Source organism: Heloderma suspectum, chromosome 2 (assembly GCF_057233095.1).
Source record: "Heloderma suspectum isolate Gila_16-S chromosome 2, 16-S_ref, whole genome shotgun sequence".
NCBI classification, from domain to species: Eukaryota; Metazoa; Chordata; class Lepidosauria; order Squamata; family Helodermatidae; genus Heloderma; species Heloderma suspectum.
In genome coordinates, this window is record NC_139459.1 from 345,084,182 (window position 1) to 345,145,979 (window position 61,798).

Below are 61,798 nucleotides of genomic sequence, written 5' to 3' on the forward strand. Positions count from 1 at the left end.
TGGGCGCTGCACTGAGCATTTGGCTGCTGCATTCTACCCTAGCTGCAGCTTCTGAACCAGGCGCAAGGGCAGCCCCACAGAGCCTGCATTACAGTAGTCTAATCATGATGTACATGCACAGGAAGGAAGATTACCTAGTGCCCCCACCAAACCTTCTCCATGCATTCAAGAATCACCTCAGGGGACCAGATTGCGCAGAAGAGCCTATGCGTGCTCAGCTGTACACACATCAATTCCCCCTTCAGACCTTCTACCCAACATGTGGAGGTAGTGTGTGCGCGTGTGTGTGCGCGCGTGTGGAGTCAGTAGCGGATGACACGGATGGCAACACTGGGGGCACGACAGCACAGATGTTCATGACAGTCTGACTAGGAGTCATTTAATGTGCAGCTGTTCACATCTCTCAGCATTTAAAAAGCTACCTCAGCAATCCTCACAAGTTATCCTTGTTGTCCCCCTATGGGCTGTTATTATTGTCCCCATATGGGGATACTGAGGCTGAAAGACTAATGGCTTACCGAAGGCCAACTAATGAGTTCAAATCAGAGGTGAGTGTGAACCGAGGATTTTCCAGCACCCTCTCTGCCACCACATTCCATCACTAAAGCTGCTCACTTTTCTTCAGTAGCCACACAATGACAGAAAACAATAGTCTTGTGGCACCTTAAAGACTAACACATTTATTCTGGCATAACCTTGTGTGGACTATAGCTCACACCATCAGATGCATGCAGTATTATAAAGAGTTCCAGGTTTTTTATACAGTACATGTGGGGAAGAATTGTAAACAGTGAGGTCAGAACAGTGAAGTTACAATTCTCCCCACCGCCGCAAACCACCACCACACGTACTGTATATGAACCTGAAACTCTCCATAATGCATCTGATGAAGTGGGCTACAGTCCATGAAAGCTTATGCCAGAATAAATGTGTTAGTTTTTAAGGTGCCACAAGGCTCTTTTGTTGTTTTTGCTGCAACAGACTAATACAGCTACCCCTCTGGAAATTGTTATAACGAAAGAAAGGACTCAGATACCTGGAACTATCTGAACAGGGCAAAGCTCCCCCCTATCCTTTACCTGCCCTTGCTTTCCCTTCACTAGTTTTGTAAACAAGGCTCGCCCATCTCTGGCTGGAACCTCACTCAGCCTTGAACTCCATTCTCAGCCAATCAGGCTTCCTGAGAGGCCTCCCAAGCAATTAAGAAAAGCAATAGATCAGCTTTTTCTTACTAGGTTTATTAAGGGAGAGAGAAAGAGATGGGACCCCATGGGTGTTCTGGAGGAGGTTCCACGCATTAAGGGAAGCAAGGACAAAGGAGCAAAGTCATTTAAGGCAGCAGGGCAGGAGACTTTCAGGTGACACTGTGCTCCTATGCACATTTATCTGTGAGGAGGCTCTGTTGAACTCAGTGAGGCTTACTCCTTTACAGGCATGCATAGGATTGTGCTGTGAGGGTGGTAAGGAATGAAGCAGTATACAACACACCTTTGCAATCATGAGGACTAGAATTTTTATTTTTTTTTTAAACAACAACCTGGAACATTAGCAAGAACAGATGAGACGGCTCAATGTGTCTCATAGCTACAGGTTGCCCACACTTGCTCCAACAGAGTAAGTAGAGGGGTTCAGATGAATCCCCTCAAGCATTCGAAGAAGGGGCTTTATGTGTATATAAACATATGAGCATAGAGCTCCTCCACATATTGGGGGATCCTGATTAGATCAGGATCCCCCAATATGGATCCCACCCATGCATAGAGGAGCTCTATGCACACACATCAGCACATGCCTTGGGCTCTTTCTCAAATGTGCCAAACATTCAAACTGTAGGGACAACATGGTCAGCAGGGACAGGACCAGCCTCTGCAATCCCACACCCCCCTCGTATGCTCTTTGAACACTGAGATTTGTCTGAATCCCCCCTAGAGCAACCTTCTCCCAGATGTGTTGGACTACAACTCCCAGCATCCACAGCCAGCATGGTGATGATGGGACTTTTAGTCCAACACAACTGGAGGGCCCCAGGTTGATGAAGGCTGCTTTTGAGGGGGGGGGTGTTATACTAGCAGTGGAGTGGCTCCAACTGACTCCAATTCAGCAAGCCCACTCCATACAACCTCTAGAGCCCTATTCAGATGTTCTGGTTCTGTGTAAACACATGAGGAGAGGGAGTGTGCTGCCCCCACTCCACCCATAATTGTTTTCATCACCCTGAACTCCTAGAGGCCGAGTCTCTGAAGAGGAGAGCCCTCTGTACCTGTGGAGACTCTCCACACAATTCTGAACACTGATTTTTCCTTGCATGTACACAGAATCAGAACACCTGAATGGGGCTGCTTTCTGTCCCCTTATTGAACTCAATTAGAACTGCTGGGTTCTTGGAAATTAGTAGTGTTGAAAGTGAGGCAATACTCTGTGTGGAAACACATTGGCCCACCCCATCTTACCACATTTCTACTTCACATTTCTCCACCTTTCCTTCTTTAAAGAATCCTGGGAATCATCTTTATTGTGAAACCCACTTATTATTTGCTTGAGTGGAAAGATGGCATCAGGAGAAAAAGAAAATAAATCTGAGGCATCGTTTTCTGGTGCAACTCAAGACTCCAGTATCCCTTTTTAATTCCTTGTGATTGTAAGAAAGGAATCCCACAGTCCTGCCATGCTGGGACCTGCCTATATTGGAGCAATGATGTGTAGCTTACTCAGGATTTTATGCATTATAAAATCCTGAGTAAGCTACACATCAGCATTAATGACTGCATGCCTGTCCCAAAATGAACCTATTCACAGACTATGTTCAGCATCTGAGGTCCTCCGCCGAGTGCCTCCACTAAGGGAAACCCGGAAAGTGGCAACAAGGGAAAGGGCCTTCTCAGTGGTGGCCCCCCATCTGCAGAACAAGATCCCCAATGAGGGTTGCCTGGCGCTAACACTGTTATTTTTTGGCATCAGGTTAAGACTTACCTGTTTTCCCAGGCATTTGGCAGCACATGGTGAGTTTGAATTGGTCCTGGATATGTCTTTAGTTAGGACTGACTGTTCAAAGTTGCTTTAGTTATATGTTGTTTGCGTATATTTGTGTGCTTTTATGTAAATGGCTTTTAAACTTTTTATATTGTATTTAATGCTTTAACTTCTGTAAAATGCCCAGAGAGCTTTGGCAATGGGGCAGTACAGAAATGTTAACAACAACTCATGAAATCCCGCTCTTTCAGCAGCAACACTGAGAATAAGAGGGAACAAATTCCACTGCCAACAACACAAACTGTAACACTTTCCAGAAGGGCAGTGGTGTTAATGTGTGGCAGTAAAAACAATGAAGAGTCTTGCAGCATCTTAAAGACAAATTTACTATGGCATAAGTTCTCATGGACTACAGCCTGCTTCTTCAGATGCATGAAGGGTTATCCCGAGTTACAGGCTCATATACAGATGGGGTCAACACTGAGGTCAGAGCAAAATGAAATGCAGGAACAGCAGACTGAGAATTCCCTTGGGTTGGATCCAAGATCTGCATTCCTCATGAGGAAGGGAGTTTTTGCAAGAGGAAAGGCTGTACTCACAGAAGATCCCTCTGCCTGTTTTAGGGGACCCCCTCCCTTGACACATACCACAGCTCACCCCATTCAGCAGGAACCTCTCTCTCTCTCTCTCTCTCTCTCTCTCTCTCTTATGCGTGCACTTTCAAGGAGCTGGGGAGGGGGACTGCTGTAGGAAGGAGGGAGTGGGGACGTCCATTTCTGCCAGTGCAGTTGTTGTTGTTCAGTCGTTCAGTCGTGTCCGACTCTTCGTGACCCCATGGACCATAGCACGCCAGGCCTTCCTGTCCTGCGCTCTCTCCCGGAGCGTGCTCAAGTTCATATTCATTGCATCCGTGATGCTATCTAGCCATCTCATCCTCTGCCATCCCCTTCTCCTTTGGCCTTCAGTCTTTCCCAGCATCAGGGTCTTTTCCAGGGAGTTTTCTCTTCGCATTAGGTGGCCAAAATATTGGAGCTTCAGCTTCATTATCTGTCCTTCCAAGGAGCACTCAGGGTTGATTTCTCATGTTTGACCACCTCCAGCTTACCTTGATTCATTGATCTGACATTCCAGGTTCCTAAACAATATTGTTCTTTACAGCATCGGATTTTCTTTTCACCACCAGACACATCCACAGCTGAGTGTCCTTTCGGCTTTGGCCCAGCCGCTTCACTCTTTCTGGCGCTACTTGGAAATACCCTCTGCTCTTCCCCAGTAGCATATTGGACACCTTCCGACCTGAGGGGCTCATCTTCCGGCGTCATCTCTTTTAGCCTTGTGATACGTTCCATGGGGTTTTCTTGGCAAGAATACTGGAGTGGGTTGCCATTTCCTTCTCCAGTGGACCACATTTTGTCAGAACTCTCTGCCATGACCTGTCCGTCTTGGGTGGCCCTGCACGGCATAGCTTATGGCTTCACTGAGTTACGCAAGCCCCTTCGCCACAACAAGGCAGTGATCCATGAAGGGGGCCAGTGCAGTTAATCCCGTCTAAATCTGGATCCAGCTGTCCTGGTTCAACACAGGCAAGGGCTTTGGGCAAGGGACACAGATAGTCCCAGGAGCAGCAGCAGAAGAGCAACCTGTTTAGGCCAACGCCACACGCAGGAGTTCTGAGGAGGTTTTGCAGGTACAGGTGAGGTCAAAGCCATCCACAGGTCAGCTCACAAGTGTCAGTTTTATCAAGTGTCAAGGCCAATCAGAGGGGTAACTAAGGGCCTAGGAGCCTGTCAGATCTGGTATCTTGGCACACAAAGCCAAGGTTAAGGTGCCGTTGTCTGCAGCAGACCACTGGCCTCAGCAGGGCTGAATTTATAGCTGGGTGTTAATCAGCACAGCTGGCTAATTAGGTCAGCGTGTTGCTTTTAAGGGAGGCCCCATGGTGGGACTTCTTTCTGTTCTTTTGCTGCTCGAGTCTGATTCTACACTGTGCAGAGGGATGGATTGGCTCAGGCTCTGCTTCTGGCATTTGTGGAATTTCAGGAACTGCTCAAGAGGGGCTGGGCTGCTCCTGTAATGTTTCTAAGGGAGGACTGTCAGCCAAGGCCTCCTGTTCCTTGCTTAGCTCTGGCTGGGGCCCATTGTGCTGGCTCTTCCCCCCCTCTTCTTCCTCAGACAAATCCTCCTCCAGGTAGGGCATAACACTAATCCCTTATTAACACTGGCGATTCACAAAGCATCCCCGGCAACACCTCTGGCACACATTAGTCCAGGAGCAACATGTCAATGATTCCCCCCCCCCCACCACCCAATCAGCATGGAAGGAGCCATTGCCATGTGCAACGATGGAAAAACACCACCACAACCACCAGCAGGCAAATCTGTATCATGCCAGCCATGCCTGCTGAAATTTCCTCTTCTACACAACCATTAAAGTGCAGAAGCCCTGTCCTCTTTTCCGTCTGTCCGCCCTAACCCAAATCACTATGGTGAGACGCGTTGCATTTCTATTTAAAAAAATTATAGTAATTATTTCTCAATTTGCAACTCTGCATATAAATTAGCATATGCACATGGTATCCAAATCTGCATCTTTTGTCTCCTTTCTGGCAATGCATTTCCTTTTTTTTGGCCACGTATAAGTAGCCACCCTAACTGCAGCCTATAACAAAGCGACTGGACCCCTTTTGAGACATTATCTGTGCTTCAATCAACATGTGTGGGAGGAAAAGGCATTGTGGTGGCGCTCTCCTTCCCCAACCACGACACATACACCAGAGCATGTCAAGAGAGACCCTGCATGTACAGCTGTACAGTGTCACTCCTCCCCACACATCTATAGAGGCCCAGATAACATCTGGAAAGGGCTTACTTATACTCCATCATTGGAGCTTGCCTGCATTAGACACATATCTCGGAAGCCAAAGACCAACCTCAAAAATGAACCATTGTAAGCAGCTGTTAACAAATTCATTTCTTCAGCCGCTCTTCACCCAGGAGTTTAAACAACAATAATAGCTTGCTTTCCCCCCTCCCCTCCCGCAGTATAGTTCATAATATGCTGATAAGGTGTGACTGGTGTTGTGGTTGCAGACAAGCGCTGTTCAGCCAAATGTGTTGTCCATCACCTAGCCTGTACCAACAAACTTCAGCGCTGCTTTGCTTGACTGTCTGCAGCTCTGAACTGCTTCCTTGCGGCTTTTGCTTACTAATGGAGGATGAAGAAGGCTACACCGCTCTGAGCGTCCAGTCTGGGAGGGGTGCACCCTCAGGAGCTGCCTGTCCAGCTGGGAAACAAGGTACCCCTTTCAGGCCTTTCCATCATTTCCCGTCTGTGTATGACTGGGCAGAAATGTTTCAGAAGAGGGGCAGTTATAAGTTTTCCTATTGCTTCAGATCCACATTGATAGAGTAAAGTGCTGTTTGTATCTTGCAAACAAGATTTTGGTTTGGAGGATCAGAGGGAAATATGGAAGGGTTCATAGTACTTTGCTTTAAAAACAAATGCAGCACAATCCATCCGCTCCACACACAAAAGAAAAGCAAAACAAAGTGAAAGCAAAAGGTTGGGACAATTTAAACATAAAAAAACTGACAAAGGTTAATGTTGACTTTTAAAATTACCTGTGCAGATGGAGTGTCTGAACAATCTAATAAGGGGGTGGGGGGGTGGGATTGTCTGGAAGTTTTTTTAAAAACCCAAAATCAATATCTGCATCTTCCTTGTAAAGATCACAAAGAACTATACAGTTCAAAAACATAAATAACTGAAATAGCATTCTATATACAAAAAGAGCTGCAATACATTTCTGGAAAAATCTGCATTTTACTGTGATCCAAGAGCAGTAATGCTCCAATATTCAATTAATTTGCTTGCAAGGAAAATCTGAGTAATTTCTGATAATCATGGGATGCATTTATATACCCAGTAATGCTCAGAGAGAGGGGTTGTTGTACTTCCCCAGCAGTAGCAAAGATAAATGATTCCTATCTCAGAAAGGATTTTACTGGGGGAAATGTTAAAAGCAATACTAAGTAAGCACATATAATAGGGAGTAGGTCTCATGAATCTCTGTTGGACTTCTTTTTGAGTAAACACGCTAAGCATGTTTATGAATCATACCCATAAATCATGTTGATATGATGCGAACTACAGGTAGGATGATCAGAGAAGTCCTTAACAGAGAGGTGCAGGGTCAAACTTTTCCTGGGTTTTCCCTGGTTATGGTAGATTTACTTTAGTAATAAGCACGATAATTGAATTATACCACAAAAAACCTCTCATTATTACACTAAAAGGTAATAACAAGCTTCTAAGGAATAGGATTTCTTTTTCAAGAAAAATATGGCTGAGGACATCATTCGCTCTAACATTTGAAGGCAAGAAAACCTGAGCACTGTAGCTACAGTGGAACAGCAGCACATAAATTGTATTACATAAGTTCTTAAGGACACAACCCTATGCATGTTCAGACAGAAAAATGTCCTACAATGCCCAGCATGCTGGCTGAAGGATGCTGGAAGTTGTAGGAGTTTTTTCTGCCTAAACATGCATAGGATTGTGCCCTAAATGTATTAGAAATAATCTCTATGACAATTTTACATAATGGATTAAAAGTAAGGTAAAAGAAGTTTAAGATAGTTGATATGGATAAGGATAGTAGCATTGACAACATGTATGAAGAATTAAGAACAATGCAAATCAAACTAGATTTGCGTGTTAGCTTGGAAAATATGCTGGTCTTACATGTGATGATTCAAGCTGGATTTTCATTGCCAGTGATAGAGTAAAATAATTAACTTATTGTCACCTAACCAAGCTTTTTTGTTGATTAATGAATGAAATGAAAAAACGCTGGTATTTGTCAAGCAAAATTTTTGAATGCAGTAATGAAACAGGGAACTATCAGTACATCAATATTTTTAAAGGCAAAAAGAAATTTACGGTTTCTCATTTTAGTCTAGATCATTGCTGAGCCTGTAAAATAACTTGTTCAGAAAAATCAAATGAAATGTTATAGACCTCTTGGGACAATACCATTTCAGAATGCAGGCATGGCATCTCATGCTCAAATCCTCCTCTGTGTAAAATACTCAATTCACGTGGAAAACTAGCATTTCAGGACGAATGATCATAGCCTAACCTTCCTGATGCTTTCCCTGAGCAGGAAGGTGTGTGTGTACAATGCATGCATGTGTGTTTTAATATGAGAGAGCATTTAAACACATAAATTCCCTACTTCCGTTCTGAAGGGCTATACCACATGGTTTTTCTAAACATGTAGAAAATATATCCTCTTACATAGATATTTCTAAAAGGAAATTGATTCAGAGTGTTAGAAATAACAGTGTATGAACTTAGGTCAGAACTATTTCTCTTTCGTCTCCATCTTCTCAGTTTCCCTCTAGATCCAGCGACAACATCACAATTCACCTTGTCGGCCAGGCATGCAGCCTTGGCTCTCTCTTGGAGTCTTCCCTTTTCTTTGCTTTTCACATTCTCCCTGTACAATGTGCAGGTATATTCCCATTCCTCTCAGTCTCCTTGGCTAAGACTCTGATGCATGCTCTGTTTACTTATCGTCCACCTTGACTTATCAGTGGAACTTTCTGGTCTCTGCGCCTTCCCAGTCACAGCTCAAGTTCTTTCTCCAAAACTCCACTGCCAAATTCATTCAGTGTTCTGATGGTGTGACCGACACCCCTCATCAAATCCCTTCCCTGGCTTCCCATCCTGTTCTGCATCCAGCACAAGCTGAGTGATCAATGATGTTTTATTCCTGCCCTTTCTTGCAGGGACCAAAGCTGTGCCTTGCAAATTCTCCCATTGCTCTTTCAGGTGATTCTAGCACTGCAGCTTTCATGCCTACACCCACTGATTTCAATGAGCCCAGGCACCCCCACCCTGCATAGGAACAGGCTTCAAACCAATACAAAGAAGTGATAAACCAGCTTTTCCTAACCCACCATCCACCAGATGTGTTGGACAACTCCCCTCATCCCCAGCCAACATGGCCATGCTAGCTGAGAATGGTGGGAGCTGAAGTTCAGTACAGCTGGAGGACACCAGGTTCGGGACAGCTGTGATAAACTCATGTAGCACTGCACTATGCGCACTGATAAACATGAGTTTATCGCAGCCTTCTCCAACCTGGTGCCCCCCCCCCCCCGATAGGAATTTAGATATTGTTTCTTCTGCAGCATTTTGCACTCCTCTCCCTGCCCCGTCTGAATGCCTCCCCTTTAGGTGGAGTGCATGATGTATTTGGCCAAGCCACAGTCTGAAGCTGTAAACATCCTCCTCTCCCTCACTCACCCACATCCGCTTTCTACATTACCATGGTGCCATGCAGGACATCTCTGGTGGTGATAAGTACAAAGCTAGTCTATCCATCTCTGTCAATACCTCTTAACCACTGTGGCCTATACACCCGTTTCAGCTGCCCAGCAGAGGTATGTGACCCATTTGTTCCAAACTTGCAAATGTAATGGGCAAAATGTTTGCCATACAAGTTCTTTCCACCTGAGATTTACTTCTCTGATAAGGAGAATTCTTGATATTTAATTTTTTTTGGTTTATACACACACACACACACTAACAAAATGCAAAGATCATCACAATTATTGTGTCAAAGTGTCAATAGACACATTCTTCTGAAACCTATCAAGATCATAAGAAGGGACATACTGGATCAGAACAAAGGCCTATAGTCCAACATCTTGTTTACACAGTGGCCAGTCAGATGCCTCAACGAGAAGCCCACACCCAGGACTTACGTGTACTTGCACCCTCCTGCCTGTGTTCCCAAGCAATAGGTATTGGTATAATGGTATAATGGTAACAACTGGTATTATGCCTCTGATACTGGAAGAAATATGCAGCCATTATGTCTAGCAGCCCCTAATCCCCTTTTAAAGCTATCTGAGTTGATGACCATTACCACATCTTGTGGTAGGGAATTCCATAGTTAACTGTGCTGTGTGAGGAAGTCCTTCCTTTTATTTGTCCTGAATCTCCCACCAATCAGCTTCATGGGATGAACCAATATTATGAGAGAGGGGAAAAATTATCTCCTTACTTACTTTCTCCACACCATCATGTCTTCCCTTACTTGTGTTTTTTTTCCCTTAAGTTGGCCTTGTAGGCCCCTTCCAACCCTTTTGTTGTTGTTCAGTCGTTCAGTCGTGTCCGACTCTTCGTGATCCCATGGACCATAGCACGCCAGGCCTTCCTGTCCTGCGCTCTCTCCCGGAGTGTGCTCAAGTTCATATTCATTGCATCGGTGATGCTATCTAGCCATCTCATCCTCTGCCGTCCCCTTCTCCTTTTGCCTTCAGTCTTATGATAAGTTAAACAGCCCCAAACACCGTAACTTGTCTTCACAGGGGAGTTGCTCCAACCCCTTGATCATTTTGGTTGCCCCTTTCTGCTCTTTCCCCAGCTCTGCAATATCCTTTTGGGGGATGTGGGGCCCAGAACTGTACGCTGTTACTGCAGCACTTCACAAATAAAGTCAGGAATGTGCTACGGCTCAGTGGTGGAGCACATGCTTTGTATGCAGCAGGCCCCCAGGTTCAATCCCCCATATCTCTAGGTAGGCCCGTGAAAGGGCCTTGTCTAAAACCACGAATAGCTGCTGTCAGTCAGTGTAAAGATGAATCCACGGTCTGACCTGGTGGAAGGCGAGTTCTTATGTTGCTAAAGTCCATTGGTCAGTTGCTTCCCTTTCTTCCAAGTCTATGAACCTTCGCACAGAATGCATCCCACTGTGTCATATCGCAAGTCTGCAAACTCAAACCCAGCTTTGGATAATCTGATGAATAATGTGTTAAATTAAGGCACAGAACATGTAGATTTGCAAAGAAATGGTGGTGTTGCCCATTTGTCTCAAAACTAAGATGCACCTGACCAAGAAGGCGACCGGGGGTGTCGGGTGGGGAATCTGAATGCAAAATGTGTTTTTGCAGTGAAACCACCATAGAGAGCTTCGGCTATTGGGCGGTATAGGAATGAAATAAATAAATAAATAAATAAATATTCGCCCTGTTCAAGTCATTCAAACCATATGTCACCTCTACACATGAAGAGGGGGAGTGGGGTGGACATGCTGGCCCCACCCTCCTCTGACGGTTCTTGTTGCCCTCTGATGTGGGGAGCAAGTGTGTGCAACAGAGGTCCTCCTCTATCCATGGAGGCTCTTCTCAAGAATTAGAACCCATTCTAATTAGAATTGGCATGTCTGTTGCAGGTGACATTGTGCAGAAAAGAATGTTGGCTTCACAAAGCATCCTTTAACTGCAATGTTCCTCAAACTGCAATGAGTCGTGGGCAGCAGACTCTGGGCGCCATCGCACGAGGCTTTTACCATGCACTCGTGGTGGGTCACTCATGGGAGTTTGCGGGTACATTTCATGACGTCATCAATTGCCAGGGCACATCCAGTGGTATTTCCCGGTTATTCCATGTTTAAACAATCCAGAGATAATGAGCTAATAAAATATTCTGGATTTTCCTTACTGTGTACAGTCATTGTTGCGCTATTAAAACAGCCACTAGATGGCATCATTTCATTGAGGTCTATGGAACACTGTCTGAAAACCTAAAACTTCCCCTCTCAGTGGTAATCACGTGGTCGCTGTCTGGGAGCCCATGGTAAACAAGGAGGCTCCAGAATGGGAGGACTTCGGGGGGGTTCTGTAATGTAGAGATGCCCTCCAAGTGCTCCTTACTCACATCACTCGGTTTCATAAATTATCTGTCACTCTTCACAGAATCTCCCCTACATCTCCGTTGGTACCAGATCACCCTATGGGCAGCATGCACTGCGATCGTCATCCTGGTGGCAGCTGTCATAGCCTTAGGTGAGTATCAGAGTAGTTTATATTTTAGTTAGATGCCTGCTTGTGGTGAGTCTGGCAGCGGAAGAAATGGCGGGGAGTCAGGCGTGAACTTACACAGCATCCTGTATGCTGTTTGACCTGTATAGCCTAACATAGACGGCAGATTTCAAGTACCCAAAGGAGGCCCCTTATGTAACAGGAGCTTCTAGACAGCCAAGATAGTTTACAGCTTCACATATCAACAACCTTGCAGCTGCCTGGCCGTTACCTCATCCTCCAAGTTAACGAAAAGCTGAGAAACGTTCCCTCTCATGCTGGAATGTTGAGGCCCTTTCTCCTAGGAAGATGGGGGGGGGGGGCTTACTTCCCAGCCTGGATGCTTTGGGCTCCTTCTGCAAGGTGGGAGGAGCTATATAAGCTGGTGCCAAGAGCAAACCAATTCGGTCTCGCTCCAAGAGAAAACGTGCATAGCCAGCTTGGAGAAATCTGTTGGGCCATGGGGTGAATGCAGTGTGGGGTCCACATTGCACAGCCTGCTGTGATGAAGGCCAGCTTCTGTCAGCTGAAGGGATGTGTGAGCCACCTTTGCTTTTCTTTCTGCAGCCATTTATCACCTGTGTGTTATCAATGAACCATTAATCTGATGCATCTGTGACTCTGTTCCACTTTGGCACCCCAGAAATCTGGTTTGACTGGAACCTGACAGGATCAGGATTCCAAAAGCCACACACGGCTTCATGTGTAATATGCTTCCCTCTAGCCCTGGGTTCCCCAACATGGCGCCTATGGGCGCCACTGTGCCTGAAGACTCCTCCCTGGGTGCCCCACAGGCTCCTTGGCTCCCCCTGATTTTTTATTTTCTTTAATTATAAAAACCTCTTTTAAAAACTGGGAGGCTGGGCTGTTGCAAAATGAAACATCAGCCTCCAGTGACAACTTTAATTCTAAGAAAGCCTCTGAGCCCCAGAAGCATTTTTAGAAAATAAAAACGGCAGGGGGCTGTAACCCAGCCACCCAGAAAAAAAAAGAAAAACATACGCTGGGGGGTGCTGGGAGCATCCTGGGAGGCTAGAGAGTGTGGCGGAGAGCATGTTGGAGGGTGCTTCTCCTGCACTGCGTGTGTTACCTGGTTGTGTGTTCACACCTATGATATCAAGCTTGTTTTGTGTGTTTATCTTGGTGGGTGGGTGTGTTTTGCCTGTGAAGTTGTATGTGGTGTGTGTGTGTGTGTTGCCTGTGTATGTATATGTGTGTGTTTCTCTGAACAGCATTGCTGGTTTTGCCTTCTGTGAAATGGGCATTTTGTTGTGCTTTGTGAGGGCAAATATGAGATTTGGCCCTTGAGGCTCAGGCCCCACCTCTGCCTTGGACCCGGCTCCTTTACCAAGTGATTTGTCTCTGAGCTTCGCCCATTTGCATTATAGATAGGGATTCCACCTCATGATCCAAGAAATTGCTTGATGATGCTGATAAAGCTTGGAAATGCAGTGATTAATAATCAGGAGCCTGCTTGGCTTCGCTTCTGGCTTGGTTTGAGGGCTGCCACGCTGGGCCAAATCATAGAATCACAGAGTAGTGGGATTGGAGGGGGCCTATAAGACCATCGAGTCCAACCCCCTGCTCAATGCAGGAATCCAAGTCAGAGCATCAGATGTCCATCTGTCCCAATGTCCTGTAGGGCGGTGCTCAAGGATCTGATTGTTTAAACATATGCATGAACAATTTTCAATGAAGCAGCCATTTATATACTGGACCCAATATTAACCAATCTAGAAATGGCCTTCCATACTAGAAAGTAAATAACTTTGCTACGAAAACAATATTAACCAATCTAGAAAGTACATAACCTTGCTACGATGAAAAATAACAGGGTTTAAGGCATTCCTCTTATTCCTCTTGATTAAAGTGGCTGGGGCTTGGGGAAGTTTTACAGCTGGAGACTCAGAAAGGAAAAGCTGAGACTGATGTCAACAGATGTTCCAGCACATGCACTGTGAAATGCAGTGTTTCCTCAGGCAATTTCCAGTCTCTTCTAAGGCGCAGGCTCTGCAACCAAAGCCAGGGCAGATCTTCAGGTAAAATTAATAAATTTCAGCTTTTTGTGTGTGTCCATTTATAAAAAGTTACAGCAAGGTAAATGTAGCAGTTGCAAATAAGCGCTTCTCTTCACTCCTTTATTGCACACCTGTGCTGTTCTGAGGGAACTTCTGACCTGCTGTGGACAGACTTGTTTCAGTCATTGTGTGTGCCTTCACGACTATAACAACAAGCATCAACAGTATATTCCAGCAGTAACTTCAGCAGGAAACTATTTCCGTTTGTGCTGTTCACACTCCCAAATCATTCTCAAAGACATGCTTTTTTATTGCTCATGTGCCATGCCAAGCCTCTAGAGGCCTCCATTTTCTCTTTCTCTGCGTGTGTTAGCTCAGAAAAAAATAAGTAGGTGAGCAATCTGCCTAATAAATTTCCTTTGCTTTCAATTGGAGCCTGTCTTCAGAAAGACTGCATAAACTGGGATTCTTTACCTTTTACTCCAGCAGGAAAGTAACATCATGTCTACGCTGCCAATTTAATGGGGACTAGGAACATGCAATGCTGCCTTACACTGAATCAGACCATTAGTCCATCTTTGTTGTTCAGTCGTTCAGTCGTGTCCGACTCTTCGTGACCCCGTGGACCATAGCACGCCAGGCCTTCCTGTCCTGCGCTCTGTCCCGGAGCATGGTCAGGTTCATATTCATTGCATCGGTGATGCTATCTAGCCATCTCATCCTCTGCCGTCCCCTTCTCCTTTGGCCTTCAGTCTTTCCCAGCATCAGGGTCTTTTCCAGAGAGTTTTCTCTTCGCATTAGGTGGCCAAAATATTGGAGCTTCAGCTTCAGGATCTGTCCTTCCAATGAGCACTCAGGGTTGATTTCCTTTAGGATGGACTGATTTGACCTCCTTGCAGTCCAGGGGACTCGTAAGAGTCTTCTCCAGCACCACAGTTCGAAAGCATCAATTCTTCGGTGCTCAGCCTTCCTTATAGTCCAGCTCTCACAGCCATATGTATACGTTACTACTGGGAAAACCATAGCTTTGATTATGCGGACCTTTGTCGGCAAGGTGATGTCTCTGCTTCTTACTATGCTGTCTAGGTTGGCCATAGCTTTCCTCCCAAGGAGCAAGCGTCGTTTAATTTCATGGCTACAGTCACCGTCTGCGGTGATCTTGGAGCCCAAGAAAGTAAAATCTGTCACTGCTTCCATTTCTTCCCCTTCTATATGCCAGGAAGTGATGGGGCCAGATGCCATGATCTTAGTTTTTTTAAAGTTGAGTTTCAAACCAGCTTTTGCACTCTCCTCTTTCACCCTCATCTTTACTGACAGGCAGTGGCTAGTTGGTAATGAAGATAGGACAAAACAAAGTCCTTTACGGCTGTTTGATACCTCTGCTGCCAAGTCTTGTTCAGGAGGCAGCAAATGGCAAAAGTGTATTTTGGCTGATTGAAGGCTACTTTCTCTTTTTCTGTGGTTCTGTGCTTAGGTGAGGACTCATTCAGATACCCACTCTCCAATCCCCGCTCTCCATGAGGAGTATTTCTTGCAATCACCAAGTAGTAGGAGAATAAAGCAAACCTAGGTTGTGTGAAAGCATCCGATGCTTTTGTGCGAGCTGCAAAAGTGCTTGCTTGCTAAAACTGTCTTCCCTCGTTAGAAATGGGCCTTAGTCAGAAACATTAATGGCATTCCTGCCTCTCCCTTCCCAGCGAATTCCACGTGCAAACTCTGCCCTGCACACTGGCACCTCCACAGGGACAAGTGCTACTGGCCCTCAACGGATGTTAAATCTTGGAGCGAGAGCCGGGACGACTGCTCAGCAAGGAGTTCTCAGCTGGTGGTGATCCAAGACCTGGAGGAGATGGTAAAGGAAACCACCTTACATTTCTTACAGTGTGTATGTATGCATGTTTATTCAGAAGGCCCACTGAGTTCAGTTGGCTTATTTCCGCAGGCTCCTTCACACCGGGCTTTTATCCTGCAATTGAGATTGCTCCTTCACGGAAGTTTGCGGGCTCCTTACATAACGCCATGACCCTGCTGCACTAAGTGCCCTTTGTTCCGTTTTTAAATAGATTGCAGATAATGAGCCATCAAATTACCCTGTTGTGTTCCGCTTCAGTTTCCTCATGAAAAGAGTGAAAGCGGCAAGAAGAGGAGACTGGATGGCCATCTGTCAGGGATGCTCTGACTTGGATTCCTGCATTGAGCAGGGGGTTGGACTCAATGGTCTTGTAGGCCCCTTCCAACCCTACTATTCTATGATTCTAGGATTCTAGGAGCGAGATCAATGAAAGATATGGAAGACTCAGATAAGGGGGGGGGGGAAGCACATATAAAGGGAGTCAGTTGTGATCCTGCATTTAAAACGGAAGCAGGAGGCCCCGTTTTAAATGCAGGATTTTAGGCTGGTGTGGAGATGCCCCAAGTGCACACTGGATCACAGCTTTAAAATAGCAGTGGTAAATGTTGAACTAGGAGGCATGTTAGGTAGAAAGCCCTGCCCTGTGCCCCATATCAATCAAATGCCTGGGCTAGTTAGTTAGTGCATAGACAGGGACTCTGGGGATCATGGTCAGTGAGTCTGAAGGAGAAAAAAGATCAGTGGGGCAACGCCTCCGTGTGAAATCCACCCCAGGCATGCAAAATGATTGCTTTTCATGCTAAGCAGTGCATCCAAGGCATACGTTGGCCATACAGAACACAAGTGAGCTTCTTGGTTTATTTAGTGATTTTGTTATATTATCTATGTTCTTCTCCTGCCTTAATTTTTTAAGACTTTATTTCGAATTTTTTAAAAAAATTAATGGGAAAGAAGTGGATGAAACCAAGTGGATATGCTCTGAAAAGTCTGGGCGGAGAGTGGAATGATTCTGCCCAGATTCTAGAGTAAACTGTGCATTTGGAGTGGATTCCACAATCCATTCTAGGAACATGTAAAGAAGAGGACGTGCATGATTGGGCCTCTTTGTGCATGCTGGAAGGTGACCAATCTGGCAAGTGGTCAGTGTGTTTACCAATTCCTTGTCATGCCCATGGCTTGTCAGGACACAAGGCAGCAACCTCATGTGACTTACGAACATCCCTTGCCTGCACTAAACCACACGTAGCATCTTCCTCCAATCCACTGACAAAGTGGCAGGTTGGTGCCAGTTGTTATGGAAGTCACTGGGGGATGGAACCATGACCAGGGTCTGAATTCAACCAAGGAGAACAGGAACTCTTCTTGGAGCAGTGGTGATGCCTTGTTATACCAAGGCCTTGACCATGTGCGGCCCCTGAGATGCTCCCATCTGCCATACCTGAAAGCCACAAACATGGCAAGGTTTTGGTGAAATCATTAGTGCCCCACTGTGCCTAATGCCTGTGGCTATTTTTGAAATTGGTTCGGAATTTGCTGCTGGTTCCACTTCCAAAAACGACCTTGGCCCCAGCCAGTACACACAGTTTGGGGTGGAATTCAACAGCATCCTTACCCAGCTGGAAGGTGTGTAAACCTGAGGCTGATATGGAAAGAATAAAAAAGCACAAATACAAAATCGGGTGCTAGGAACTCCTTGCCACTGTGGTTGGCCCAGGTTCAGAGTTTGAACTAGACCAATACAGGCTGAGAGCAAATGGAGTTATTAACACAATCATGCACAGATTCTGGATGCAGCATTCATGGGAGACAAGTGTGTCCTGGACCTACACTGAGTAGTCTAGACTTCCCCAGCCTGGTGCCCTCCATATGTTCTGGACTACAACTGCCACTATCCACATCCACTGGCCATCCTGGTAGGGGCTGATGGGAGGTGTCATCAGGCCACCAGGTTGGGGAAGGCTAGACTGGTCCCTCATTGGTTTGTGGCCAGCTGGGCAAGAGCAAACGTTGGTGTCTGGATGGAAAACTAAACCCAGAAAGTATTAGCTGGAGCGGTGTCAGGGTGGACACTGAGCCCATAGAATACCAGAGTAGTTCTGATTTGGAGGAAGAGCAGTCGCTCCTGGGAGAGGAGCGCGCCCCTCTTTCCCAGGGACCGCAGCTGACGGAGATTCCTCCCACCAGCATTCCTAAATTAGAAAGCAGTTCAGGGAGTGACCCAGCACAGATAGCAGACTTGGTGGATGCGCGATGCACACGCAGAGAGCGGCGCCAGATGGAGGGCGCGGAAGGGAGGCGTAGTGCCCGGTTGGCGCTCCAACAACAGCTGCGCCCAGAGGATCCAAGGGAAAAGGGGAGGGATTCTCCCTAGTCCCTAAATTCAGGGGTCTGCCAGTAATTGCCTTTCAAACGGGGACCAACTGTTCCAACTTAGGGCATAGGTACTCTGCTGCTCAGAACTAGTTGCTAACAGTAGAGTTGTTAAGTTGTAAAAGAAGAATAAAGCTTTGAAAAGAATCCCTTTGTCTGTGTCTGGACTTGGCTACTGGATTAGACTGAGAGAGCCCTCCAAGGAGCCCTTGACAAGCGGTGACTGTACAGACAAGCAGGCAGCAGCACTCGGATGTTCAGAACAGGCAGGAAAAATAAGTATAACATGAGAATGACAGTGCTTTCTGGTCACCCCAAACACCATTTTGTCCGTGATTCAGGAGTTCTTAAAGCAGATTACACAAGACGCACGTACATACTGGGCTGGACTCGCTGTGTCATTGCCAGAGAAGAAATGGGTGTGGATTACAGGCCTCCCGTTTGACCAGAAGCTGTGAGTTTCTTTTTCACTGTGCCTTTCCTTTTCTGATCAAAGCAGAAGAGCATGGAGAAGTGGATTGATCTGGGTGTTCAGTGGAAACTCTTGGGTGTAAACTGTTTCAGAATTAAGTTGCCAGCATTTTCATCAGAGAGGTTGACCCGGTTTGGACGTTTATACAACCCACAGCTTGTTAACCATGGGTTCTGTGAGCCGCCAGGAGCAAGCGGGTGAGTGTGTTGGCTCCCAACTGCTTGCCCACTGTCGCTTTGTTTAACATCCCAGGAATGCCCCGTTCCTGGGTTGTTCGCCGTGATGTCTGAACCTAGATCACTGATGTCTGGATCACTGAGGAAGAAATAAGCCAGAGTTTTAACCCAACAACAAACCACGGGGTGTTCTTGGGTTGTTGAGCAAGTGGTCAGAAACTAGCTTAGGCTGGTATACCAACTACGCCCTTATCTGGACAAAGATATCCTAGCTACAGTTATCCATGCTCTGATAACTTCTCATCTGGATTACTGCAATGCGTTATACGTGGGGCTGCCTTTGAAAACGGTCCGGAAACTTTAGCTGGTCCAAAATAGGGCAGCAAGATTGTTAACAGGGACTGGCCTGCAAGCTCATATTACGCCAGTGCTTTTTCAGCTACACTGGCTGCCAGTCCATTTCTGGGCCCAATTCAAAGTGCTGGTATTAACATTTAAAGCCCTTAACGGCTTGGGGCCAGGTTATCTGAAGGATCGCCTCCTCCCATATGTGCCTGCCCGGACCTTAAGATCATCGTCAGCGGCCCTTCTCCATGAGCCCCTGCCAAAGGAAGTGAGGCGGGTGGCTACTAGGGGGAGGGCTTTTTCTGCTGTGGCACCCTGACTGTGGAATGAGCTCCCTAGTGAGGTTCGCCTGGCGCCTACATTGTATTCCTTTCGGCGCCAGGTGAAGACCTTTTTTATTTTCCCAGGCATTTTAGCTTTCTAGACTTTCAGCTTTGCTGTTTTAAATCTGTATTTTAAATTCCTGTACTGCTGGTAGGTTTTATTGTGGTTGTATTGCTATATTGTGATTTTAATGTTCTATATATTTTAAATTGTTTTATTGTGTGCCATTTGGTTTTAATTTTTGTGAACCGCCCAGAGAGCTTTGGCTATTGGGCGGTATAGAAATGAAATAAATAAAATAAAAATAAAATAGCACACTCGCTCATTCCTGTGCACTCACAAGCAACCCGTGGTATGTTAACAATGGGTTGTTTGATCGTACAAACTAGGTCATAGAGTTGAGGCTCTAGGTACAAGAGGAAGTACTAGGTACTCAAGGTGGGAAGAAAGGCTGAGCGATAGGAGAAACAGGGCTTGCTTCTTCTTAGATCAGAGAAGAGTTGCCACAGCCTTGAACCCTGATAAGCAGGTTTCCCCTCCTTTTTTCTCCAGGTTCCAAGAACCAAACCACTCTGAAGAAGAATACTGTGGAGCGGTCAAGAATAGCAAGATTACGTCTGATACTTGCAATGCAGTATTTAGGTGGGTTTGCCAGAAAGACTCCATCTTGATATGAAATTTGAAATGGGTGCCTGAGAGAATTGTTGTATGCAATTTTGTTACATGCCGGAAAACACAAAATCACAGCGCATGAGTACATCTTAGCAAAATGCCTCCGTGAAGTGCAGGATCACAGATAAAAGAGCGTTTCTGTCTAGATTACTTTGGCTATTGAAAGGCTGGGCTGAACTGAAGCAGTGACTGTAGGTAGGTCATATGCTGAGGAACGAGGTAGGGCAGTTAAATGCGCTTACAAGCTTTCCCGTGATCAGGAACCAAGCTGTAATAGGGCTCCTGATTATGGGGGAATTTGCAAGTGCAGTTAACCAAACATGCTTATACCCCTCTCCCTTGTCCAAAGCGCAAAGATTTACAGAGAAACTGAGGGTGTGGGGATGTTGGGTGTGGGGCTTGTGCACCCACCCTTGTCTCCCCTCACTTTTAACCCTCAGATGTGCAGGCTGAAAGCCTGCATAGGGCTCGTCAAAGCACTCACCCCAGAAAATATTAGGGAGTATGATTAAAAGTATATGCACCTGTGGACTGCATTTCATGCACACTTGAATATGCATGTATGTATGTGGACTGCTTACTTGACTGTATATGTTACTATGTGGGAGTGTACATGGATATGAAGAGTGCAGAGTACATCTGTGCTTGAGAAAACCATGCCACAGGTCCAAAACATGTTCAGCTACTTTGAAGAATAAAACTTTATTTTTCCTACATCCCGAAACGTGTGTTCTCTTTCCCATTGGGTTAAATTGGATTTTCTGCAGTTTTGTCTGCAAACCTATCGACCTTTGACCGTTACAAGAATGTTGAGGTGACATCACAGAAACCATCCCAAGCGCTTCTTGCACACATGTTGCACAACAAGACTGCTGTATATAGCTCATACCACCTTCTTGGTTGTAGGGAAGGGACATGGGCTCCCCCTCTTTGGTCTACCCTTTCCATTGGCTGTATGGAATGCATTGTCCTTGCAACCCTAGTTGCAGCAGTAGAATTGTGGTCCCTAGTGAGTGTTCATATCTGGAGTCTTTTGGTCGTTCTATAGACATGGGAGCATCATGATGTAGCCCCCTCCTCAATTCTAGTGTGTGAGTCAGGGGTCCCCAACCTTTCTGGACCCGTAAGCATGCTTGGGAATTAGAGAAACAGCTGTGGGCACTACCACAAAATGCCTAGTAAATCGATCGCTGCTTTGGTGTCTGCCTGTCACATCTGTAGATCTTAGGCAGTGTCTTATTCAGCAAAAATGTTTGTTTCGTGTCCATTGGACATCATAACGTCTCTTTAATATGGGATTGTCTAATTTGGTTAATTGCTGGTGGTGCAATGCAGCGAATGCTTCTTTTAAACTTATGTTTTAGCAATGTCCAGTAGTTGCTTCTTTTGGGGGCGAGGTAATTGCGCAGGTAAATGTTGTACTTGATCAGTCTTTAGCATTCACACATGCTGTTTTAAATGATTTACCTGCTTCATGGAAATTAACAAACGATCAGTGTGAATTGATTATCCATGCCATTTTGACAGCTATTATAACACTGGAGGGATAAACACTCATCTCCTCTAGTGCAATGGACTGAGGACCTTACAATGCTTCAGTATAGAAAAACCACCTTCAAGTGGATAGTTATTTGGATATATGGTCCGCTTCTGTCGAAGCCTAAATATAATTGCTAGAAAGCCGTATGAATTTCATACGAATCCATGTATGCCTATTTAAAAAAAAATGCGGGTGCCCACGGGCACCACATGGGAGATCCCTTTGCAGGCGCCACTGGAGTTGCCCACAGGTGCCGCATTGGGGACCCCTGTGAGTGGTGCTGTCTTGCTGAAGCGCATTATAGAGTCATAGTGCTGTGCTTGATTGGCTAGCTGGTAGGATCCCATTTTGTTGACCTAATTTTCGGACAATGCACGAGGTGGACCTGATCATGTCTTTGTGGACAGGAAGGGCAGTAGGTTGGCTGCCCCTCCTGTGCACACATCTCCCTGTTCCATTTTGTGCAATAGTGTCATCAGCATACCACTGTTTATGGACACATTTGAAGGAATTACAGGAAGAGCCAAGCCTCTGATAATCTCCAGCAGTACACAGTTGTCAGCTTTCTTCTTTTTTATTGTTGAGAATTAATTGTATGAGGTACAAAATTTTACATGCAAAGATCATTATAAAACCCTGTTTTGGCTACATAGCTGTCATAACTCAGCACCAGAGTTCACTGTTTGGTGTGTGTGTATGTGTGTGGTATGTATATATATGTATATGTGTGTGTGTGTGTATACACACACATACACATACACGATGGTGGTATGTACACATTGTTCCATGTAATGATAACCACTTTTCTCGCACCTGAAATGTTTGGCTCATTATCATCTCAACCCAGCCAGGATCAAGTCTCAGGTTTACTCATGGCATGATGTCTCCAAAAGAGATACTGATCTGAAAAGAAAAGAGGTTTCACAAATGTTCCTTAGTATCAACGGTACATACATACACACACACAAGTGGCAGCCCACGAAAAACTTCACAGTTTATTTTTCAACAGTCCTATTTTTGTCACTTCCCTCCCCCTTTTATACAATGACATAGAATACAACATTAAGGGCACAATCCTTTCGACTGCACCCTCGGTGATCGGAAGCCCCCAACTCAGAGGCATCTGATCATGCAATGCAGGGCAGGAGGAGCAGCGGAGGTGATCTTCACATGCCCGTCCTCCCGCCCTGCAGATTTTGCTAGACAGGCTTTCAGCCCGTCAAGTGAGGGCACTTCAGACAGGGAGGGAAGGAGTCTGGAGAAGGCTCAAGATAACTCGTATCCTGGCCTCTCCTGTCTCCTCCCCTCCCCACCCACCAGAACACACCTCCTCTCCCTCTCCGAGATTGATTTTCTGACCTCAGAAGGCAGCCAGCATGGTTCTTTCCATGCCAGCTGCAGGGGGGAGCAGGAGAGGGAGTCAGATCTCTGCCTCCGCCTTTTGAGGTTGGATAACTGTCTCCGACCTCGGAACGAGGAATCCAAACAACCCTAATGTCCCTGCAAGACTTGCCCAGGGACCACAGGATTGCTCTCTAAATAGATTTTTTTTAAATGGTGAACTTAATTAAACTGGCAGACAAGATTGTTTTTTAATGTTATGAATATGACCTAAGCCCTCTGCAGTATGCATGTGTGACGAGGCTATCGTGAACAAGTGGGACTTCCCTACTCCTTTGATGCCAATGCATGCTTCGCCACGTGCTCTGGCCAACGCGTGATCAGCATCAGTCTGACCAGAGTCTATGTGCATATGGATCTATGCGCATAGAGCTCCCTCCATGGGAATGGCAACCCTGATACCAGCTGCCCTGAGCTCATATTCCCCTGTATCCAGAAGCACTACACTCCATGTCCAGATGGAATTTGCAAATTGACCCTCACTTTCTGTGTATGCACAAAAGAAAATGAGCCATTATACTGGTGAGTATCCTCTAGCAAACGCTGTAAAAGAAGATGTTCATCAGTTAAGGGATTTAGTAAAAATCTGGGACACTCTGCCCTTGTGGCCTTGTCATTGTGGCAGCATGTTAGGTAAGGATCACCACTTCTCTCACACCTGAAACGTTTGGCTGGGCAACGCTGGCGCGTATATCTATATATCTATATACCTATACCTATACATGCATGCATGCATATATATATATATATATCGGATATGGAGAATCTTCTCCCAGGCAGAAACATGCTACCTTATATATCATTGGCCCCATTTTGCTCCCCCTCTGACTGGCATGTGGCCATCTACTGTATTATTAGAGGAAATGATTTCAGTGCAGACCATGAAGAAACACTTTTTTAATTATCTTTTCATTTGTGTTTTATAATGTTTATCATCCTTGAGAACGCCTGAGTATATTTGCCTGTTGTGTATATTTGTGCTATTCTGCTGTAGCACAGCGCCACCTAGCAGAAAAGGAAAAGCTCTTTGTGTAGAGCTCCGACCTCAATTCTGCGACAAAACTGAACATAGATACAGCAATGAACAGCCACATGTAGAAAAGCTCTTAGTGTTTTCAGCGTGGTGGTTTCGGCTGCCTTGGTTACAGTTGCCACAGAGGGAAGGCTTTAAGCAGACAGTCTGGAAATTGCTAGGGGAAGAGGCTGCCTTTGCTGAACTAGGCGGATAGCAATATGCAATGTGGATTAGTCATGGGGTCAGCCAATTGGATTGGTAGTTGGAAGATCCATAAAAGAACATGATTAGTCAGAGGCTTTCTGGCCAGGAACTGTTGCTGCTTTTAAGTCAGTTGGGAGTTGGTTGGTGGCTGCAGGGAGCATTGCTCAGAGCTGGTGGAGGAGCTAGCTTTGCCCACTGAAAGAAGATCTGAAGTCCAGAGCTGGTTGCTGGGAGGAGTGGGAAGCTGTGCTGTGGGGTTGTGGTGGAGCTTCAAGCAGGCAGCAGAGCCCAGCACTAGAAGGCTTCAGGAAGATGCCCAACCAGAGGGAACTTCAGCAAGTAGTCCTTGAAACACCCTTCAGTCCATTTGCGTCTCTCCACACCCCCACCAACAGTCTCCATTGCCAATGTGCATGTACATTCATAAAGCAATAAAAGGCACATATGGGAGGAGGCGATCCTTCAGGTAACCTGGCCCCAAGCCGTTAAGGGCTTTGAATGTTAACACCAGCACTTTGAATCGGGCCCGGAAATGGACTGGCAAGCCAGCGCAGCTGGAAAAGTACTGGCATAATATGAGCTCGCAGGCCAGTCCCTGTTAACAATCTCACTGCCCTGTTTTGGACCAGCTGAGGTTTCTGGACTGTTTTCAAAGGCAGCCCCACATATAACACATTGCAGTAATCCAGACGAGAAGTTATCAGAGCATGGATAACTGTAGCTAGGCTATCTCTGTCCAGATAAGGGCATAGTTGGTATACCAGCCTAAGCTGATAAAAAGTGCTCCGTGCCACTGAGTCCACCTGTGCCTCAAGTGACAGTTCTGGGTCCAAGAGCATCCCCCAAACTATGAATGTGATCCTTCAGGGGGAGTGCAACCCCCTCCAGAACAGGTTGAATATCACCTAGCCGGGCAGACAAACCACCCACTAACAGTATCTCCGTCTTGTCTGGACTGAGTTTCAGTTTATTAGCCCTCATCCAGTCCATTACCGTGCCCAGGCCCTGATTCAGAACAGCCACTGCCTCACCTGGTTTTGATGAGAAAGAGAGGTATAGCTGGGTGTCATCCACATGTTGATGGCACCTCAGCCCACACCTCCAGATAACCTCCCCCAGCGGTTTCATGTAGATGTTAAACAGCATGGGGGATAAAATAGAGCCCTGTGGAACCCCATGGCACAATTGCCATGGCACAGAGCAATAATCCCCCAGCACCACCTTCTGGAATCGGCCATCCAAGTAGGAGCGGAACCACCGCAGTGCAGTGCCTCCAACTCCCAACCCAGACAACCTATCCAGAAGGATACCGTGGTCGATGGTATTGAAGTAGACAGGTTAACTGGTTTGCCATGTGAGAGGAAAGGATGCATTTCCTCTCACTTTTATGCCGGGATCACTTCCACAGGTATTAACCTTTGAATATCCTGTCCTCTAATTTCCCCAAGGGCTTTTGGGGTATGTGTGGCCCTAGTGGATGAGCTTTGCATTTTATGTATTAAGAGATCAAACCCCAGCCCTATTTATGGTACTCTCCTGTGTTGCTTCTGATGAAGGATAGATCGATCGATCAATAGATGATTGATAGATCGATCGATCTATCGATCTCCCCCTTAAAAGCTAGCAAATGTTGTGACTTTGTTCTTCTGAACAACCCTTTAGAAATTCTTGGTGGTCCAAAATGTAAGCATCCTGAATTACAAGGGAGGTTTCCAAGGCAGTTGCTCTGCCTCGGAAAGCTCCCTCTACGCTTTGAGGCAGGATGAAGCAACCCTATTTGCCTTGTTATTCAGACTCAGGTCTAAAGCACTCCATGGCCCTACATTTTAGTAATATTGTTATAAAATTCGAGGCGGGACTAAATGATCTCCTAGGAACCCTTCCAATTTGACCATTCTTCATTATAAGATTGGGAGTCATACAGGACAAAGTTAATGGAACCTGGACATTGTCAAGCACATCTATTCTTAGGGAAATTATAGGCTGATGGGTCTGAATGGCTGGCCTTTGGGGACAGTTAGAAAATATCTGAAAGGGCTTAAATTTCCGCCCTGCCAGCTAATCCAAGTGTCTGTGAAGGGCGGAAAAGGTGGTCAGACTACAGACTGGAACTTGAGGCAGACTGAAAAAGGGACAGAACTGAGCTAGATTAGAGCAACTTAGGGTGTAGGCTGTTCCCTTAGAAGGCTTGATGTGGGAGTAGTGTACTTTGGGGTGTCTGTTGGAGAGTTAAGCTATGAGCCCCTCCGTTGATACTCAACCTGTACATTTGTAAGTGAATGCAAATATTACAAACTGTCATAAGCCTCTAGTGACCTCCTCCCCCAAAGGAAGCTAAACCTAGGTAAGCACTGCACCCCTGGCAATTCTCACCACTCATGACTTTGGGCATGTGTAGCAATATATATTTCTGCAAAGGGGCTCTCTTTCTAAGCTTCAGCATGACCTGTGGGATATAACAGAGAATGGCTATTCCAAGTCTCTGGACTGGAAGTCACACATGCCTGCCAGGTTATTTTCTGGGTCTGGAGAGTGTGGAAAGAGTGCTGAAGAGCAGCAGTGTTGTATTTGGCTAGGCTGACAATTCTGGAGAGAAGAGGATAGATGTTAGCTGAATGTGGCACTTCCTGTGTGCTTGTTTTTGTGCCCCTGCAATATCTGCTCAATCAGTATTTATCGATGATCACAAAGACTCCATCAGCCCCTGGTGCTCTCTTCTCAGGTCTGCACTTCCTACTGCTTGGAGAAGGGAGCTGAGAGAAAGGTACACATTCCTCGTACCTCACTGAGTGGGCAGTTGAGGGATCAAAAGTCCGCACAGTCCACACGAGGCCCTCATCTCTCAGCTGGTTTGCTGCAGATCCAGCGTTCTTCCCTTTTACAGCTGGAGCCGGCAATGCCCTGATGATTCAAATATGCACACCTTCCTCCTCCACGAACTGAAAACCTGAAGAGTAACAAAAGTGAGTTGACCGAAGGAACTATGATCCCCAAAGCGAGCATAGTCATGTGGCAGGAACCAAATATCAACCATCTGACCAGAGAGGAATACTCAGATTGCTTCCCATCTTGCCTAAGACTGCTGAGGAGACTGCAGAAGGATCCTTCAGGTATGCCAGCCTTGCCCAACCCGGTGCCCTCTAGATGTTTTGGACTTCGAATTCCAGCAGTCCCAACCCGAATGGCTGGAGAGTACCAGCTTGCAGACAGTTCAGATATGCCCGTATCCTTCTCTACACTGGAGGGCACCAGCCTAGAGCTTATGGGTGCTGGCCAGCTCTGCCCTGCGAAAAGTTTCCTGCTACTCCTTGCTCCCCCAGCATGCACCGCCTGAGGTGGCTGCCTCACTCTGTCTAATGGTAGGGCTGGCTCCTGGCTGTGGAGCCCTTAAAAGAGGCAAGAATATTTTCTTAACTGTCTGGTTTCTTTTGCTGCCTTTGTCTTTGCTTTAGTCACTCTTTCCGTTTTCCCTCCAAATTGTTTGGCTTTCTGTATGCCACTGCCCTCCTCTTTTCTGCTTTTCTTCCCAAACGTGTCTCTGCTTAATTTTTTAAAGGCATGTTCCCCCCACACACACCTGCCACCCTAAAAAAAAAGACACCACATGCTAGAAGGAAATCTGTGCTAGAATGTTGCAGCACCTTAACGTTGAAAACATTTGTTGTGGCATGAGCTTGTAGCATGATGGAGACTGAAGATAGTTTTGTTTTTTAAAAAAACCTGAAGAAATAAGGCATACTTTTGCAGTTGTGGTCCCCAAGTATATTATGATGGTAGATTATAAAAGCTCCTTATTCACTTTCAGTCACAACCATGTAGTCTGATTATACAGACTAGGTATTTCTTTTCAAAAGAGAAGAGAAACTCTGATGTCTCTCCTCCCCTCCTTGTATGAAATGTCATTCCATAGACTCTTCTGTCAAATGCTCCAGTGTGCTAAATGATGGCTCGCTAATTATCCCTACACCCAGGGACCAGCCCCTACACCAAACCCAGATGCCAACTTTGTCCCCATCCACACTCAGGCAACACCTACTAAAGATCATAATGAATGAATAAAAGAATGGATGGGTGGGTGGATGGGTGGATGAAAACAGCATAGCAAAGCTAGGAAGGTTATGTTATCATAAATTAGTGCTGTTGTGAATGGTCACTGTTCTTATCTTGAGTACATTAGAGCTTTCAATACAAATGTCAGAGGCTATACTTCTGACATTTCAGGGCTTTTTGGTGCCACTATTTACATTTTTTCTCCCTACAACCATGTAGTAAGGTAGTCTGTGTGTGTGTGTGTGTGTGTATGTGTGTGTGTGCGCGCACACACACGAGCACGCACATGTATGCATGGGTCTGTCCGTCTCTTTATATGTAATGAAAGAAATGTAATTCTCAGTTGAGATATACACCCCTTTCAGCTTCATCAGTAGTCCAGAGGTGGGCAGAAAATAGATCTCCAGATGTTTTGGACTTTAATACTCAGCATTCGTGACCATTGGCCGTGCTGGTAGAGGGCCCTTGGGAGTTGAAGTGCAAAATATCTGGAGTTTTACCTTCTACTCACCCCTGCTGTAGTCCATGAAAGCTTATGCCACAATAAATTTGTTAGACTTCAAGGTGCCATGAAACCCCTCTTTGCACATTTACTTTAACAGAGTAGCATACCACCCCTATGGAACATCATTCTATATAAATTCCTGGAGGAGAAGGCTATCAATGGCTACTACTCCTGATGTCTCTATGCTGCCTTCAGTAATCAGAGGCAGTAAACCTATGTAGACCAGTTGCTGGGGAACATGGGCAGGAGGGTGCTGTTGTGCTCATGTCCTGCTTGTGGCTCTCCCACGGACAACTGGTTGGCCACTGTGTGAACAGATTGCTGGACTAGATGGACCCTTGGTCTGATCCACAGGGCTCTTCTTCTTATGTTCTTAAAACATATATAGTGTGAGGCAACTGTAGCCCTCTTCAGGTGTTCAGACATAGTGTGTACTGCCCCTTCCCCCTCCATCCCCAGCATGGCTCTTCTGATGTTCTTAGTTACCATGAGTCACACTGGATGCAGTACGCCAGAGTGCTGCTCATCAGAAGGGCAATCTCTGTGTGTAGTAATAGATATTTCCTGCTATTTCCTTGCTCTTTTCCTGCTGCTACTGTTCTTGTCTGAGAGTCTAGCCATCATGTGCCCACTTGCATTACATCCAGCAGGTTAATGTAGCTCGTGTTTTACAGTGTGTGCAAATATTTCTAGACATGGCAGTAGCTCAGCGACAGAGCCCCTGCTTTGCATGCAGAGGGTCCCATGTTCAATCCCCAGCATCCCCAGGGGGGAGTGTCTGAACGCCTGGAGAGATGCTCACAGTCAGTGTAGACAATACTGAGCTAGATGGATTAGTGGTCTCACTCAGTATAAGACTGCCTGTGATACGTTTATCCTATCATACACAAGCCCATCTTTCTGTCCATATTGGCTCAATCTGGATAACTTTACTACCATGTCAATATGCAACTCTGCCATGTCAATCTGCAGTGTGTGTGTGGGGGGGGAGTACACGATTTGTAGTGGTGTTTCCCAATGCCTTTGCCTGGACATTGGTCTAGGTTAGATCTGGAAAACAGACAGGAAAAAGAAGGACTTGCTTGACATCATCAGCCTTCCAAAATGGCAGGCAGCAGGAACAGAAGACCTCCACATGCCGCCCTCGGGCCTGTTGGCATTTCATTGAGCAGAGATGGCTTAATCACTGAGTCCGCACTTCCCTCCAATTTCCATTCTTTACATGTATTTGGAACATGGTCCTTGGCGTTCACTGTGATGAAATTTAGGGCGACACTGTGCTCCTATAGTTCCTACTAAGAAATGGGTATCAGTAGCCGGTGCTCGGCCATGGGGGGTGGCCTTGTCTTCAACCTCTTGTCCCCATGATTCACGTGCCACCGATATGGTTGGGGACAATACTCTAATGTGCTGAGAAACTGATCCAGGAAGGGGAAGAAAAGTGAGGCAATGGGAACATGCCCCCTTGTGTAATGCTTACCCCTGTGACATTACAGAATACTGGGTCAGTTAAGAGAAGGACCTGGTATTTGGGGAAAGAGAAAGGGGGATGAAAAGTCAGTCAGGGACAGTTGGAGGGAAGAGGAGCAGCTGGAGAGAAAGAGCTGAAATGCAGCTGAAGGAAGACCTGTGGAAGGAGGAACAACAGAAGAAAGAAAATACAGAAGACATCAGAAAGCAGAAGTGTAAACATAGGCAACAAAACTAATAGACCAAGAGGAACTTTTTTGCTTTATGACAACTGACACCGTTGCTGCATCACCAACAGTGATTTGGCCTTGGGCCATTTGTGGGTGGGGAGAGGGATTGTTTATTCATTGTTCATCGACTGGTTCTCTTAACTGTTTTAATTTCTAAGAAACAGAAAATAATTACACGAATACTGTTCATATGCATTATTGCTAATCATATACGTGATTGCCCATCTTCCTTTCCTCATCCATCATTGAGAACGATGTGTGTTGCTTTGATATTGATATACAGCTCATTCATAGCTCTTCTGGGTGGATTGCATAGACCTCACCTGTTGGCCTCTTAAAGGTTTTGTATTCTATTCAACTCTGCTTGAGGGGCGATGGCTGGACAATAGTCCTCGGGATGTCCTCTCCCCTCCATAAAAATTTGAGAAACATGCAGTAGAACAGGGGTTGGAAGCTTTGTTAGACTCATGGGGTTGGATCCAACAGATCCCTTGAGTGGGTGGCCCAGACGCGCCGCATGCGGCCCCTACCACTAGCAGCCATGAGGTAGTGCTTTCGGGGGGAGGCATCGAAATGAGCAGAAACGCTTGTTTCTGGAAGGGGCAGGTCACACCCCTTCCAGAAAGGGGCATTTCCGCTTGTTTCGGCGCTTCTCCCCAGAAGTGCTACATTGAGGCTACCAGTGGTAGGGGCTGCGCACACGCCGCCACCGGTGAGCCTGGGCCACCTGCGCCAGGGATCCGTTGGATCCAACCCAAGGGTTCCTGTCTGAGCATATCTAATAGAAATCAGTTTTAATTCTGATTTGTTTCTTGAAACACAAATAGGGATGGCAGAGAATTTCTCCACGAATCTCGGGGAGGCCGAATACCAACGCATTCGGCCCCCCAAAATTGGCGGTGAAATTCTCCGCTGCCCCCCACCCCCCCCCCCGGGATGGGCCTTACCTCCCTCAAATGTCCCTCTTGGCGGCGGGTCCTGGCGGCGGTTCGGCGGCAGTTCAGCGGGGGCGGCGCCCGGTCTTCCGACCAGCTGCCGCCGCCGCCATTACAAAGTAAATGTAAAAAACAAAACCACACACATGATAGGCTACGTAACGATTTACGTAGCCTATCATGGCTAGATTTCCAAAGTCAGCCGTGATAGGCTACGTAAATCGTTACGTAGCCTATCACGGCTGACTTTGAAAAAAAAAAAAGCGTGTATGCAAATGGCGTTGCCCTTATTTTCGCTGTAGTCTACGTAAATCTTTACGTAGACTACCCCTGCCCAAACAAGGAACACAAATGGCATCGCCCATGGGCGCCGCCATTTGCGTACGCGCGCTTTTTTCTTTCAAAGTCACCCGTGATAGGCTACGTAACGATTTACGTAGCCTATCATGGCTGACTTTGGAAATCTAGCCGTGATAGGCTACGTAAATCGTTACGTAGCCTATCACGTGTGTGGTTTGTTTGTTTTTTACATTTACTTTTGTATTTCGCGGCCAGGGAGACGGGGCGCTTCTCCCCGGCCTGAATTTCGGCCGGGCAAGGCGGGGCGCCTCCCCACCGGCCTGAACTTCGGGGGGAGAACCGAAGCGCCTCCCCCCCACCACGAAGCAAGCTGCGGGACCAGGTAAGTGACTTTCGTACATCCCTACACAAAGAGAGGCTCACCGTTCATTGAAAATGTTATGATTGATCCATGTCCAGGGCTGATCCTCTTGATCCCTTTGGAGACCAATCCAGTGGTCAGTAGTTCCTTTGTAGCGCATCATGAAGTCCTTAAAGAAAAGGATGTACATATTACCAACTCCACTTTGAGTGTCCCCCATTTGATTCTGAGCTATTTTACACTAAACTGGAGAAAGCAAATTAAAATCATCTGAAGATATGCTGGAAGAACCAAAGCCTTATAAAAATAACAGGAACTCACAACAGCTTGTAAATATAAATTCTGTTGTAACTGTTGCTGTTGTAACTCATGCTACAATTAGCAATGGTGTATTGCCCCAGGCCTGTAACCAAGTTACCTGTAGTGTTAGAGGGGCCTAGAGATCCATAATGTTTTGCTTAGATTCATTATTAGTGCAATTCCCTTGTCAGTGGGCCTCTGAGTATGTGAGATGAGTCAAAGGCCAATAGCAGCCTCAGCACCTTCCATACTAACAAGTGGAGTCTCTTATCAAGGCCTAGTGTGTGCCTGGAAAGTGAGGCTATGTTTATGCCAAGCTGCAGGTGGCTGTGCTGGGAACCAAGCACTGCTAGTCTATGCTGGGAATGAATGCTAGTTGGGACTTGCTTCTGTCATGCTGCCTCACTGCTGACATGTATGGTATAAAACCCATTTCACCCCATGGCTCTGGGTTCAGAGAAGCTGTCTGATCCAACCATTGGGTACGCCTCTGTGCTATAAGTTATTCAATAAAGTTATCTCCTTGTAAGTAAACCTGGATCTGATTTATCACTATCTTAGCACCTCTAAATTAAGAGTTCAAAGCCTACAGCTGGGGCAATACAAATTTGCACCCACTAGTGCCAATGGGAGTTTTTCCTGTAGCTAACAGTAGCATGAGTAGGATTTTCACAAGTATTCTGGCTGGGCAAGGAAGAGCAAAACCTCTATCTCTCTCTCTTACACACACACACACACACACACACACTGCAGTCTTGATAGTCTTCCCTCACTCTTAATATTAAACCAACAAACAAAAACTTGATTTGCAACCATATATTTAGTGCTACATGTAGTGAGTTCTTCTCTTGCCTGCATTGGCACATAATAAACACTTTGAATAACCATTTCTAGGAAAGAAAACGCCAGGGCACAGCCTCACTAAGAATGATAAGAGGTTCTATACAAGTTTAACTCTCATGGCACCCCCCAAGAATTCTGGATATTTATTTTGATGAATATGCTGAGATGCCCCACCACCACACCCCAGGCGACAGTTCTCCCAGTAGGGGGTTATTCTTAAACCATGCGTGATGCAGGCATGCCCTCACTCTGTTATTCCAGAACCATACCTGGTTGTCTCTGAAAGTCAAATTTAGGTCCATTTTAGTGCATGATTTTGCATAGTAACCTCATAGACTTCATCATTATCTAATATAAAGGTTTGGGTTGGGTTTCAATTTCTCTCTACAAAGAGGAGGAATTGGAAGAATAATTTCTGAAAATGAGAAGGACAGGGATTCTCCTGGAGGTATTTGGATACAAAGCTGTGCTAGAAAGTCATCCGAAGTTGTCTGTGCGTCACCACTGCAATTTGCATTAAGAATGAACAAATCTGTCCATTTTGGTGTCTCTCAGTTTCTCATTGTTTCAATCTTAAATTCAGTTCATCCCAAACTTTGAGAAATGATCTAATATTAAATTTGGTTTGTACCAAACTTAGAGGGGGGGTTTAAGTTTGCAAAATTCATACATATTTCCCTATGCATTTTGTATGCAATTTATACACATGTTGCAAGCAATTTTTCTAATATTTTAATGTTATTTCTATTTCTAATATTCTAATATTTCTGAACATTATTTTCACTAACATACAAATGTTTGTGTGCACTTTCCCCTAATATATATCTGCATGGATTTCTTGGATTGAAAACTCCACTGCAAAATTCGGAGAAGTGCACATTTCAAATGATAACTGGGTTTTGGTTTGTGTATTGAAAGTGTGGAATTAATAACATTTGCATTAAAATGTGAACTGAAATAATTTCTCCACTGTCCCTAATGCACATTAAGGCTGCATTTGAGCTTCTAGTATCTATGTGCTGATGGAAAAACATTCCTTTCTTCAAGCCTTCCAGAAGCTAATGCTGAACATGCAAAAGTTGGAAGAGTGCATCAATTCTGGATGAGCATCAGTATCAAAAATCCTGAGCTACAGGCTGTGATTCCATATCATTGCACTCATCATCTCTTCTTGGGAGTCGACCACAGCCAAAGAGGCATTGACAGAAGAACAATGGATCTTGCTAGATGTAAAGTCTCCTGCAGCCTCGGCAAAGTAATAGCACCTCCTTTGATACCCAACCCAGCCATGTGGACAGAAGTCTACTGGGCAGGTAAAAAGACCTGGACATGTTTTCTTTGTTCCCAGTCCCACTAGGGATAAAAGGATTTCAAAAAGGTGTTGTTATAATGGGCAGACTGTAGCTATTAAAGCTTTAGCTAATATCTGATGTATTAATTGAGAACCCTAGCTAATACGAAAAACATTATTTACATTGTATGTTAAAAAGCACATCCAAAAATACACATAACCTTCTTCTTCTATCACCATTTGGATGGATTACTTGGCTCTCTGACTCCATGAGGCCAGTTCACCACATATATATCTATAAGGCGTATCTACATGTTGCCACAATGACCCCAGGTAGCTGGAGTTCCACCCATCCTGAACAAAAGGGAAGCTTTAGCTTTTTGTAGCTGCTTTTGTCCTTTTTATTGCTTCTCTCTGGCCCTGATTGTGCCTATGTGCCCAAGACACCAGAGCACTTCTCTCCAATTTATATAGGGGCCACCCCAGATGCAGTCAGTGGTATTATTACCTGGCCGTGGAGACATTATCTCCCATTGGGATCTTCTAACTTGGGCTAGATTTGTTTTGCCCCATTTCATACTTTGCCAGAGGGAGGAACCATAAAAATGAGCTAAAGGAGCCCGGGGTGGGTAGCACAACCACTCCATCCCATTTTGGATAGCAGGGGAAGGATTTACCATAGCGAGGGTGGGATTTCCTCTACGTGATCCCTTTCATAAACAGGGTGCTGGAGGCTTCGATGGCACAGCAGCAGGAGTGGAGCTCTGGCCACCACCATCCTCCTTTCCCAGAATGCCCTGGGGAACTGGTGTCATTCCAAAGGGCACTCTGGGGAAGAAGGATGGTGGAAGCAGAGCTGTACCCAGGCTCTGGACTCCCTGCCAAATGTTGGCTCCCTCTCTGTCGTTGTCCTTCCGCCCACAGGCAAAGACATTTTTATTCAGGCAGGCTTTTGGCTTGTATGCTGCTGAAGGGAGTTTTATTGGGTTATTCCTTTTATTGTTGTGTTTTCAATTTATTTGTTTTTATACTATGTTTTAATTACGCTTGTGTTTTCATCTCTATTTTATTATTGTTAGCTGCCTTGACCACCATTTTTGGTGGAAATATGGGTTATAATATCTTTATAATAATTTTATAATTATTAAATATTTGATATTATAAAGAAATATTATAATTTCTTTCTAATAAAGAAATCCTGCCACTGCACTGCCAAAACTATCAGCAGGGCTGGCAGCTTTTATTTAATGTGATTTAAAGGGGGGAGGACCAGAGATCAAGGGTGGGTTTGCACATCACGCCAAGCCACCCTGAGAACAAGCTGCAGTGGGTTGTTTGCTCGCCAAACAACTCACATTACCCTCGACAGATGATCAGGTGTGCAGTGGCTTGGTGTGCCTTCTTTCCCTCTCAGTCCTTCAGCCCATTCCCTGAATGTATCCCAGTGTTCTTTGCACGGCAACCCATCTAATATAATAGTCCCGATAGCTGGAAACTTTTCGGAGCACTTACTTCATTTGCAGTCTTTTTGTTATTTGTTCAGTGCTTTGGAAGTATGCAGTTGTGATCGTGTGTGTTTTTAAATTCCCCCAGTCCTTTGCAAGTGCACAGATTCACCTGTCTTGTATGTGCAGTCTTGCCTTGTCAACTAGGTCTCTCTCTCTCTGGAAACAACTGCACTACTGTAGCTAGCTGCCACTCTCCCTGCTTTTCCTCACTCCCTTCTGAGATAGCCTCCCTTAACTTCACCTTGATTTATCTATTATTTTCTTTTAATAAAAATTATTTTAATAAGAATTCCTTTTTCTGGGTTAAATCTTTAAGTCATGGCTCTGCGTTCCCTCCTGGGAACTTTATGGAACCCTCCATTAACCAGACCCATAGTTACCCAGGCTGCGCTCCTGTTACTTTGGCAATTGTGCTCATTCTGTGCAGCTCTGCTGGACTGACAGCAGACTTTCTTTCAGCAGGAACAGAACCAGGGGCTGCAGAGGGAAGCGGCTGCCCAAGTACCACATTAATTCCCCAGTCATCCATTGTTCCTGAAGGGCACACCCTCCAGACATCAAAGAAAGTTCAGATCTGTGCTAGTGACACTAGTCTAGAGGATGGGCCCAAGTTTCATTAATCTATAGTATTTGTTTTCTAAAAAATAATTATTGTGGGTGTTAATGTGGTCTTCAAATCCTTTTTGCATCCCTTATTGTCTCCTCAGCTATAAGCCTCAGCTACATGCTACATGATTAGCATAACATGTAGTTTGGCCACTGGGTGTAAACATGCTTAGGGTTAGCCTAGCGCAGCTGCTTCTCACTAGGCTTTATTTATTTATTTATTGCCTTTATATCCTGCCTTTTTTCCTCTTGCAAGGAACCCAAGGCAGCATACATAATCCTCCTCCTCCTCCTCTCCGTTTTACCCTCACAACAACATCCCTGTGAGGCAGGTTGGGCTGAGAGTCTGTGACTGGCCCAAAGTCACCCAGTGAGCTTCCATGGCCAAGTGGGGACTAGAACCTGGATCTCCTAGCTCCCAGTCTAGCACTGTAGCCGCTACACTTTTGCTAGTTCCTTCCATGGTTGGCATTCTTCTTTCAAAGCACTTTCAATAAGGTCACCTGTGCAACACACTATAACTTAAACTACTCAAGCTTTGACCAGTTAAAGTGTGTGATTGGACTGTGGGCACTCACCTTCATAGGTGGTGCCGCTGCTCACAGATGAGCCCTGTGCACGTCAATAAAGCAGTAAGTGACATATGGGGAGGAGAATAGGCTGGGTTTGCAAGATCAGGAAGATCGCAGTTAAACTTCTTTAGGGTTATATTGACAGTATAATGGGATCAACACAGCTCTTCACTCACCTGGTAATAGAATGGCCAGAATGATGTTAAGTATTATGCTCGCAGCTAATAAACAAGAAGTTGCTCTGCGTTTGACATAACGCCACAAACCTAAAGAAGGAAACAAGCATGAATGCTCCCTGGATTTCAGTGTGGTTTCAGGCAGGCACTAATAGAAGTTACGTCCAAGATGAATTTAGCATGCTCTTTCAGGAAGTCAAAATGAAACATAACTGAAAGAAGCTAATGAAAGGGAAATGTGTTCCAGAGCAGGAGCTGCTCACTTTTTTTTACTGGCCTTGCTCCTGCACCTTCAACAGCCCATGAATCCCAGCATTCTGTTTCCAGCAGTGGCCAACCCGGGGGCTGTGAGAAGCTTACAAGAAGGGCATGAAGGCGACAGCCCTCCCCTGCCTCATATATTACTTTGTAACCACAGTTGTTGCCACTCATGTTGCAGGGCACCTCCTACATCCCATGGGAGACATTTGAAACCTTGAATCAGATGGGCCACCAAATCATGCAAGGGCTTCCCTTGCCAGCATGCCCCACCACCAGGGCCACGATCCCTGCTGTGAGATGTATCTGTGTGATTCAACAAACTCATGTCATTGGTTACTTCGTGTTACCAATGCAACATGGCCAATGGCCATAGCAAAGCAACAACCACACAGGAAATGTAACCTACCTACCTACCTATCTAGATTCTATCTATCTATCCACCCTGAGTGACATTTTTTTGATAGAAAGGTGGGGTATAATCAATATCTATCATCTGTCTGTCTGTCTGTCTGTCTGTCTATCATTATTTCTAGACCACCTTTAGAAATGGAAGCCGCTCAAGGCAGCATACAAGATAAAAACCACACCGAGTGGATAGAATAAAAATGTATTTAAAAAAAAAAAAAAACTTTGAAAAAAGCCTGACGTTGGGATGGAAGTGGTGGGTCTAAGGCTACCATTTCCATCAGAGTTGTCTGCAGAAGGGACTTCCTAGTTCATTTTTAACCTCCCCCTTTTGGAGGGTCTACCCTTGTGGAATGATGATTACTGCCTATAAAAAAATAACTGAGAAATCCAGAAGGTTAGTATAGCTGTGACTGGGCAGTAACATATCCAGCCTAGGGATGTGTGAGAAATATGCAATGGATTCACATGAGTTCGGATGTCTATGAATCCAGCCTGCAGATTCCGCAGTGGACTGGCTTTTTCCAAGTCACGTGGATTCTGCAGATTTGCGGACCAGTTTTTTACTTTTGGGAGGGATTTGAGCTAATTCACATTAGCTAATTCATTAGCACTAATACGCACTTGCACTAAAGTGCTGGTGCACATTTGTTAATGTGCAGTAGTGCTATTTTGCATTAACTAATACACATTTGTTCAAGTGCACAAGTGTTCATCAACACTAATGCACACTTGCACTAATGTGAATGAAGTTCACATGAACTAGTAGAATGAAATTCTGGTAAAAAAAAAATCAAATTCCATCAATGACAGAGTGAAAGACCTGGCAATCCATGAAACACAGACAGAATGGATTTAACAAAACCCATGCATCACTAATCTAGCTCAAAACAATAGTAAAAAAATATGTCTGTGAAAATGTCCTTTTTGAAGTTTTTGCATAACTGTTGTACAAATAGCTTTGTGAGTGCAGAAATATCATGTGTGAGTTCAGTATTAGTTCATATTGCAGGGAGAGTCCGGAGGCCGCTACAGATGGGTAGCCCCAGGGCCCATCATGGCCTTGATCCATCCCTGCCATAATGTTCCAGGCAGTACAAAGAGCTTGCATCATTAACTTATTATTTTGTTTTGACATCTTTCGTTCTTTCTTTCTTTCTTTCTTTCTTTCTTTCTGCAACCCTACACTAGCATATGCAAATTATATGCCAATATACATCCTCTTTTTTGGTGATGAATTTCCCCTTTTATAGCAATGCGTCAGTGGCCACCCTATACTGCTGCCTTCCCAGGACTGGGGTGTGGAAAAAAGTGTTTTTGTCAAGTCTCTAGCAGGTCATTCTGCATGGGTCTTGGTCTGCATCAGGCCACAATTTGGCAGGCCTGAAGTGACATGTGATCTGGTTGGACCTGAGTTTCAGGTTCCATTTCCAAATGGATTATATGGCCAGAGAAAGTTTGCTACAGTTTAAGAAATTTTGTTTTAAAATGTGTAGGTTGTGGTAATATGGTAGAAACAAAACATTGTTTTATTGTATTTTGTTTTTTTCCCTTTAATCAAAATTGCTTTGATTATTTTTTAAAGAGAAAACAAGCTATAAATAGTACACTAAACTAAGCAAATCAGAGGACAGTAAGTACTAAAACCAGGGTAAGGTGGCACAGGAAAAGCAACTGTGCCCTTTTCTAGACAAGGCTTTTATTGTGTGCTTGTCACTCCTCACTCATGGTTTTTTTTACAGGTGCTTTAGATATCATTGTCACCATCCAGTTCTGCTTCCAGTTTTTAAAAGCAATTTTGTAGGGGTCGGGGAGGAGGGTGTTGAAGCGGTGAAAATCCAGTATTTTTTGTGAAACTGAAACAAAGTGCTAATCCCCACTGGTGTAGTTGGATTATTCCACTATACCACAGCACCACCTAGAGGTTATGTGGCAGAAATTACAGAAAGACAGGAAAGGAAAATAACTGCTATTAGAGCTCCAATCTTAATTCTGCAACAAAACTGGAAGTAGAAACAGCGGGTTAAACAGCCTCATGTAGAAAAGCTCTATGAGCCTGTGCACAAATCCTGCATTCATATAGAACATAAACAGTTAAGAAATGGGTTGCTTGCAACAGGTGAGAATTAAAGAGGGTCCTAAGGACTACATCCAATGTCATACAAGCATGAGAGCCAGTGTGGTGTAGTGGCTACAGTGTTGGACTAGGAGCTGGGAGATCTGGATTCTAGTCCCCACTTGGCCATGGAAGCTCCCTGGGTGACTTTGGACCAGTCACAGACTCTCAGCCCAACCTACCTCACAGGGTTATTGTTGTGAGGGTAAAATGGAGAGGAGGAGGAGGATTATATATGCCACCTCGGGTTCCTTAAAGGGGAAAAAAGGCAGGATATAAATGTAATAAATACATAAATGTAATAAATAAATAAATAAATAAATAAATACAAGCAGATTTCCATTCATGCACCAGGGTTTATCCTTCCACTTCTTACCCCTGCACCCCTTGACTTCAGCTACTCTGGAGGATCCCCCAGTTCCTCCAAGCAGATTTGGAGGACATGTGGGACCTGCTTTGGGGAGGGGAAATCTGTTCCACCAGTGGTCTCTGTTTCAAGTAATGACAGAATCATAGGGTTGGAAGGGGCCTACAAGACTATTGAGTCCAACCCCCTGCTCAGTGCAGGAAGTCTGATTCCCAGGTGGTTCCCCATCCAAGTACTAACCAGGGCTAACCCTGCTTAGCTTCCGAGATCAGACAAGATCAGGCGCATCCAGCCAAGTTTCACTAGAGGATGGTCATCATTGAATATCACCCTAATTCCAAAAGAGCTGAAGACCACTGGTGTAGATAGAAACTGACCCAAAAGGCAGGGGAGAAATACTCCATTAATAAGTAAATAAATTCATAAATACTTACATTGCCTATAAAAACTACTGTCCCACATTAAGATTAATGGGCATGTACTTTTCAGATCATCCTAGCAGCAAATTTGTCTCCACTAATCTCAGAAAAGTAATACAGATCCTGCCTATGTTATCAAAAGACACTTACTATGGATCATCTGTTGGAAAGAGCCTGTTTTGCTTGAAAGTTGGTCTATGCTATTACTTCCTCCACTCTCATTTGCATATGAATTCATAGGAAGATATTGCTCTCTCTTCTGATCAGCTTCGTCCAACACAGCCATCTTTTTGTTCTCACCTAGAAGGATGCACACAGCTTAGTAACATCTTCAGAAACTGATGCTGCTCACGGGCTCTACTAAAGCTTCATTTGGCAGTTGTGGCTCATGCGACATTTTTCAAGACAGCTGACTGGATTGCAACTGGAAGACCAGTTCAGGTCCATAATAAGCTTTTCTACATGAGGCATTTATTGTGTACCTGTCATTCCTTACTGATGGTTATTAATGGATTCTTTAGTCAACATCATGACCCTCCAGTTTCCCTTCTGTTTTTAACAGCACTTTCCCAGATTTTCAGAGCAGGAAAATTGGGTATTATTTCAGAAAGCAAAATAAAGTGTTTTCCTACTTGTGTATTTGCACTATTCCACTATAGCACAGAGCCACCTAGAGGTTATGTAGTGGAAAAGCAGGAAAGGAAAAGCTCTTTGTGTAGAGCTTGGATCTCAATTCTGTGACAAAACCAAACATAGATACAGCAGTTAACAGACCTGCGTAGAAAAGCTCAATATGACCAGATGGTTTTTTTAAAAGCCATTTAATGGTGTTCTTTGCTCTGATCCTCTGTTCAGCCAAACTGGGCTTTATCAAAAGTCCACTGTCTTGTTTTTAAATGATCGTTGTAATGGCTCTTGTGGCCACTGCAAAGAGTCCCTGGAAAGACTGATGTATCCGACTCTAGCTTTGTTACAATACTTCCATTCTGAAGTCAAGGTCCCAGGATTCCCTGAAGAGAAATTGCATCATGGAAATATATTGTTCCTTTCTGAAAGTTTTTAATAAGTTTTCCCAATCATGTTTCCATATCAGGGTTGAATCCAGAATTGTCCTTCTGCTAGTGGAAGGATACTGCTTGTGGAACAGGCATCCATGTTCTGTCCTCCCCAGCCCCAACCCTTGTTCCCTGCAACTGTGCACACCCTCCAAATCTCCTCCAAAGGATCCCTCCAGGGCATATTTGGAGAGCACATGTGGGGCTACAGCGGGGAGGAGAGGATGTGGAAGCCCCATTCTGCAAGCAGTATCCTCCTTCCTTCTGCTGGTGGAAGAATGATTCTGGATGCAAGCCCTGGTGTACAGAGTTTCCCACCTCGCAGAGTGATCAGACACATTTTACAGATTTCCCTTCTGTGATACTATTCAGCAGCCATACATCTCACGTTGATAACTGTGCCTCTACAACTACATGATGAAACATCAAATCTGGCATGAAGATAACATGATGGGAAATATTTTGCTTGCTTAAGTTCTGCATATGAAGCTACTGTTATCAGCAAGGGAGGAGAGTAACCCTAGTTGGCATAACCCATTTTAGTTTGCAAACTCCCCGAGGAAAGGACTTGCACTTTTGTTGTTACTCAGTAAAGTGTCAAGCATATTAATAGTGCTATAGAACTATAACGAGACAGAGAGAACTTTAACATACTATAAACTTATTTCAGCAGGCAAGGCATGACATAATCTGGGGGGAAAGCTGCAAGAAGGGGAGCTAGAGCAAGGAAACATATGGAAGACTCAGATAAGGGGGAAAGGGGAAAGGAAGCACATGTAAAGGGGGTCCATTGAGATCCTACATTTTAAATGGAAGCAGAAAGCCCCCTTTTAAATGTGGGATTTCATGCTGGTGTAGAGATGATCTTTGCGTTGTCAGGAACACCCTAGCTGCCTCTCGCAGTCCCCTCCAATAGCCAACTCAGGACACAGATAACGAGGATTCTTTCCAAGGCTTTATTCCTTTATTACGTTATGACTCTTTCAGATACTAATCACTAGTGACTAAACAAGGAACAGCACTGGGGAAAGACAGCAGAGTAGCCTAAGCTCCAGGTAAGGCAGTTGGTCCCCGTTTGAAGGGGAACCACGGGAAGACTCTGAACTTATGGGCTATGGAGAGATCCTCCCTCTTTTCCTTCGGTCCTCGGGACGTGACCATTGTTTGAGCGCCAAACGAGCACAGCGCCTCCTTTCTGCGCCCTCCATCTGTCGTTGCTCCCTGTGTCTGCGCCGACCGTCCAGCAAGCCCCCCTCCAGCGCTCTCTCACTGCCAGGGTAACTATCTATTCCAGGAATGCTGGCAGGAGGAATCTCTGCCAGCTGCTGTGCCTCTGAGAGATGAGCGAGCTCCTCTCCCATGGATTGCTGTTCTTCCTCGGAATCAGAACTGCTCTGGGGCTCTATGGGCTCAGTTTCCACCCTGACAGGCGTGCACTTTGCTGACCAGATTACACCATCCTGTACCAAATGCACTAGCTTCCAGTCTGTTCCCAGGCACAATTCAAGGTGTTGGTGCTTGGACCAGATTCTCTGAAGGACTGTCTCCTCCCATACGAGCCTGCCACTTGTGATGACTCAACCAAATGTGATTCAGGACTTAATTGCTTGCCTGCTAGTTGTTACACATTCACTTTATGTGCTGTGCTGTGCTGTGATAGATATGATGTGATGTGATGTGTGTGTGCGTGCATGTGTGTGTGTGTGTGTCCACTGCATATTGGCTGAAGATTTCCAGAATGTGTCTATTTGGATACACCTTGGTGTATTGAGACTGACGTGTTTTAACTCAACAGTGCCAGCGCTGGCTGCTCTTCAAAGTCTTTCTGATTCATTGACTGAAAATTCTAAGGAGATGAATTAGGACAGGGATGGGGAAGCTCCATCCCACAAGCCACAAAGAGCCTGCCAGGCTTCTTCCCAAGCCCTACTCACTCTCTTTGGGCCCACCCACTTCCGCAGCCCCACAGAAGCAGAAAGCCCCATTTTAAATGCAGGATCACAACAACTCCCTTTTTCACATGCTTCCTTTCCCCACTCCCCTTTCCCCTCCTTCTCCCCGCATGCGAGTCTTCCAATATCTTTCATTGATCTCGCTCCTCTTCGTGCCGCTTTTATTCTTTTCACGGAGGAAACTGAAGCAGAACACAGCGGGGTAATTTGATAGCTCATTATCTGTGATCTATTTAGAAATGGAACAAGGGGCATTTAGTGCAGGAGACGCACTGGACAATCACGGCATCATGTAAAGAGCCCGCAAACTTCCATGAAGGAGCAATCTCAATCACAGGATAAAAGCTCCAGGTGAAAGAGCCCTGGATCTGTTGGCAATGGATCAGGTCTCAATGCCATGCATTGATTAGGTGTTCTTGGGAAGAATTTCTATCAGGTTTCCACCAGCAATTCCTCAGTTTGGAAGAAACCTCCCTCAGGCCTGGTTCTCTGCTACTGCTCTGGATTGCAGCCTGAAGACCTGGCCTTGCTTCCCCGCCCCCAACTTATCAATCAATCTCATCCACCCATATCATTCATCTACCTCATCCATTCCTCATCCTTCTATAATTAAATATTGATCCTGCATTTCTTTGTTGCTTACTGTTTAAGTTATGTTTCAATAAAGATGAAGTTTTGAGTTGTACAGAAGTGGATTGATATGAGTTTAACTCCTGGATAGAAACAGCCGAACGTGTGCTGAGGCCAGAACACTCAAGAATCACTCACCCTCATGAAGCATAAGTCCCCACTGCTGACTCTGCTGGACTGCAGCTGGGAAGACATACATATTGTGGTGTGAGACCATCTAAAGGTATTATGCCTTTACCAGAAGAACTGATGACCATGTGCTGGTACAAAACATGCCACACAAGAATGAGAATCCCTTGCATTTGCACAATGCTTCATTAAACTTCATGCAAGTGTGAACAGTTGTGTCTCAATGCATCTTAAATAGCAAACCCAAGTTCAAAAATTTACTTGCGTTTATCAGTGAAAGAGGCATGCTGTTGCTTGAATGCAGAGCAGTGTACATACAGAGCAGTGTATACAACATTGTACATACATACTGTATGTACTGTATGTACAGTGTACATATATACTATATGTACTGTTTTGTACATTCAGTGTATGCACAGAACCGTGTACATACAGTTTACAGAACAGTGTACAAAATACAGAGCAGTGTACAAAGCAGTATACAAAACTGACTTGCATTTGTACAGTGTACATGCTCCCCACTCTTCTTATCCTTTACAACAATCCTGTTAAGAAAATGTAGGCTAAGAGATGGTGACTGGCCAAGAGCACCCAGGGAGCTTCATAGCTGAGCAGGGATTTGAGCCTGGGTCTTCTTGCTTCTAGTCACTGTGGCAGTGACAGTTCTTGTGGCAGTGATGGCTACTAATCGTTCCTTCCCCATTTTACAGAAAAAGATTCATATTTTGCCACCACAATAAGTGTGCCACATGCAGTTGTTCGTGAGTTATCACAAATCCTCATTCGCGAGGCAGCTACAGAATTCATGCAACAGAATGGACACGTCTACTTAAATTACCCGTGCTCCTACATGGGCCTCAAACACATGCAAACTCCAACATTCCCTGAATATCTATTTTTTTATGGAATGTCTATGGCAGATCCAGGCAGTGATGTGGGTGGAAAGTTGGTTGTTAGGTTAAGGCAGCCAATAAATATTTTAAATAAATAAATAAATCCTGGGTTCTTTTAACCCATGATTAACCCATAGTGTCCGGGTCCACATGTCACAGGGCAATCTCCAATTGGGCTGATAGAAGGCTGCATATCCAAAATGGCGGTAGTATGCACAAGGCCGGCACCACAGCAATTTGTGGATTACGTAACCCATGATTTTCCACTGTTATGTGCGAATGGGGTCAGTCTGTCAACAGTTTTCAGTACTTTTGTTTTTCTATACATATATTTAAGGGCGCAATCCTATGCACGTTTAGACAGAAAAAAGTCCTATAATTCCCAGCATGCCCCAGCCCGCATGGTTGGCTGGAGGGATGCTGGGAGTTGTAGGACTTTTTTGTGTCTAAACATGCATAGGATTGCAATGTAAGGGAAGTACATGCTATTGTCTTCAAGTACTCCAGTACAAACGTCTACATAATATAACATTTAAATCACATTTAGAGAGCAATCCTATGGCCCCTGAACAGCACCTGGGGGACATGGGATTGTTTGGCTTCTTGGCTCTGAGATCAGAGACAAGGCACCGACCTCGGAGCCAGGAAACCACGCTCCCCTCCCCCATCGCCACCAGCTTGCAGTCAGTGCAGAGAGAACCACACCGGCCGCTGCTATGAACTCGCAAATGTGAGCTCATACAGGGGTAAAAGAGGGCATACCGGTGGGTGGGGAGGGGAGGGGAGGACACCAGGGATGGGGGATCCAAGCTATCCACAGCCATCCACAGCCTCCTTCCCTCTCCTCCCCAAAGCCTCTGCTAAATGGGCAAAACTAAATGCAGAGTACATGGGAAACACACCTCCCACTCTGCATCGGATACGCGTAATCAGAGTTCAGAAGCTTATGAGTACTCAGGGAAGTTTCCATAGGAGTAATGCCATAAATGCGCTTTAATTCCCCACCCGAATTTTAAAAAAAAAGATCAGGTCAAATGCTTGTGGTGTATTGGAGCAAAAAAATAATATGGGGTACTTTTGAGCTTTGTTGTTTATTTTACTTGTATTTAATAAACATGCCACTGAAAATTAATTGATGCAAATGACCCTATGCAAATTGGCCTAGTTTGCAATGGAAAATTTTGCAGTTCGAAATCTTCTGGCAGACCCACATCACTGGATTCAGGACTACTGGTAGAGCAGAGGACTGTAAAAATACTTAATGAGGCATTCTTAAGTCTCTGGTTCGATTCCAGCTTGAAATATATGTTTTAAGGCTCCCCACCCCCCAGCAGCATAGAAATGAAATAATAAATGAACATCTGTTAGCCTAACCTACCTCACAGGGTTGTGAAAATAAAAGGGGGGGCATATGTACCAACCTGAGCAACTCGGGGAAGGGGTAGAATGCAAATATAACAACTCAAGTCTAGTATGCAATTTTTATAAAGAAACATGGTATTACAAACTAAGTTGGTATTCTGTTGCATCTTATTTCTATTTACCTGCTCAGTGAACAGATCCAGGAGGAAGGCGGCGAAAAATTAATTCCAGTCCAGGAGATCTCTGCAGGGCTGGGGAAAAGATCACGCTTCTGTTGCTGGGTCATTTTCTGCCCTTTACCTGCTCAGTGAACAGATCCAGGAGGAAGGCGGCGAAAAATTAATTCCAGTCCAGGAGATCTCTGCAGGGCTGGGGAAAAGATCACGCTTCTGTTGCTGGGTCGTTTTCTGCCCTTTAAAAGCTGTTGTACAAAACAGGATGTAAGAAAGCGATGACTTAGGGAGCAGTATGAGAAGAAAAAGCTGCCAGAGATATCTTCAGTTTTCAAGCAGTCGCTGCTCCTGTTTTGAGGACCAGTTCACCATGCAAACCCTCGCCACCATTCTGAAAGGGCACACTCCCAGGAGGGCTGTACTCCGAATTGTCTGTCTTTGCAGTAAGATGGCACTTCTTACTTCTGCCTATAAAATACAAAGTATCGTGAAAGAATCATTCAAGTTTTAAGAATATCTAGGGCAGAAACCAATGGATAGCTAAGTTCTGATCCACACATTAGTCCAGGAGGTGAAGATCAGGTTGTTTTGTAAAGGAACTTGCAAAGATCGACCTCCTTGAGTGAGTATTCAGAACAACAGGGAAACGGATGTCACAAGACTATTCTGACCACCGTGAGGGCAGCCCTTCTGCGTTCCTTTTCCATCTGACTGATGACAATTTCCGCCAACTGCCAGCCAAATATTCATAATGATTCATGCAGCCTGAGCCTGTGCATATTTATTTAGAAACAAGGGGTCATGCTGGGTTCAGAGAGGCAGTGGTAGGAGCTGCAGTGAGGGAGGAGGGCCTACTCCTTGCTGAATATATCCTCCAACATTGCACAGATCAAAATAGGGATGCGCCTGAGGCTAATCCAGGGCTGGGGAACCTAGAGCCCTCCAGATGTTGCTGTACTCCATTTCCAATTGTTACAAAAAATTGTGTTCTTTCCCTGGTAGACTTTCCCATTTGTTTACCAAGAACGAGAGGAGGCAGAGATCTGGTCCAACGTGATTTTATTCTGCAGAATAAGGCAACCTTTGGGGCTAACACTCCAACAAAGATCACAATCAAGTAATGTGATCCAGAGGCTGATATACACAAGTCTCTGGCGGCTGTCTTACGCCTGCTCTCTACCACTTTCTTTGTGTAGCTGAAAGGCAGACAGGAAACAGACAACACCTTTCACATACCTAGGCATGCGTAGAGAGACAGCAGCAGAGAGGTAGTTGTGTGCTCTAACGTAAATACATTCTTGGCATTCCTGAGTCTCTGATAAGGCACTGTGTCTTTGTTTAGCATGGCAGTCTCACACAGAGGTAGAATAGACATAGCCTAGCTTATAAAATCATGGGGTAACAGACATATCCCCTTCATGGATCACTGCCTTGTTGTGGCGAAGGGGCTTGCGTAACTCAGTGAAGCCATAAGCTATGCCGTGCAGGGCCACCCAAGACGGACAGGTCATGGCAGAGAGTTCTGACAAAATGTGGTCCACTGGAGAAGGAAATGGCAACCCACTCCAGTATTCTTGCCAAGAAAACCCCATGGAACGTATCACAAGGCTAAAAGAGATGACGCCGGAAGATGAGCCCCTCAGGTCGGAAGGTGTCCAATATGCTACTGGGGAAGAGCAGAGGGAATTTCCAAGTAGCGCCAGAAAGAGTGAAGCGGCTGGGCCAAACCCGAAAGGACACTCAGCTGTGGATGTGTCTGGTGGTGAAAAGAAAATCCGATGCTGCAAAGAACAATATTGTTTAGAACCTGGAATGTAAGATCAATGAATCAAGGTAAGCTGGAGGTGGTCAAACATGAGATGGCAAGATTGAACATCGACATCTTGGGAATCAGCGAACTCAAATGGACAGGCATGGGCGAATTTCATTCAGGTGACCATCATATCTACTATTGTGGGCAAGAATCCCTTAGAAGAAATGGAGTAGCACTCATAGTCAACAAAAGGGTGGGAAAAGCAGTACTGGGGTACAATCTTAAAAATGATAGAATGATCTCAGTACGAATCCAAGGCAAACCATTCAACATCACAGTAATTCAAGTCTATGCCCCAACCACTGAGGCCGAAGAAACTGAGGTTGATCGGTTCTATGAAGACCTACAACACCTTCTAGAACTAACACCAAAAAAAGATGTCCTCTTCATCATAGGGGATTGGAATGCTAAAGTAGGAAGTCAAGAAATCACCGGGATAACAGGCAGGCATGGCCTTGGTGTACAAAATGAAGCAGGACAAAAGCTAATAGAGTTTTGCCAAGAGAACATGCTGATCATAGCAAACACTCTTTTCCAACAGCACAAGAGGCGACTCTACACATGGACGTCACCAGATGGTCAATATCGAAATCAGATTGATTATGTCCTTTGCAGCCAAAGATGGAGAAGCTCCATACAGTCAGTAAAAACAAGACCTGGAGCTGACTGTGGCTCAGATCATGAGCTGCTTCTTGCAAAATTTCGGCTTAAATTGAAGAACGTCTGGAAAACCACTAAACCGTTCAGGTATGACCTAAATCATATCCCTGATGAATATACAGTGGAGGTGAGGAATAGATTTCAGGGATTAGACCTGATAGACAGAGTGCCTGAGGAACTATGGACGGAGGTCCGTAACATTGTTCAGGAGGCAGCAACTCAATCCATCCCAAAGAAAAAGAAATGCAAGAAAGCAAAGTGGCTGTCTGATGAGGCTTTACAAGTAGCTCAGGAAAGAAGGGAAGCGAAAAGCAAGGGAGAAAGGGGAAGATATACCCAACTGAATGCAGAGTTCCAGAGAATAGCAAGGAGAGACAAGAAGGCCTTCTTAAATGAACAATGCAAAGAAATCGAGGAAAACAACAGAATGGGAAAGACTAGAGATCTCTTCAAGAAAATGGGAGATCTCAAGGGAACGTTTTGTGCAAAGACGGGCATGATAAAGGACAAAGAAGGCAGGGACCTAACAGAAGCAGATGAGATTAAGAAGAGGTGGCAAGAATACACAGAAGAACTATACAGGAAAGATCTGAATGTCCCTGATAGCCATGATAGTGCGGTCACTGAACTTGAGCCGGACATCCTAGAGAGTGAAGTCAAGTGGGCCTTAGGAAGCATTAGTAACAACAAAGCTAGCGGAGATGACAGTATTCCAGCCGAGCTATTTAAAATCCTAAAAGATGATGCTGTTAAAGTGCTGCATTCAATATGCCAACAAATCTGGAACACTCAACAGTGGCCACAAGACTGGAAAAGGTCAGTTTACATTCCAATTCCAAAGAAGGGCAACGCCAAAGAGTGTTCAAACTACCGCACCATTGCGCTCATTTCACATGCCAGCAAGGTGATGCTCAAAATCCTACAAGCTAGGCTTCAGCAGTATGCGAACCGAGAACTACCGGAAGTACAAGCTGGGTTTCGAAGAGGCAGAGGAACTAGAGATCAAATCGCCAACATTCGCTGCATCATGGAGAAAGCAAGAGAATTCCAGAAAAACGTCTATTTCTGCTTCATTGACTACGCTAAAGCCTTTGATTGTGTGGATCACAACAAACTGTGGCAAATTCTGAAAGTGATGGGAGTACCAGACCACCTTACCTGTCTCCTGAGAAACCTGTATGAGGGTCAAGAAGCAACAGTAACAACCAGACATGGAACAACCGATTGGTTCAAAATTGGGAAAGGAGTACGACAAGGCTGCATATTGTCACCCTGCTTATTTAACTTATATGCAGAGTACATCATGAGAAATGCCGGGTTGGATGAATCACAGGTCGGAATTAAGATTGCTGGGAGAATTATCAACAACCTCCGATATGCAGACGATACCACCCTAATGGCAGAAAGCGAAGAGGATCTCAAGAGCCTCTTGTTGAGGGTGAAAGAGGAGAGTGCAAAAGCTGGTTTGAAACTCAACATTAAAAAAAGTAAGATCATGGCATCTGGCCCCATCACTTCCTGGCATATAGAAGGGGAAGAAATGGAAGCAGTGACAGATTTTACTTTCTTGGGCTCCAAGATCACCGCAGACAGTGACTGTAGCCATGAAATTAAAAGACGCTTGCTCCTTGGGAGGAAAGCTATGGCCAACCTAGACAGCATAGTAAGAAGCAGAGACATCACCTTGCCGACAAAGGTCCGTATCATCAAAGCTATGGTTTTCCCAGTAGTAATGTATGGCTGTGAGAGCTGGACTATAAGGAAGGCTGAGCGCCGAAGAATTGATGCTTTCGAACTGTGGTGCTGGAGAAGACTCTTACGAGTCCCCTGGACTGCAAGGAGGTCAAATCAGTCCATCCTAAAGGAAATCAACCCTGAGCGCTCATTGGAAGGACAGATAATGAAGCTGAAGCTCCAATATTTTGGCCACCTAATGCGAAGAGAAAACTCCCTGGAAAAGACCCTGATGCTGGGAAAGACTGAAGGCAAAAGGAGAAGGGGACGGCAGAGGATGAGATGGCTAGATAGCATCACCGATGCAATGAATATGAACTTGAGCACGCTCCGGGAGAGAGCGCAGGACAGGAAGGCCTGGCATGCTATGGTCCATGGGGTCACGAAGAGTCGGACACAACTGAACGACTGAACAACAACAACAACAGACATATTACAACTGAAATTTCTATAACACTATCAGTCCTAGCCCGACTGGCCAATGGTGAGGGAAGATGGGAGTAGTAGTTCGGCAACATCCAAAGGTCCACTGATTTCCCAGCCCTGGTCTAAGGACAGAATTTGTTGCCCAGTGGTGTGGCCTGGTGGGAAATGGTCAGGCTAACATTTTTCTTCTTAAATTTCTGAGTTTTTTTTTAAAAATATGCATACATTAATTTGTAAATATCCATAGCAATGAATACATACAGTATGAAATGCATACATGTGAAAATGCAACTTTCTAGCAATTATACATGGGCTTTAACAAAAGTGGACCAGATATCCAAGTAAGTACCCATTCGAAGGTGGTGTCTTCGCTGTGGGCTGCAGCGATTGGGTACAGAGCCGAAGTATGTACATTCACAAGCAAGGTTGGAGCCGCAAACAACAAAGCACCTTAGGGGGGGGAAACAACACTGTGTTCCTGTCATTGCTGATAGGCAGCCCGACTCCAAGAAACGTTTGGGGAACTTTCCTCTCCTCACCTAGACAAGGATATTTGCCTGCAGATAGAATGGAAAAATCTGGGAGGCAATTTCTGCTGTGCTCATGATGAAAAGAAAAACAAACAAGAACAACCTTGTAGCAAGAGCTAAAGGAGATAAAATAACTGCCATTATCCTGTGGAGTTCAAAGTATGTGTTTACCCTCCGACTCATTTGTAACAGCCTGGGAAGGTGATTTGGAGCAGAAAAGTGGCTTATGCAGAAAGTGTTAAGCATTTGGTGATCTCTCCTCCCTCATCACTGCTTCTCTTCCTAAAATTATAGCCTTCCATAGCTGCTTTGCTTAACAAAAGCATCTATGTGGGACAGTGTTAGATACGTTTGGGTACACCCTTAAAAGATCTGGTAAGGTTATTTTTATGCAAGGATATGCCCCACTGTGAGGAAGGATCCCTCAGAGCTACGCATTGAGGGGGGAGGCCCTGGGGGGGGCATGGGTCCACCCACCTCACGTAGCAAGATGTATTGCCCCACCCCTGCTTACAGTTTTGTTTGTTTTTGGATCCTATAATATTTATTATATCCATGCTTCACCCTAGCCCTCTTCAGGTGTTCATGGCAAATATGTGAAGGGGGTAACATGCCAACACCCTGTCTCAATGTCCCCATTGCAGAGGGAGACCTTTGCACATTCAGCATGACTGTCTGAAGGGGGTTTGAATATTTGGATGAGTGCACAGAGAATCCTCCCTGCTATCAGGAACCTTGCACAATTGGGATTCCCGATCACAGGGAGGATTCTCTGTGTGTTCAGACCCTCGTGCCCAATGTGGGAAGATTGGCAGTGGAGCTGGCAAGCAAGGAGACATTGAGGCGGGGCTAGTGCGCATGGCGATAATATCTGCAAAGGGCCCCTGGGTTTATCAGTATTGTGATTTGCATGTCAGGCCCCTTGTGGTTAGCATGCTTTCTCCTTCATTATACTTTAGCTTGTGTTTCTACATCCACCAAATTCTAGCTCCCCTTCCTGCTAGGGATGGCGGAGAATTCCGCCACAGACTCCAATGAGGAATTCTAAGAATCCGACCCCCAGGAGTCCACGGTGGAATGAAAGACTCACCTCCGCCACCCGGGGAATCTATGCAGGGCTGGATCCTACCTGCTGCCAGCCGGCCGCTGCCGCCTGTCCCGTCTGCTCCTGCCTGTCTTCAGACACAAATGGCATCTGGCGTAGTGGACACCATTTGCGTCCCTGCCATTTGCCGTGATAGGCTACATAAAGATTTACATAGCCTATCACAGCAAAAGGCAGGGATGCAAATGGCGTCCACTATGCTGGACGTCATTTGTGTCCAAACACAGGCAGGGCGGCAGCAGACAGACCCAGCCGGCGGCTCCGCAGACTCGCCGCAGAGTGGACCCAGCCAGGGAGGATTCCGGGGGAGGGAATGGATCGCCTCCCCCCCCCCGGGGACCCCCCGGCGGACTCAGAGGTGAGTTCCGTACATCCCTACTTCCTGCACTAGATAATGTAGTTATGAAAGCTCATGCCACAGGAAAAGCATTTTTCATCAAATATACATACCTGGATTTGTATATATCCATAGCAATTAATACATACGAAATGTATGAAAATACTACTTAATTAGCAATTTATTCATAGGCTTCAACAAAAGCAAACCAGATATCCAAATAAGTATCCATTTGAAGGTGGTGTCTATATGCCACTCGTAGCGACTCGTTCAGATGTTGAAAGCACTGTTAAGGTCTTCAATCCACTGCATTATAGGAGGTGAGCGTTTATCCTTCCAATGTTGTAATATCAGTCTTTTAGCTGCCAAGGGGCCCCAGAGAATCCATATATGCTGACCATTCATTAATTTCCACGAAGCAGGAAAACAATGTAAAAGTCTGTGCACTTATTAAAGACTGTTCTAGTACAAAATTTATCCAGTACAAAATTTATATACTGTTGCATTACAAAAATAGTCAGGCTAACACAGGGTGGCCATGTGCCCTCTTCTACAGAGGACAGTCCTCATTTGAAGGGCTGTCCAGTTCAAGTCTGGTTTAAAGATAAAGAACCATAAGAAAAGAGAGCAAGGACCTTAAAGTTGCCCATCAGCAGTTAACACCTGGACAGCAGATTGGGCAGATATACAGGTCACCTGACCATAATCTTCCTTACTATGGTGAAATATTTAGGGTTGGATCCAGACTTAGTCATATAGATCCATTGAAATCAATGGGACTTAAGTTAGTTATAATGAATTTAAGTCCTATTGATTTCAGTTAGTCTTTTCTAAGTCTGGATCCAACCCTTTGTATTTCTATTTAAATTGCACTAATTCTTTTTAAATGTCAGTCTATACATATACATTAGCATGTGAAAATTGTATGCAAATCTATCCTCTTCTGTCCTCTTTTTTTGGTGATGCATAAGTGGTCAGCCTAGGCTGTCATGATCCACACACAAATTTGCCACAACCAGGAACAAAAGGAGATATAAGTGAATGCCAGCTGATGGCTCCACATGACAAAAGGATGTGAGGCCAGTCACAACACAACTACAAGGCAAGTCAATTACATTTAAGATGCACATAAATAAGAAATTTGTCAAGGAGACACTATACCTCTGAACTGCCTCAGGATTTCACAATAAACTATGAGGAAAATCTACAACATCTAGCACTGTTTAGCTTAGGAAAAAGGTGAGTGAGAGAAGACATGATAGAGGTGTATAAAATCCTGCATGGTGTGAAGAAAGTGGATAGGGAGACATTTTTCTCCTAATACTAGAACCTGGGGTCATCCCTTGAAGCTGAGTGATGAGAAATTCAGGACAGATAAAAGGAAGAGCTTCTTCACACAGCACCACATAGTTTAAACTATGGAATTTGCTTCCACAGGATGTAGTGATGGCCACCAGTTTGGACGATTTTAAAAGGGGATTGGACAAATTCATACACTAGTTGCTGGAGAACATAGGCGTGAGGGTGCTGTTGCACTCATGCCCTGCTTGTGGGTTTCCTACAGGCAGCCAGTTCATCACTGTCAGGATTCTCTTTGCCCCTGCTGAAAACTTCAAAAGCTAAATCAAAACACAGAGAAGAGGCTTCTAATTTATGGCTTTTAATCCACTTACTTCAATGGGTTATACAGATGCAAATTGTCCATGACTCACAGTCAACAAAGGAAAAACTTACAGGGAGTTCAAGGGGTAGCTAAGAACGTTGCCCAACGTTTGAAGAAAAGGCAGGCTCACTATCCTAACTTAAGCGGGGGGGGGGAGATCTCCCTCTATCTCGTGAGACCTCAGCTGTTGACACCAGGCCAATCGGGCAGACCGCCTAAGCTCCGCCCCTGCCATCTCCCTCTTGGCTCTGCGTCTGCATCTGGCATCTAAGAATTCAGGTTCTCTAACCCCGGCCTCCCCGTTTGCTATCTCTCACAGGGGTGTGTGAAGAGGGGCCCTCTCCATCCAGCTGTGCCTTTGAAGCCTGGGAAACTTCCTCCCCCACGGCTTGCAGCTCTTCCTCAGACTCTAAGCTGCTCTGCCACTCCCTGTGCTCAGAGGCCCCCCAAGTCCACGGTGGAACGGACTGCTCCACCCCACGAAGGCCGGTCGGGACAGACCCTACCTGGCAGCGGCCGGCCTGGGTTCGTCATCTTTGTTCCGCAGCCGGGCTGTGGACGTCAATGGCACCTGGCATAGCAGACCAGGCTATGTAATAGCCTGGCTATGTGATAGGCTACGTAAATATTTATTTATGCCATTTGCGTGGCAGTGGCTGGAAGTCCGGCTGTGGACGGGCCCGGCAGGCAGCTATGCATACTCGCTGCGGAGCAGAGCCAGCTAGGGAGGATTCCAGGGGGAGGGATGGATCACCTCCCCCGCCCCCGCGGACCCCTTCAGCGGATGGGTAAGTAGGTTTCGTACACCCCTATGCAGCACGTATTTCTGAGCTAGGTTTCCGTGCCAGGATTGAAAGTCCAATAGCGATCTTTAGTGGCCTCTCCCTTGTATTTAAACAAGAGCAGTAGGGAGTAGAGTTTGCTGCCTGGAAGCAACATCTTTGTAACCTGAAAATCTTCCTTGCCTTGCTTTTGGGGATGGAATTATCAACTCATTTGGATTTATTCTGTGTGCTGAACCCAAGGCTGATTGGGTCTTTTGGTTGTGCTGCTCATAAACTGATCCTGTTGTAATCTGTTATCTGTGGATCTTTACTGGAACTGTAACGGCTTGCAGCTAATTACTGGAATTACTGCAATAATTACTGCCTTGTGCTTCTCTATCAGGGAGTCAGGTCATGATACAAGTGAAGAATATTTGCATATATACCACAAGGTATGATGGCCTGCAACTGTCTTCAAAAGCTATTTTGTGATTAATATGGCTGTACTTCTGGATCATCCTAGCAGCAAATGTATAACTTTCCTGACACTACTTGGAGACAAACGTTCTGCCTATGTTATCACAACTTGCTAGAGATGCATTCTGGGGCTTCAATTAGTTTCGCCAGTCTCTTTTGCATGCTGCTCTCCCTTCTCAGTTTATTGATTTATTATTCATGTTTATATACCATCTAATAAAATAATTTACCAAAGCAGTGTACAATACAAAGACAGAATTACAAACACTCACAATCACTGGTGTGTGCTTTAATTCCAGGGTCAAAGAATTCTAGAGGGCAGGAGCAACTACACTAAATGCCCTCTTATGATCATGAATCCAGGGAGCATGGAAAAGGGCCTCCCCTAATGACAGAAGGGGACAGGGGTATAAGGAATGAAGTGGTCTCTCCAAGCCAGTGTGGTGTAATGGTTAGAGTGTTGGACAGGGACTCGGGAGATCTGAGTTCTAGTCCCCCACTCAGCCATGAAACTCACTGGGTGACTTTGGGCCAGTCACTGACTCTCAGCCTAACCTACTTCACAGGGTTGTTATGAGCATAAAATAGAGAGGAGAAGGACCATGTAAGCTGCCTTGGGTTTCTGCAAGAGGAAAAAAGGCAGGATATAAATGTAGTAGTAGTAACAACAACAACAACAACATCCACCTCAGTCATCTTTCGTCTCTCCTGTTCAGTCTTCTGGGTGTGAGAAGTAACACCCCAGGAACTGACACTACTCACAGGCTCTTCTAATGAGGAGCTATTTCAGGAGGGGCATAGCTCAGTGGTGGAGCACCTGCTTTGCATGCAGAACGCCCCTGGTGTTCAATCCCTGGCATCTCCAGGTAGGGCTAGAAAAATTCCTGCCTGAAACCCCGGAGAGCTGCTTCCAGTCAGTGTCAACAGCACTAGGCCAGACAGTCCCATGGTCTGGCTTAGTATAAGACAACTTCCTGTGTTCCTGTGTAATGCTTAGGCTAGCAGTCACTGTTCTTGTGGGATCTTTCAGGACAACTTACTGGATTGCAGACCACACCCCACTGTATTTTTCTTTTCCAAAAGGCTGAACAAATGGAAGCTTAATCCTTTCCAGACAAGACAGAGATGTTTCTGATCCATGGAAGTGCTCATCTTGGGGTAGGAGTTCTGCCTGTCTTGGATGGGGCTGCACTCCCCATGAAAACTCAGGAATGCCTTTGCCCAATGTAGGTTGGAGCACCAGTTGTGTTCATTCCCAGAGGCTGTAGATATGGCCAAGTTGGAGATCCAACCCCAGAGCCCTTCGCCTCGCAGCCAGCTGCCTCTCCAAGGTAATGCCTTGCCTGATCAAGAGATCTGGAGATCTCGAAAGCTTGCACATTTTTGTGACCTCTGAATAGAAAGGTATTAGAATAAATGGATCTTTGAACATAATATGCATGTTCAGATGGTTGGACTGGTTAATTTGATTTTCTTGTGAGAGATGCGACTAGGCACAGCTAGGTGGGTGAAGATGAAGGATGTGTTTCCCAGCAGCCAGCAGCTGCCAGCATCGCTTCCAGGGGTTCCAGGCTTCAGATAATTGCTCCGGACTTCTCATTCCCATGACAGAGACAGGGCATGTTTTGCCCCAGAGGCATGGATTTTGGTTTGCTGCAGATCCACCGCTCTTTTCTCGTACATCCGGAGCTGGCGATACCTTTGTCGACCAAATATGCACAGGTGCCTTTCCCTTGTACTGGAAACCTGAAGAGTAAAGAAAATCATGGGCAAAGAAATCGTGGCCCAGATGACTTGCACAGTATCACACAGCAAACGTCTGCATCTCATGACAGCACTAAAGGGGCAGACTATTGGCAGATGGGCAGGAAGTGTGATCTGCTGCTCTCCTCATCTGCCAACTGAGCCAAGAGGCTCATCTTGGCTCATGGAAGGACCAGCCCAGGCATGGATGGGTGATTCAGGAAGTTCCATATCCTTTCAGAGAAAATGTTTACTTAACATACAGACTGTTTCCTGTGTAAGGATGTGAGCTTGCCACCTGAGGCTACCAAGCGACTGCAGAGGGATCCCTGAGTTTTGCCATCATCCGCTGTAGTGGTTTTCACACCTCAGTGTGGAAGGGATCCCCTGAATGTTTCAGAGTTATTAAATATTATATCCATAGTTTAAATTAATACATAATAAATATGCGTACAGTTTAGGCAAGTCATTGTCCAGGCCTATGGAGCCTCACTATTGACACCATGCAAACTGAAACAGAACCTTTCCACTTCGTAGAAGCTCTGGGGACCACATTCCAGAGGTGGGCAGGGCTGAGGCAAAAGGGAGCTGGGCCAAAAATACCAGCGTATTTTAGCTTAAAGCTCTTACTGAAAGTAACTAAGGGCCAGACCTAATGTTCTGCTAATATATAGCAGAGCTGTACATGACTGGCTTTAGTGCAAGTGTGCGGGCCTGATTTGGATTGGGACCATGGTGATTTGGGAAGGGGGGATTTAAGCTTCCCCCCTCCTGTTTTCATGCCATAATTCCACTCCACGGGGTGGAGCGGGATGAGGGGTTTAAAAGAAAAAACGTCTCCAACGGAACCTCCTATTCGTGATTGGCAGAATGTTTCATTTGGCCCGAAGACTTAGGACAGGCATCTCAACCTTTTAGAATGGCGAAAATTCTACACAGTTCTGCACAAAAGCCAGGAAACCATGAAATGATAAGCAATTGGGGGAAGGAGTGGGAGGGTGAAAGGGGTGTGGCCGTCTGGGGAACCCCAGAGGGCCAGACTGGGATTGCGGGAGGGCCACTGGAGTTGGCCCATGGACCAGAAGTTCTGCACCCCTGCACTAGAACACACTCAACACTGAGGGGGAATTAAGCAGAAGGAATTGTGTCAGCTGTTACTTATCTTCCGTGACGACTTCCCCAGCACACAGGGTTCCTCCCAGAATGTGCTGGGGCTGTTCACACAACACACTAACCTACACTTAGTGGTTGAGTGTGGGTTGTTTTGAACGGTGGGTTGTTTGTTGAAGCATGGGTTATCATGTTGTCTGAATGCAGCCAGGGTGGCTTGTTAACCATGTAGCGCTTATTTTTCTTGAACAAGCCACCTTGAGAACCCATGGCTTGTTGTTGGGTTGTTCAGGGTGGTTAACAAGCCACACTGCATGGTTAACAAGCCACCCTGGCTGCGTTCAGACAACATGCTAACCCATGGTTCAACAAACAACCCATGGTTCAAAACAACCCACACTCAACCACAGAGTGTGGGTTAGCATGTTGTGTGAACAGCCCCAGTGTGAAAACTGATTTAGAGAAGCCAGGATGGCACTTCTCCCTCCTGACTGTTATACAGCCAGCCATTCTTCCCCAGGCTGTTGAAGAGTCTGCAATGAGTGGATGCCTTGATTTTTATCATCATCTGGAGCAAGCGGCCTACAGAACTGTTTAACTGCCTTCACTGCTGCCTCTGGCTTTTGATTTCACCCTTTGGTGGAGCCCTTTGTTCAAAGCACCAATTGTGGTTCCTTAATTCACTGGTGTCCTGTTGCTCTTCTGCTTTCCTCTGGTTGTCTTTTCTTTCATCACTTCCTTATTTTATTTCTCCTCTTCTTCCTATACTTACAATTATTTTCCCTTCAGTACAGCACTCCTATCTTTTCATTTGCTTTTCTTCCCTGAACATTCCTCTGCTTTTATTTTATTGTTACAAAAATACCCCACAAATCAAATTCTACAAGAGTAGCACCATGCTAGTCTGTTGTGTGAAACTGACACAAGATTTTGTTTGCAGCACCCTAAAGACCTGCAAAATTCTTGTGACACTCTTAAACACTTCCTTTCCAAACCAAAGAGAATCTCTGAAGCCTCTCCTTGCGTATATAAAAAAAAGAGTCATTCCTTAGGGCAGCCTCCTGCAACCTGGTGCCATCCAGGTGTACAGGACTCGAATCCCCATCATCCCCAGCCAGCATGCCCATTGGGTGTTGCTGACTTGCACCACCTGCAGCACCCACTTTAGTTGCCAAAGCACTCCTCATCAGATGAGGAATTTCAGTAGCAATGTTCCCCACTATTTCTTCAACTTCTGCTCCTGGCTCTTTACTGAGAAATGATTTGTGCCTACAATGGAATTGTAATCTCATATTTTGCCATCTGTGCACAGACATTCGCAGAGTGTCCATGTTGTCTCAAAGCTGTGTAAACTGCCCAGAGAGCTCTGGCTATTGGGTGGTATGGAAATGTAAGAAACGAAATGAAAGCTGCCCTCTTTCCTCCACCCCACCCTGCCAGAATGGCTAATATTTATTTATTTATTTATTATTATTTAATTTATTAATCGCCCATCTGGCTGGTCACCCAGCCACTCTGGGCGATGTACAACATACAATAAAACAATAAAATTCTACAATAAAAACATTTTCTAAAATACCCTAACCCACCCCAAATGCCTGCCTGAACAGCCACGTTTTTAATGCACGACGGAAGCTCATTAAAGATTTGCAAATCTAGCCGTGATAGGCTACGTAAATTGTCACGTAGCCTATCACGGGGGCTTTTTTTTTTTTTTTACTTTTCTTGGAATGGCGGCAGCGGCAGCCGGTCGAAAGACCGGCTGCCGCGGCAGTGAAAACATACCCCAAAGCCTCAACCCCTGACATCACAGGTTTTCCCTTTTTCCACACAGAGAGAGGCATGGAACGATTGGTTCTGCCTCTCTCTGCATGAAGAAAGGACAGACAATCTCAGTGACAGAGAAAGGCAACCTTTCCCTCCTGCTGGGAGAGGAAACCCCCATGTTATCACTGATCAGTGATCAAACACAAGAGCAGGTTTACCCTCTCCGGGCAGTAGAGAAAAGCTGCCCTTCTCTAGTGCTGGGACTCCCCAGTCCTATCTCTGATCAGTGATCAGAGATAAGAGCAGGGTTTCCTCTCCCAGTGGTAGGGAAATGCTGCCTTTCTCTAGCACCAAGAGGGAGTGGGGCCTGGGAGAAGGGGCAGGCACCCCCATGCATCATATTGGTAGCCCTGTGGTGAGGTATGCTAATCTTGTTGCCTTGAGTGGGTTGGCTCCTTCCCTGACTGGCATGGTGGTGGAGCTGTGATTGGTGGGGGCCAGACGTGTTGCCATAAATACTGGAAGCA

General features: G+C 45.4%; 2 protein-coding genes across 8 annotated transcripts; one reads left to right on the plus strand and one right to left on the minus strand.

Annotated features, from left to right (window-relative positions):
• The first annotated feature begins 6,125 nt into the window (after positions 1-6,125).
• On the plus strand, positions 6,126-20,114 carry LOC146355331 (killer cell lectin-like receptor subfamily F member 1). The gene is made up of 6 exons (XM_084830460.1): positions 6,126-6,266; positions 11,674-11,829; positions 13,734-13,883; positions 15,560-15,714; positions 18,426-18,538; positions 19,954-20,114. Exons 1-6 carry the CDS (start codon positions 6,179-6,181, stop codon positions 20,075-20,077), a joined length of 786 nt encoding a protein of 261 aa, XP_084686586.1. The 5' UTR covers positions 6,126-6,178; the 3' UTR covers positions 20,078-20,114.
• Positions 19,389-47,782, minus strand: LOC146355332 (C-type lectin domain family 2 member B-like). 7 transcript variants are annotated; one of them, XR_014787153.1, is made up of 8 exons: positions 47,152-47,782; positions 44,724-44,768; positions 41,099-41,248; positions 37,381-37,470; positions 34,390-34,580; positions 32,147-32,253; positions 27,015-27,180; positions 19,389-22,516 (listed from the first exon to the last, which is right to left on the minus strand). XR_014787153.1 is itself a non-coding variant. In XM_084830464.1 (7 exons), exons 2-7 carry the CDS (start codon positions 44,734-44,736, stop codon positions 22,480-22,482), a joined length of 588 nt encoding a protein of 195 aa, XP_084686590.1. In that variant the 5' UTR covers positions 44,737-44,768; positions 47,152-47,782; the 3' UTR covers positions 19,389-22,479. The 7 variants fall into 7 exon arrangements, 3 of the variants coding, with proteins under 3 accessions (XP_084686590.1, XP_084686588.1, XP_084686589.1); XR_014787155.1 differs by lacking the exon at positions 44,724-44,768 and having other exon boundaries at positions 47,270-47,782; XR_014787154.1 differs by lacking the exon at positions 44,724-44,768.
• Positions 47,783-61,798: the final 14,016 nt, after the last annotated feature.

Coding starts and splice junctions, on each gene's coding strand:
- LOC146355331 (XM_084830460.1), top strand. CDS start 6,179: ATGGAGGATGAAGAAGGCTACACCGCTCTGAGCGTCCAGTCTGGGAGG. Junction 6,267..11,673: donor CTGTCCAGCTGGGAAACAAG/GTACCCCTTTCA, acceptor TCTGTAATGTAG/AGATGCCCTCCAAGTGCTCC. Junction 15,715..18,425: donor TCCAAGACCTGGAGGAGATG/GTAAAGGAAACC, acceptor TCCGTGATTCAG/GAGTTCTTAAAGCAGATTAC.
- LOC146355332 (XM_084830462.1), bottom strand. Junction 37,471..41,098: donor TTTCCAACAGATGATCCATA/GTAAGTGTCTTT, acceptor TTCCTTCTTTAG/GTTTGTGGCGTTATGTCAAA. Junction 27,181..32,146: donor CATAACATTTTCAATGAACG/GTGAGCCTCTCT, acceptor GTTACTCTTCAG/GTTTTCAGTTCGTGGAGGAG.